Source organism: Nelumbo nucifera, chromosome 1, assembly GCF_055504915.1.
Source record: "Nelumbo nucifera cultivar China Antique chromosome 1, China Antique-T2T, whole genome shotgun sequence".
In the NCBI taxonomy this organism is placed as follows: domain Eukaryota; kingdom Viridiplantae; phylum Streptophyta; class Magnoliopsida; order Proteales; family Nelumbonaceae; genus Nelumbo; species Nelumbo nucifera.
In genome coordinates this window covers 16028924-16101012 of record NC_142649.1, presented here as the reverse complement: position 1 = coordinate 16101012, position 72089 = coordinate 16028924, and the positions used below count along the sequence as shown (strand labels likewise).

Genomic DNA, 72089 nt, shown 5'->3' with positions numbered 1-72089 from the left:
CTCAAAGGGGAAAGGGGAGAAGGGGTACGGGAAGAGCTCCCTTCCGACTCTTTCGGAGGACCATAACACTCAGTACCAGAATTTGAGAAAGACATTCTTTAAAGTTACCTAAGAAATGTGGAGGAAGAAAGAGTGAGAGTGAAGTGTTGAAGGTAGGAGAGTCTGGAAGCTGAGTTCACTCGAAGACAAAGGTGCTTAGAGGAAAACAACAAGAATGCTGCCGCTAAGGGCCCTATTTAAAGAGGAACAAACGGCCCAAATTTCTCAAGATCCAACGGTTGAGAAGCCATTGCCTCCATAGCCCAATCACGGCGTGCCGCGTAACACTCACCCTCGGAAGGCGAAACGACGTGCTAGCAATGACACATATCGTCCTTCATCCAACAGACGTAAAATGCCTCCGCACTTGCAATCCAGTCGCGCCGCACCCCCGAATGCCCACCCTCGGAAGGCGAAATGACGCCCGCCCTCGGAAGGTGAAATGACACTTCGGGTGAACCAATGTATCCGCCCAATGTGAACCACCGGCTTATGCGACGCGGCCGCGCGAATGCGTGCACAAGTCCGGCTGGAAACCGTCCTGTGCACGGATCCTCGGGCCTCACAGGGCCTCGGCTTAAATAGCCTTCCGCTTCGCAAGCCCTCGGCTTAAACATCCTTTGGCTTCACAAGTCCTCGGCCCAAATGGCAGCACCAGAGCATCCGCACTGAGCGTTCCCCCCGGGTCACTTGTCCAAAGCAGTGGTGCTATAGACCACTCGCAGCCTCGGCCCAACTTACGAAGATGAACCAGGCAGAGATGTGAAAGAGGATGCCACAGCTGAGTACACCTTGGTTACTGGGCCCACTGGCGCTCACCATTACTACTCCCATTAGTCGAAGCCAAATTTTTCTCCTTGGCCTCGGGAGTGGGGGGCAAGTGATGTGGGGTGACCCAACCTAACTCATTTGAGGCTGGGAGGCCCAGCCCACGAGTGCCAGACTTGGGAACGAGACCCACTACAGTAGAGGTTACTCTGCTCCCCTCGTACGGAGCCAATTGCGGAGCGCCCACACGTCCCCGCAGAGCTCTCTGACTGCCCTTGTACGACTCCCATCTTAGGCGTTCATCTCCACCTACCTCCAGGCAGCTCAAGTATAAATAGGGGTGCCCTCCTCCAGGTATGGGGGATGAAATACAATCTGCATCTGAACTTGGAACTGATCTCAATAGCTACATTCTAATTTCCCTCTTTGCACCCCGTACTAACTTGACCGTTGGAGACTTTGCCTCGGGTTCTCACCCAGGGCCTTTGACGCATTCTGCCTTGTAGCACCTCGGCCACCTGCCCTCGGCTTCTATAGTACTCGGAGCCCTCTCTGCCTTGGCCTCGGTAACAAGCTCCCCGAACCCTCGTAGCCTTCGGCCAGCCTTCGGAGTCTAGGGGCGAAATTACTTTGTTGTCCTCGGCCATCCCGAGCATCAACAATTTATAATATTTTTAAGCTCTTAATCAGTATTTATTATATAATTATATATACTAAAATTAATATTTATTGTATTTTAGTAATTATTTATTATTTTTTGTGATAAATGTATTTTCAATGATAATGCATAAATTTATTTTGTTTTTCTATTTAACAGAAAACTTTTAATAATTATTGGAGATTAAACTACTATTATTAAAAATTTTAAATTTAATTTGTTATACTTATTGTATTTATTATTTTTTGTTATAACTTATTGATTAATTATTATTATATATTAAATTATTATTTGAGATTATACTATTTATTGACTAAGTTAATATATTTTTAGTACTTATTGTATTTTTGTAAATTTTGTAATTATTGTATTTTTTAATTATCAATATATTTTCAATAATTGTGTATTTTTGTTATAAATTTTCAATAATTATTGGAGATTAAGCTATTGTTAATTATTTATTAGAGATGAGACTATTAATTTAGCTGAAATTATGAGTGTTCGTAACTTGGTTCGTTTCGGTCGTAGGCTATTTGGCCAACTAAATTGACTTGGTTAGGTTGGGGAGCTGGTCAGCTAAAACCGATTCACCTTTTGTGAAATCTAACCCACTCAAGTTGTATCAGTTTGGGTTGATTTTTGCTTTGGTTAGTCGGTTCAAAAGATTTAAACTTAAAAATTAAATTTAATTTTACAAATTATAGTACAATTTTTAAAAAGTAAATTTAAAAATTAGATTTATGATATAAAACATTTTAGACTAAGGAATATGGGAAATTTCCCACTTTTCCATATTAAAAATTATATTTAAAATATAATATATATATATATATATATATATCCATTGTTAGGTCGTTCGATTTTGGTCAATTTACAAATGGTCAAAGTGAAACTGATCAGACTTGGTTGAATTGAGAAAATTTTGAACCAAAGTTGACCTAAAATACTAGAGGTTTCATCAGTTTGATGAAGAAACCTAACTGAAATTAATTATTGTTATTTTGTATTATAAAAATTTATTAAAAGTAGTATATAAATATGAATAATTATTAATTATTTAAAAGTTGACAATATAAAACAATTGTGTACTCTTATGTGTTTCTATTAGGGTCATTTACTAGAATACACCTTTAGGGATGGCAATTTTCCCCATCCCTGACGAGGACCCGATTTCCCCAACTCGATGGGGCCGGGGATGGGGATTGTTTTGGCGGAGCGGGATGGGGACAGGGATTAATAGGAACCCCCAATCCGGGTTGGGGATGGGGATTGAGGTCCCCACCCCGCCCTGACCCCGATTATATATATTAAATGTTATTTATATTAAATATGCTATTATATTATTTATATTATATGTTTATATATCAAAACATATTTACAACATTATTTATAATTTAAATAAATTTATTTAAAAAAATACTATTAATTAAAAACATTTTGGGGATTCGGGTCCCCACAGGGAACTCATCCCCGTCGGGGATCGGGGATGGGGGTTAATTTCAAAATCGGGGTCGGGGACGAGGAATATGATCCCTGCCCCAAACTCACCCCGTTGCCATTCCTACACACCTTATAGCTTTATATATTTACTTAAAACTACCTTATAATTTTCATTTTACTAAAACATCCCATATATTTTACAACTTATTTACTTAATCGACCTTTCATTAAGGAGTGTTTGTTTTTCCATTAGACCCATGATTTTTTCTTCCAAAAATACGCTTAACACTTTTGTTTTGCATATAAAACAAAATTGACTAAATATAGCCAATAGAGTGGTTGCCCATGTCTTATTAAGGGCAAACATGGTATTTTTATTTTTTTTCTTTTGATTAAATTTATTTAAATGAGCATTAAGGTCAACACTATCATTTTCTACTGTCATCTAATGGAAGATTGATTAAATCCATTGCAAATTATAAGTGGTGTTTTAGTAAAATGCTAACTATATGGTGGATTTTAGTAAATCCATGAAAGTATAAGAGATATTTTAGTAAATGACCCTTTCTATTATTTAACTTTCGCTTAATAAATCCCATGCATCGCACGGGTACTTATTTGCAAAACGATTAATTATTACCACCAGTGTGGGTAGACGGGTAAAAGTTCAATACATAAAAAAAGATAACCCAATACACAAAGCTCCCACAAATGCAAAGTTTGGGGAGGGACAGATGTACATAACCTTATCCTTTCACATATAGAGAGATTGTTTCAAAGATTTTAGCTTTGGTCACCTAGGTCGCAGTGGAGCAACCCACCACCATAAAAGTTCAAAACATCTCTTCTGCAATTTAACATGAGAGGTTGGTTTGGTAAATCCCAAACTAATGGAACTTCTGCATCATTTTCCTTTTTTTTGAAGTGCATGAGACAATGCTTATAAAAGATTTTATCTCATCATTTTGCTATGAATTAGGAAGCTTGGAGAATATCTGAAGAAAAAGATTGGAGAATAATACAAAGGGTCAAAGGACATGTTCTTAGAAGCGCCAAATATCGAGCTCTCTTTGTATCTACAATGATTGTTGTTGCAGCGATTGATCTAAGAAATTGTAGCCGCATCTTGAGAAACCATGCTTGAGAGTTTTGTCTGTGAACCAAATGTCTAGAAGCTTTGAGGTCTTTTCAATGACTTGCGTTTACTCTTTGGTGAATGTGCCGCATTGATGATGGTTACTGTTTCAATACAAGGTATGATTGGCTGTCTTTCTCTTCTTCTACTTCTACTTCTAATCCCTTTTACTTTTCTTTTTCGGTACTTAAATAATACACTTACTCGGGCAAGTGATTCTTGGGTAGAAATTGTGCGAGTAACTTTGGTGTTAGTGTTTTTACACACTTTTACTTTTACTTATTTGGACAAAGAAAGAGGTAAGAGAGGATAATTATTTTGGCAGGTGGATAAGCAACTTACCCACCCTCCAGGAGATTATTAAAAAATTTGTTTTGTAGTACCCATTACATAGCAGTGTGAGAACGCAAAGATGTTGATCAATTTACCTCTTGCAAGATATCGGTAAACGAATGTGGCCTTGTGTCTCTTGCCTCTGTTTTCTTAGAGGGTAATGACTGCATAAATATCACCACTTCCATGGTTTAAAGCTATAGTATGTTCTAGTTCCCACTAGGGCCACTACCATGTTTTATAGAGAAACTCTATATCAACACCTCGATTGGGTTTCTTCCAAGGAAAATGTGATTTTCATACATGTGAAGTGAATATGATTTTTATGCCAAATGTCATAAAAATGATTTGACACTTTTGACACAAAAAAATGATTTGGGCACACCGCATCTCAACTATTCAATTGGATATGGGTACACCATGGGTGATCTAATTTGATATGGTCACACAACATTTTGCATCCAATTATGTGCATGGGATAGTGATGAAAACATCATTATTTGGGTAGGGCTACAAACGGATCATTGGTAAATCCAAATTTGGTTCTTGATATCATCTACTCCCTCCTAGTTTAGATAATAAAGGGTCTATTAATTAACACTTAAGGCTTAGTTTGGAAAGAGTATAAATGTAAAATACAGTGCAAATACATACAAAATATAAGGCTTTGCACTCTACATATTTGCATTTGTACTCCTTCCAAATAGGGGTGGTCACGAGCCGAGCTTCTCACGAGCTATTCGAGCTCAGCTCGTGAAAAGCTCGGCTCAATTTAGTTTAAATTGAGTTTCGAGCCGAGCTCGAGCCTGATATATACATACATACATATATACATACATATATATACACACACATAAATATATAAATATATATAATAAATAATTTTTATTATATAATAATATTTTTATTTTTTATGTATAATAGTAAATCATTTTTATAATTCTTATTTTTTTGTATGTAAAATAAAACATTTTTATATGATATTTTTATTTTTATATGTAATAATAAATAATTTTTATAATATATAGAGAAAAACTTGGCTTGTAGTCAAGCTCGAACTTGCAAGCTTTGGACCGAGCTGAGCTCAAGCCCAAGTCTCTAACTCGAATTGACCTTAAATTTGAGCTCGAGCCTAACACAATTTTAGTGAACCAAGTTCAAATAACCAAATATTCGACTCGACTCAGCTCAAATCCACCCCTTCCAAACTGAGCTAAATTATTTTTGTGTAAGATCGCCCCTCGAAAACTTTGCATATCATCGATGGTGTAAACGAGTGGGCAATTATGAAATTGCTCATTTATTGTCCATGTCTGCAAGTAACCAAGATTTCCACCAAACCGAGTGATTAAAGTAACTTCTTTAAAAAGCTATAAAATACAACCACGTAAATTGAAATATTAAACAATATCTAAAATTTAGTCCAAGCTTACTATAGGATTTCATCTAATCTAGACCCTCCAAATGATGTTCCCGATCTTTTCAAAATCTAGACCAGAAAAATGGTCTCTTAAGATAGATGATTAATCTCAACCGTCAGAGATTCCAATTAATATTCTCAGCTATACAAGTGATCACATAATCTGTTAAAAATCTAAGATACGTAAAGTAATACTATGTGCCAAATAAAAACCCAAGATTTGGACCATCAAAAGGCCTCCTAAGGCCTCTTAGAGTCAATTAATGAATCTCTCAACCATCCAAATAGTGTATCAAAATTTCATTTCATCAAGCCCATCTAAATTAAATGATGTATCAACATTTCATCTAATCTAGCCCATCCAAATCAGCATCATCATCATCGTAATCTTTTATGCTTTATTTCAATTATATGGGGTTGATTACATGAATTCTGTTTCACCATTTCCACTCTATTTAATTCCATATCCATGGTTAAATACAAACCCTCTTAGGTCATAATTGTTTCTAATAAAGCCCATTATTATTCTCCCTAATAAGATCATTCCCCCTCTCTTTCTCTTTAATAGTCGATATTTGTAACATTTTCCTTCACCATTGAATTCCTTATTTCTTTTAATATCTTTGAACCCCTTTTAATCCTTATTACCAAAGTGGGATATAAATTTAATGGATTGGGTCGGGTAAAGGGTTGACCCAAGGCCAACCCACATGGACCTTGATGTCAAAAACCCAAATTTGCCAACACAACTTAACTGAACTTGTATTAAACCCCATGCATTGCATGAGTTTACGTTGAAATTAAATCTGCTTTGCACCTCTACTGCCTACTAGGACTCTTTAAGAGCTCGTGCACCTCATACAAAAAAGTCTACCCACCGTGCCATTGTTGGTTATTTGCCACGTGGTAACATTATAAAAAGTCTAATAATTGAAAATGGATTTCGTAAAGGAGTTTGAAAAGCGCCTTGCGTGTAGCCATAGGCCCATAGCTTATGAGGCAGTCCAAAAGATAAAGACGCGAGGTTGTTGTAACAGCCAGCTTGCCATGATGTAAGTCACTTTCAGTCTTTCACGGTTTCACCTTTTAGACTTTCTGCTGGGCCAGACACTTGGATTGGACTGAAAAAGCCCACTTTAGTCCAACAAAACTCTAATGTTAAATGGGCTGACGTAATTATGCTATTTTGGGTCCATGGGGCCAAACAGCGGGGTAATCCATCCTCATGCCCCCATATCCTTTAGCCCACAACCCTGGTGGCAGCGGCATTTCATCCCAATTCCCAAGTGTCAGTTACAGGTTACAACTTACAATCAGCCAAAGACCCTACCACCCGAGCCACCATAATTCGGTTCTAAGTTTTAACATAAGTACACTTAAAAAAGGTATTCATTATATGGTCCAGACTATCAAACCTAATCAAACATCTAGACATGAAAACCGTTTGGTTCTTTACAAATTTGGTTTTACGGTTTTGGTTCGGTTTCTTGAATTTTTGAAACCAAACCAAACCCAACCAAAACATACATACATAATGAATTATATTAATATATAATATATAGTAAAATAAACTCTCAAAACTATATTTGGTTATGAAAGGAATTGACCTTAGGGTCTTAAAAATATATAGTTCTAATCAAATTTAATGCTTATATAGACTATTTGTGTTATTTATGGAAACATATACATTGCTTGGGCTTTTCTAATTGTGTTAAGTCCAATAAAATGACCCAAATTCTATTAAAATTGCATCAAACTATAATAAAACGATTTGTGTTAATTTGATATCTATTTAATCTAAAACATTCTTCAACCGTGTGTTTTATTAATTTACTTCACAAGAATAAGGTTTTGGAATGGGAATTGTGGAATCTCAAATTATTTAATTAATATTTGATAGAATCAAAATCTTATTCTCGTTCCTGATGGAATGGCATCCCTCCATTTGAGGGAATGATCATTCCTTCCCCACCCTTAAAAATGAAATTCCAAGTTATATTTGAACCAAATAGCAATAAATCATTCCAAAAATTTCAATTCACATTCTGATTTCGATTCCGACTATAAACCAAATAGACCCTAATATATTCTGCAAAACTACACTGAACCGGAGCTCAGTCCTCTCAGCTGTTGCTTGATCGGGTCAAGGATCCGACGATCTGGTCCCCTCTACCCAGGCACCCACGTCATCTTTTCCAGCAACTTCTAGGAACCGACAAGCTAATAGCTATCGGCCGCCCGCCTTTGCTTTAATGTGAGTGTGCTTTTGTAAGGCTTGCATCTCAGTACGGACAAACAAGCAAAGAAGGAAGAGCCTTATCCATATCTTCTGAAAAACCGGGTCTAATGGAATCCTGAGAATATTCTAGAAATCCATGGATAGTCGCGCACTGTGCACGATTCATACTCACCCCCATCGACAACATCCAATTTGCCACGTGGATCAAGAGTAAACTCCCGCCGTCCACCTCATCATCCTAATCTCCTTGGTCAAACGGTCAACTCATAATAACTTACTGCCGTCACACAACATACATCCCAAAACCCGACAGCGAGTCTCAATCACCGCTCTCGTAGTCGCTTTTGCGGTCGCCTGCACGTGTGACCACTGTGAGCAATCCGGCGTTTTGCTCGCCCAAATTACCGCTATACCCTTTAACTCCACATGTCAATCGCATAAGACATGCGTCGCAACAACTGTAAAAGCGACTGACTCGTTGGAGATTGATTGGGGGGAGCGCCGAGTTTGCTAACATACGCCGTAGATAACGGCGCATGGTATCACCAAGTAGGGACAGGGTCACCGACATGGGAGGACGCAAGAGGCCAAAACAGGGGCCAGAGCTTAAACAAAGCTTTGCTATATATAACAGGCTCTCCCCCTGCCCACCCCCCCATACGCTATTTATTAATGGCGTTCTCTTGGGCTTTAAGTAAACAATGGACGACGTGAAATCGAAGGAAGGGAACGCACAGTGGTAAAGAGGAAGAACTAAAGAAGGGTTCCTGGTTTCTGGAGTTTCTGCTTTCGATTTCACTCAAATGCTCTACACCCAAAATCCGAACCAGAGACAAACATACAAGGATCCCAATATGGTGGAGATGGTAACTCGGTACCACATCCATGATCTCTCGCCCAACCAGTGTAGCTCCAGCCTCGTTCAAACCATCGACGCGCCTCTGCCTCTTGTGTGGTCCGTGGTTCGTCGCTTCGACAACCCACAAGCCTACAAGCGGTTCGTGAGGAGTTGCTCTTTGCTGTATGGCGATGGTGGCATCGGTAGCCTGCGGGAGGTGCAGGTGGTGTCGGGCCTCCCGGCAGGGACCAGCATGGAGCGGCTGGATGCGCTGGATGATGAGTCGCATGTCATGGGTTTTAGCATTGTGGGTGGCGACCATCGGCTCAGCAATTATCGGTCGATCATGAGTCTTCACGATAACGGAGAAGGTGGTGGTGGGAAGACGGTGGTGGTGGAGTCTTATGTGGTTGATGTGCCGCCGGGGAGTACCAAGGAGGATACTTGCTTGTTCGCCGATACGATTGTAAAGTGCAACCACAGGTCGTTGGCTAGGATTGCAGAGAAAATGGCTTCACCATAGATGTGTAATTTGTTGTATAATATGAACATGGATATAGATTACTGACTAACACTAGTAGGCTTTAGTGTTTGGTTTGATCGTATGAGATTGTTAACTTAGAAAGTTAGAATCTTTTCCACTTGTATTTCTGTTGAGCATCGTCTCCTATTTCCTCCTTGTAAAGAAGGCAAATATTAATGAATTACCTGAGTTTCTGAGACTAGAAAGATGAGAAAGTATGAGATTTCTGATTTCCGCAGAAATTTTCTCTTAATTGAGTAGAAAAAAAGATGGGACAATCATGGAAACTCGTTCTTCTTCTGCAAGTTCTGTTTCTTCGAGTTGGGAAAATATGAGCATTCACATTACACCAGAACCAGAGTTGGGAAAACAAGGAAGATGGAGACCCATCATTGAACGGACCCACCTGAGTGCCGTCGCCCCATGCCAATAAAGTCAGCATACATCCCTCTTCCCGAATCCTGCTGCTGAGTTTCATTTGGACAGTATAAAAATTATTGAAGAACCGAAAGAGAGATCGCCCAGAGGATACAGATCACTTAAGACTCCTCGATCAGCACATCGGAAATGCAAAGGATAGAGATCGAACGGCAAAAGTCATCCAAATCTTAAATTGGACAGAAAGCTTGAAATCACTCAAGCTGTTTGTTAATTGTTGCAGAGGTCAAAAATTTTGTACATTTTTAGATTTTAGTTAGCGAGGATCTCCAGATACTAATATTCAAATCAAACGTCAAGTTGTGGTTTCAGAAACTGAAACTATAAGGAGATGAATGGAATAACGTTCTCTCAGTTTCAAATGCCCTGCTATTTTGGTTAGGTTTCAGCTTTGCCACAAAGAATGGTTTTTCTTCATACACGTTTGTACAAATCTAAAAGTCATAACCACGCCTTTTGTATGTTTCGTGTTTTCTCATTTATGGGTCTTAGGCTCTTTTGGCTACATTGCCTTGTACCACCTGTTCATGTTTATCCCAACTCCTTTTTCGTATACTCTCATTTGATAAGAGTTTCTTATATTAGAAGTTAATTAAAGCCAAAACACTTTTAAGCCTGCCATACAAATGCCTAAGAGCCCGTTTGGGAGGGATTCTGCTTTTGGGGTGTGTTGTGTTATTTGAGTTGAGGTGATTGAGCAGGAGAAAGAGCAGTGGTTTGGGTGTTTGGAAAACCCATTTCATGTTGGCTTTATGGAAACATAGCTTCAGCTATGTTGTAATTGTAAACCCTCAGCTTGGAACAACAGAAGCTGTCCCAACGGGCATTAATCGATTTATGAGGATTCACCCAAACAGCCCATAAGCTATGTTTGGTGAAAATACAAAAAAGCCTAAAATAGCCGTCTTTCAGTTAAAATAGTAGCTTGCTTAAGCTTTTTTAATGGGTTTTCCAAAAGCAGCTCAGCCCTCCGAATTGGGGTTTTGCGCTTGTGAGCTTTAAAATCACAAATCCAAAAGCTTATCCGAACTTTTAACCTTATCTAATGGAAATCGGCAACTGATTTCCTTCCTGCATTCCACATTATGAAAATGCACTTAAAATGTAAATTGCACGTGTTATTTATTTTGTTTTTTTTTTTTTTTTCCATTTCTTATCTATTCAAATTTAATTTCTATCTTTTGCTTCCACCTTTAGTAGTAGTCGTTCTCCAATGAGCATATCTTTCTCACTCAGGTGTGAAAATAGCAAAAAAGAGTTCGTATTTTTTGCTGTTTGTTGTGTGAGTTTTCAAATTTCAAACCAACTAGCGATAAACATGCCAGATATTACCAATAGTATGTTCATTGAATCATCACTTTATTATTAGTGGATGAAACTTCCAAGGCACACAATAGAGGTGGGGATTACCAAATTTGGAGGAAAACAGAGGAGAGAGAGATACATGGATCGGGTTCGATGGGTTAGGCACCTGGCTCTCCTGATTTTAATCCGAATCCCATTTCTCCAAACCCATCAAAACCCAAGTTAACTTCTGTTATGAATTCTCTTTCTGGCTCAGCTTTTAGGTTGAAACAGAAAACATGATCCGTGTGTCCGCATTGGGACCCACCATTTTTGTGATGTATGGATTAAGGATGGCAATATCTCTCGTAAAATTGGGTCCCCGCCCCGCACGCTCCAATGGAGCGGTTTTCTCCGACCATAAACAAAGATAGGGCGGGGTGGGTTTTGTATATAATTCTCTGAATTCATTCTGAATTTGAATTTGAAGGTAAATTAGTAAAATATATATAGGTTTAATATTGATATTTAAAATATCTCTAAGTTTTTCCTAAATTTTTAAAATCCTAGGATCTTATAATTTTATTTTTGAATTATTCTTAAAGTATTATAATTCAATTCTAAAATACTCCCAAATTCCTATATCCTATGTATAAATTGTCCACAAAATAGATATTTTTTAAGTTATACTCTATAATCGAAGTTGAACTGAATAATTACCCTCAAGCGACTTTTGAGTTTTGATTGATCATATCCTGCCTTGTAATGCAGGGCTGCAATTGAACTGAGATTAAATTGAATATTTTGAGTTTGATTAGCCTCAATTCACGTTCAATTCTAATTGCGCTTGAATCTACTGGTAAAAAATCTGACTTGAAAGCTCAAGAGCCTACCTTAATGAATACATACGTATATACATATATTATAGAATACAAAAGTATCTTATAAATTATGATTTCACGATGGATTAGGTTGGGTCGGGGAAGTAAGTGGGTTGGAGAGAGGGTATTGAGCAAAATTGGGTATTGACACATGGGTCGTTATTCAATGAGATGGTAGAGGATATAAATTATGATTTCACGATGGATCGGGTTTTAATTCATGATGGTTATAATGAGTTATCCATGACCGTGACCAAAATATCAATGCATGAAACTTGCTGTGATCTAACTTGCAAAAATAAGCAACAGAAAAAAAATGACCCGAGACATAAGCCCTTGAAGCAAGGTGCAACGAGGGACTAGCTAATCTGAATTGAGCTTTGACCTTTCTTTACACTTTTTCACATAGATCATTTTCATGCATTGTATATAACAAGCACAGTCTCTAATGTTTTCTTGCGCATTTAATGCTAATAGGAACGTTATAAAAAAACCGTTGGTTGACTAGGTCAAAGCTCCTCCGAATTGAAACAAGTGTCTCACTGATCAAGGATCTTGTCCCTTGATCATCCAGTCTATACTAGGCCAAATGGTCCACCATTGACCCAATAAGAGCTAGAATAAATCTGGTTAATATTCCAATAATAATATCTCTATGCAAAAGATATTTGTGCAGAAAACAACCAAAAAAAGAGATTTTTTATAGGAAAATAGATAAATAATAATACAAGGAAAAACTTGGTTGTGTGTGAGGGTGTAGTATAGAGATGATTTATTCTCCATCAACATGTGACTTGTCACATGGCCATTGGATTCTCCAACATGTTGAGGATTAGCAAGTGAAGGCCTAGGACCACTCTTCCAACGGGTTATTGGGTGTTTGCTGTGGACAACTAAATTTCTGAACAAATAAGAAGTATGGTAGTTCATACTAACATAACTCTTGGGTCCGTTTCCTTTTTGGGAAGTTAATTGTCCATGTTCTTTTATTTCTCAGGTAAATAAGAGGCAATTTTGTCCCATTCAAGTGTTGATAGTTTTACCTTTAGGTAAGAAAGTTACTTGAACCAAAATCTCATTGACCAACTTCCCCCCTTTCAAAATCTAAAAAAAAAAGTGATCCCTTGATGACAAAGATGATATGATTGTTTGGAGGCTGAACCCAATTGGTGAATTTAATACCAAATCAACTTGGAACTTGACTAGAACACACTTTCTAACGGTCGGTTGGTTCAAGTATGTTTTGGAATCGAATTTACCTACTAAGATTGCTTTCTTAATGTGAAAAATTATGCACAATGCTTTGCTGGTTGATGAGATGATGAAATGGTTATGAAAGGAAGGTGTTTTTATAGTTTCAAAATACTTTTGTTGTAGGCTTGTAGCCATCACAACTTGGAAAGCCTAAGCCACCTATTTGCTAATGGTGTTATGGACCCTAAAGTTTAGAGCTTATATTTAGCAATCTATTTTAACATTAGGGATTGGGTTAAACTTTGGTGGAGGGTAAGCAAGGCAACACTCAAGCCATGTTTGCTTTTCGGTAAGTTATTTATCTGTGTAAATGCAGTTATCTGGGTAAATTTTTCTTGGGAAGCACTTACCCAAGTAAGTACATTTACCCATGTTCTTTAATTTCTCATGTAGATAAGGTAATGACCATTTTAACCATAAAAATCCATTATTAAAAGGGGCATTTTTGTCCCATTCAAGTGTTGACAACTTCCCCCTATGTGGAAAAGTTTTTTACCCACTGGGTAAGTGATACCTAAGAAAATAAACTTTTCCTATTCCACACATAAATCTAAAAAAAGAAAAAGGAGATTCTTGATCAATGAGAATCAAAATCATATTGACCAACTTCCCCCTTTCAAAATAAAAAAAAAGAACACCCCCTCAGTTTCACCATATTCTCCATTTCACTCCCATCATTATTTGGGTCCTTTGGGCCAAGAGATGTAGAACTCAATATGAAGGCAAAGGCTCTTCCTCCTATATTTTGATTACAAAAAGTGGTTGCTTTGAGATCATTTCTGTTGAACCACAATGCTTTAGGACAAAGGTAAACCCAGAAATTTGATGTAGTTATGACCCATATGCCATATGGTCAAGTCATATAGCCATTCACTCCCTCTCCACTGGGAATCAAATCCCATTCCAGCTGATTCTAGTTCCTTCCTATCTCAACCAAACACTCTTCAAATTTTCATTTCGGACAAAAGTAATCCTATACTACTTTCAGATTTCAACACTTTTTTCCTGTTATTATCATTTTGTATCTTCAAGAAGAAACAGAACCAAGTTTTTAACTTTTCTATTTTTCCTTCTTTTCTTTTCATTTAGTTAAGAGTAAGGCAAAGAAGAGTTTTTTTTTTTTTTCACCACTAGATACTAGAAACAAATATTTAAAAGGATAGAATGTCTACCTTTATTGGTTCTAACCAATAAATGAGAGGACAAAATGGTGTGTTAGAATCTGAAATTAAAGCAAGGTTTTTAAAATTGGACCGAACAGCGAACCATTATTGCCCTATGGGGATTGATTCTCGGGATGAATGGCCTGACCATCCAGTTTAAACAGATGGCCTTTTCTAACTTAGAAAAAAAAAGAAAGGCCAAAAACTATTGTCTGGATTGACGATTCGACTCTGTGTCAATGGGTCATTGACCAAAAAATAATTTTAAGGTAAAACAGAACCGATTACCAGGTTTTTGGTCCAACCGTGTGGTCCAATCCAGTTTTGAAAACCATGAATCAAAGGGTAGATCTCTATCTCAAATGAAAATTTGACGAGTTTTAAGTATGACTATCCGTTAATTTTATTTCTACCCATATAAAAGGAGGAAAAAGACAAGAGCATATTAATTGTCACCAATTTAACACTGTACATGTAATTTCATGTTTTTGCAGGGAAATAAATCGGAAAAGAAATAATAACGTTTTCCTCATTAAGAAATACGAATTCAGACAACCCGTGAGAAAGGCATAAAATCAAGGTACCTCAGCCTGTCGTTGAATAGTAATGAATTCATACTATTAGCTGAAGCCTGAATTTTGAGATCATGGAGTCCCAACGAAGATCATGTAATACAAAATTACAAACAAGAAAAACCACAGTTATATATAAAAACGGAGTACAATCTGCACTTGACATGGATCCAGTCATGTAGTCTGTATATTAGCTTCACCATTTGATTCATATATAGCAATTGCCCCCATTCAGATTTGAAAATGTTTTATATGTATATAATGAAATTTAATTTTTTTATAAGGCTTCATTTAGAAGGAGTACAAATATAAATATGTAGAGTGCAAAACCTTATATTTTATATTATTTTGTATGTATTTGTATTTTTACTCCTTCTAAATTGAGCCAAATTGATTCTAAGAGAAATTTCCGAAGTATCCTGTATTTTGGTTCGGGTGATAATTTGGTCCCTGAATTTTAAAATGCAATAATTCAGTATCCGAACTTTTGAAATGCGACAATCTATTACTTGCCGTTAACCAGCTGTTAAGTGGCATGTGAAAAGACACAAATTGAGTCAAATTGAACCTAAGGGAAATTCCCGAAGTATCCTGTATTTTGGCTCGAGTGACAATTTGGTCCCTGAACTTTAAAATGCGACAATTTAGTATCCAAACTTTCAAAACGGGACAATCTATTACCTGCCATTAACCAGCTGTTAAGTGGCATGTGAAAGACATAAATCCCTGCAAGTGTCATCTAATTTTCTTTATCAACAATCTGCTAAAATCAGAATCAACCATCAACTTTTACATCTCTGCGACAACACTTTTGTCTTTCTTCTCCTTTGAATATACCATCATCTTTGGACCAAACCAAAGCAATTTCTGGGATAAAGGTTTTCCTTTAACTAATGTAATTATCTTACCTGAAAAGTAGAAAAAAGAGAAAAGTCTCCAGCTACCATCATTGATCTCTCTCTCAAATATCAAGACAAAGCTTCTAGTTCTTCTCCTCTCTTTTACCTATAGGAATAAAATATTACTGTGTTAAGTTAAAAAATAAAAATAATTTGTATAAAACCTGGAATTTTCAGTTCTTGGCAAAGACTTGCAACGACTTTGCGAGAAAGACAAAGTCATTGCAAGTGTTTGTGATAGAGAGCTTGGGCTCTGTTGCAAGGGTTTTGGTGTTTGTGACAGAGAGCTTGGGCTCTGTTTCATCTTCTTGAGGAAGAAGATGATGAATAGCGTGTTTTATTTTCAAGGGTAATTTTGACATTTTCAAAAGTCTTAAATCGCACATGAGGTCATGTGATATACTGATGGTTTATTAATGATAGGTACTAGATTGTCGGGTTTTGAAAGTTCGAGTACTGGATTATTGCATTTTAAAGTTCAGGGACCAAATTGTCACTTGAAACAAAATATAGAGTACGAATCAGGAATTTTCCCTTTTAATAAGTGTCCCCACTTTAAAGAAAAATTGACTTTTTTAAATGAGGTCTTTTTCTCATGATTTGAAAAGGCGCAAGGCAGGGGTGTGCCTCCACTGATCAAAGGTCCTGGATCCACTATTGACTGGACAATGTGGCTCATGGCATATCCAAACTAGGCTTTGAACCTGCATTTAAATCCATTTCCCCAAAACAATGTAGAGGGTATATTTCAGAACTGGCCTGTGTTCATGCCCTAAAACTAAGGGAAAATTCCCGATCAGTACCCTGTACTTTGGCTCGAGTGACAATTTGGTCCCCGAACTTTAAAATGCGACAATGTAGTACCCGGACTTTCAAAATGTAACAATCTAGTACCTGCCGTTAACCAGTCCGTTAATCAGCCGTTAAGTGACATTTGAAAAGTCAAAAATGCCCTTCAAATGCCATCTAATTCTCTTTATCAACCATCCAAATGTTGACAAAAAACTGAGCAGTCCCAAATCTTAGCCTCTTCTATTCAAAAAAGTTGATGATTGTTTAGAAGAATCTAGAATTTGGGACTATTCATTTTATTATCAATGTTTGGATGATTGATAAAGAGAATTAGATGACATTCTTAGGGCATTTTTGATTTTTCAAATGTCACTTAATGACTGATTAATGGCAGGTAATGGATTGTCATGTTTTAAAAGTTCAAATACTGGATCGTCATCGAGTATTGAATTATCACATTTTAAAAATCGGAAACCAAATTATCATTCGAGCCAAAGTACAAGATACTGATCAGGAATTTTCCCTAAAACTAATTCCATTTCTGAAGTACAAAAGGAGAGGTGGTAGGAGAGAGTATTGGATAGGTGGCAGTGATAGGGAAACCAAAATACCAAATCAACGCGTGAGAGATACTCAAAATTGTTAAATCTCTAATAATAACACTATATGCTTTTAATTTGAGGGCTATTTGTACCCATCTTTACATCAGGTCTGTACGAAGGAATTGGAGAAAAGGTATTTTTGGGGGTTTCCCCTGGGGAATTTCAACTTCGATCATTTTTAAATTGTATAAACTATAATAAATTTGTGCAATATATTATATGTCAAAACAAAACACATTCTTGATTTCCAACAATAATTTTTGTGCAAAGATTGAGACTTAAGACACCATAGCCCCAAGTGGTATTTTAGATACACATGGATACGGTAAAAGGATCTAAACACAAAAGTGATATTTTAGTGCAAATTCTTTTTCAATTTTTTTAGTTAGAGTTGTTAATTATATACATAAGTTATTTGTTTAAATTGCATGTAAATACAAAAGTTAATAAAAATTATTATATTTCATTTGTTATCACAAAAATTAAGATGATTCAACGGATTAAAACAAAGTTTAAGGTCCTGTTTGGTTCGTGGGAATTAGAATTGGAATGAGATATTCCGATTCCAATTGTTTGGTTGGGCGGAATTGGAATCTTATTCTCATTCCTGCTGGAATGTCATTCCCTGCCCCTCCCATGGGAATGAAATTTCATTCCTGCTAGCTCCTATTTCCATTCCCATTCATGTCTAAACCAAACAGAGTATTCAAAAGATTTCGATTCCAATTCCAACTATAAACCAAACGGACCCTAAGATTTGTGGATAAAGGGTAGGGAGGTTCAAATCTTAAAATATGATTCACTTAATAAATGAATGTGATTTACTGAAATCAAATTATGTCTGTTAATACTCAATTTGATATGCTAAATGACATGGTTTTTAAAAACGAACTGGTGACTGAACCGGTCAGGGGTCCGGTTACCAGTTCGAATGGTCTGACCTGAACGGCCGGTTCGTTTTGACAAAAAAAAAATAAAAAAATTTAAAAAATAGAAAACGGTCAAAACCGTTCAAACGGTTCAAACAGTTAACCGGCCAGTTCAGCAGTTTGCTGACCAAAATCAACGATTTTAAGAAAAAAACGGTTTTAGAGAAAAACGGAATCGGTCCCGATTTTTCTGGTCCGATTTTGAAACCAATGCTAAATGAGAGCTCTTATTAGAATAAGTTAAATGTAGGGATTTTCAACTTCATGATAAAATATACATGGGACAGGGGTGATCATTTTCGGCCCGGCCCCGCCAAATTCAGAAATTTAAAGTTTACCAATACTTAGAAAACCATACTAGCCTTGGCAATTAGACCATCTAAACAAATGGACCAAATGCAAATGTTAGCTTAATCGATGTATTGATATCTGATTTGATTTGTTGAATGAGACCTTCTATAGCTTCAACACCCGTTATCATATGGGTTAATAACTTAAATGTTCAAAATATAACTTTTATCTTCATGGGATAAGGGTGATCATTTTGAGCCTGGCTTGACCCAACTTGAAAATTTCAGGCTTGTCAATGTATAGAAAATCTGACTTGATCGGTTAGTTAAACCGATTAAACCATGACCAAAGAAGCCCTTGACTGCACAGCCGTTCCAACTAGGAACCAAAGAATCAGTATAGATTTTATTCAACCAGCTTGGTTTTTTTTAATAACATAACCAGCTAAAAGATTTCCCGAAAATTTATTGTACAAATTGGGAGATTAACTTTCATCATTTTCATTATTTCTCCAACAAAGGCAAGTGTGGGAAATGGAGTGGATATACAAAAAAAGGCTTTTGATGGGCCAACAAGGGTACTTCCATTCCCACCACTAGGTACGGTTTATAAGGCCCATGAAAGATGAAAGATAGGTTAGCATTGTAAGGCTCAAGGTACTAATTAGCGATAATTGACTATAGGGCTGTTCATAAGAAGGCCCAACCCGACTAAACCGATCAACCCAGACCGATCCAATTCGAGTCGGTCGGGTTTTCATCAGTACGGGTCGGTTTCGGGTTGTGCAAATTCTTAAACCAATGGCTCAGATCGGTTTCGGTTTTCACACAAGAAAACCGAAACCGACCCGAACTGAACCGACTTAGTTCCTATTTCAAACATGAAGTTCCAAAGCCCATTAGGCCACTTAGTTTTTGAATGGTTGCAATAAACTTGGATTAGTGAATAGTGATTAATGAACAACTTTTGTGTTAACTTTTCATTTAAATTTTATCATAGGAGATGGCTGAAATGATGTTCAATTTATGATTGTTTTTAAAATTAGCAAGATTTTATCATAGGGATGAACTTAGAACTGAAACCGACCCAACCCGACTCAAACCGACCAAGTCGATTTTACTTAACACTGGGTTGATTTTGGTTTCTATGTCAGGTAACCCGACCAGGTCAGGTCGGTTGAAAAAATCACAGTAAGTCGATTTTGGTTTCTATGTGGCCAAGGATGACCACATATTGTAGGAGTTTAAACTTTAAACTTTAAACACGTCCTATTTTACGGAATGGTCTCGGGCTTCCCTTCCCAGATTAAGGCCTATCAAGCAAACAATTTATCACAGTAACTCTCAAAATAACTCCTACCCCTGGCTAAGGGTTGGGGCCTCCATTCGCTTCACACCTCTCTCCCTCCATTTTTGTTTTATTACTAGTATGTACAGGGAAGATATATATGAATAAACATCAATGATTTTTATTACCATTTTTTTTCTATTTATAAACTGCCATTTTTTAAGACATTCATACAGTCTATGGGTCCATATAAATTGACCCTTATATGTCAAACCCGTAAAATTATACGGGTCATTAAATTCAACTTGAACCGTTTATTACTTTAATTTAACCATTCTTCTTCTTCTTATTAATTTATTTTAGTATTTAATTTAAAATTTTTGTTATATAATAATAATAATAATAACTAAATTTGTAATTATTTAAATATTTACTTAAAATATTTTTTCCAACCAAGTATAATTATTATATAATAGATTTGTTAATTCGTATTTTGCATTTAAGAATAAACATTAATGATTTGGCTTAACAATTTTAATGACTGTTAATAAATATTGATTCTTATTTAAGGTTTTGGTAATTATTATGGGATTATGGGGCATGCTTTGAATAAACATTAATGATAACTGATGATTGTTATTTCATTTTTTATTATTTACTTAATTAAGTACTTGATGTTTGTTATTATTATTAATTATTTCTATAAATAATTGATTGTTATTATTATTTACTTAATCCAGTAATTTTCAGCAAGTAATTATTTGATTTAACTTGAATTATTTGATTTTTTTAATTATTTATAATAGACATTTAGGGTAGGCTCTTTATTTGATTTAAGAGACTTACCATGTTTTATCTAGACAATGACCCCATACTAAGTAAGGAGCAACTACTGTATCTTTTAATTTGAAATTTACTATTTAACACATGGTTTTCAAAACCAGACTAGAAAAACCGGGAACCGGTCAAGTGACCGGTTCCATTTTCCCCAAAAATCGGATTTCCCCCCAAAACCGTTGATTTTGGTCAGTGAACCGCTGAACTGGGTGGTTAACCATTCGAACTGTTTGAACAGTTTTGACTGTTTTTTTATTTTTATTTTTATTTTATTTATTTATTTTTATTTTATTTTATTTATTTATTATTTTTTTGTCAGAACGGATTGAGCATTCAGTTCGAACAATTGGACTGTTCAACTCAGTAACCGAACCCCTGACCGGTTCAGTCACTGGGTTGGTTTTAAAAACCATGATTTAACAATAAAAAGTCAATGTCATGTTGAGCAACGCACCCCCAAAAAAGTATCAATAACTTTGAAATCATTAAACTATTTATAAAATAGTAAAATTAGATGGATGTTTACAACAATATCAGCAATATTGCTTAATATTTAGGAAAATATGAATGGATAAAAAGCATTTAAATGGTATCCATTCAAAGAGGCAAAGAAGCAAGAAAATCATTCAAAGATCTACTAAGAAAAACAATCCATGCCAAACAACATTTGTAGATGCATCCATCCTCTAAAGTAAGAAATGAAAAATATATGACTACAATCAAATCATCATCATGTATGGCTACAACCAAAGCCCATCCAACAGAAGAAACATGAAAGAAAGGAGAATAATGGGACCATCCTGAGTATGGAAGTCACCTCCAAGTTAGGTGGCAACACTTCTTTTGGTCAATCATGGTTATGGATTTTAAGTCTAAGCTCCCGTAGATTAGTTAGAATTTATCTGTAGGAAAAAGGTAGGGAAACTTGTACATAACCTAATGGTATGTTTGAATTATGGGAATTGAGAGATAGAAATAGGAAATGTAGGTTGAAGTTATAAATTTGGGCATGTTGATGTGTCAAATTCAAGTTAATTAGAATACTCGTAGATTTTTAGTTCATTCATTTAGTGGTTATTTGAATATTCTTTTTATTCCATGTCTTTATTGAGTAATATAGATTAATAATATATTAATAGTTATGAAATCAGTAATAATAATAAGTATATTATTATTACTATTATTTAATAATATTATATTCTTATTATGTGTGTATTGATTTTGAAAAAAGTAATATTAAATTATTATTATTATTATTATTATTACTGAAATAGTAATTGCTTCTATAATTCTTTTAGTTTAACAATAATTAATAATTGAAAGTTTATAATTTAACTTTCACTAAATGAAATATTTATTGGATAATAATAATAATAATAATAATAATAATAATAATAATAATAATAATAATAATAATAATAATAATAATAATAACAATAATAATAATAATAGTAATAATAATAATAATATATTATTATTATTATTTTTATTTTTATTAAGTAACTAATTTGTTATAATTATGATTTTTAGTTAATTCATAAAATAATATTTGCTTTTATAATTCTTTAAGTTTAACAATATTGAATAATTGAAAGTTTTATAATTTAACTTTCACTAAATGAAGTATTTATTGGAGAATAATAATAGTATTAATTATAATTACTTGTAATAATAATACTGTAAATAAGTAACACTAATTATATATTTATAAAATATTTAATATGAATTAATATTAGTATAAAATGATTATATCCCAATTAATAATTAACATTATTAAAATGCTTATTAATTATCATTAATTAATTAACATTTTGAAGTAATAATATAATCATTAGTATTAGTAATATTTAATGTTAATTAATAATAATAATATAATTATATTAATTAATATAATATTATTAATTATATAAATGTATGAATTATAATTTCTGATAATATTTATAATATAAATAATTAACACTAAATATTTATTTTCAAAATAATTAATATGAGTTAATATAAATATAAAATGATTATTTCTGAATTGTTAATTACCATTATAAAAATATTTATTAATTATCATTTCAAATTAATAATGAGCAATATTGTCAGTAATAAATTATCAGTAATTATTATAAGAAATTATTTTCCGAATTAATAGTGAGCAATATTATCACTAATTAATTATTATCAATGAATAATTATTATTAGTAATTAATAGCTTGAATTAATTAATTAAAAGTAGTTAACAATAATTAATTTTCAATTAACAATAATTATTATTAGTAATTAATAACTGTAATTAATTAATCAGAAGTAGTTAACAATAATTATTATTAGTAATCAATAGTTGGAATTAATGAATTAGCTTAGCACAATTTCCTTTTTTTTAGGAAAGGATTGAAAGTGGGAGCTTCTCACTTCTCACAACTCTGCATGATGGTGGGCTCCACTTTGCATGTTCGTGGGTTCTTTCTTGAGCTACCACTAATCAGAATTTGACACGTGCCCACTTTGTTTAAATCTTTGAAATGACAGGTGTTTGAATGTAGATGGGCCACTATAGGAGACTTTGACTTGAAACCATTTCTTTAATATATATATATATATATTAGATTTGGGAGTATTTCCTTTTTTTCCAATTTCTTAATAATTTTTTTTAATCCATTTTTTACACACTTTAGGCCAAATTCTAGTCACAACAAAATAAGGTTAAGTGAGATCACCAAAGAACGACTTCTACACCTTTAAGTTGGAGCAACTTCACTCGAGACCCCATCATGGAATGTACATTAAAATTTAGAGATTACGGCTGCATTTGGAAACGATGCAAATAGAGTGTAAATCCCGGTTCAGGATAAATTTGCACTCTGGTTCACTTTTGCTTGTGTTTGGCAACATTACATTTATGCATTGACAAATGATGGACCAATGCATATTTACATTGACAATAAGATGTAAAAGTACATAAAAAAAGAAGTAAATATGCATTTAAGTGGGCTTTTGATAAAAAAAAAAAACATATGCTTTATTGAAATTCATGTTTGCATCCATTACAGCTAAAAGTCTGTTTCGTAAGAAGGTAAATTTGTCATTGCAAAGCTAACCCAACTTTACAATTTATATGAATCATTTTACACTATACATATTTGCATTCACACTTATTTGCATCGTTTCCAAATTCAGCCTAAAGACCAATTACCCCTTGGTAGGTTGGCTTGGTCGTTTTCTCACAAGAAGGTTAACAAGTCAATTTTAAACAACTTATGCATGGGTTATTCTTTTTCCTTTTTTTTTTCTTAAGGCTGCATTTGGAAATGATGCAAATAAGAGTGAATGCAAATATGTAGAGTGTAAAATGGTCCATATAAATTACAAAGTTGGGTTAGTTTTGCACTCACAAATTTACCTTTTTATCAAGCAGACTTTTAGCTGTAATGGATGCAATACTAATTCCAATAAAGCATATGCTTTTTTTTTTTTGTTTATCAGAAGCCCACTTGAATGCAAATTTACTTCTTTTTTATTGATGTACTTTTTACATCTTATTATCAATGTAAATATGCATTAGAAAATGTATTTTTTGTCATTTGTTAATGCATAAATGTAATGTTGCCAAACATAGGCAAAAATGAACTAGAATACAAATTTACCCTGAACTGGGATTTACACTCTATTTGCATCGTTTCCAAACACAGCCTAAGTTTTATCAAGGTGCAAATGAATTACCAACTTAGGGCCACTTTACTAACAAAGAAGACAATTTGGAATGCAACATTTGTTATTTTTATATTATTTTTTAGAAGAAAAGGGGATTAGGAGTACTTTCATGATATTGGAAAGCGGATGTTGAAGAACTATAAGATGATCCTTATCACTAAATCAGTTCTAAACATTGGTTGGAGTATAGAGGACCTGCAAGGCTTGCAAACAAAGACTGGAAACTGGAAAGTTTATACATAACCTTGTTTAGAGGGTGGGATAGTCAAAGGATGAGTCGATAGTGTCTAGACTAGACTAGGTTGACTCAGGAATCTGTTTTACCCTAAAATTGTTTTTAAGCCAAAATTCATTGATTTGATTAACAACCCATTGACCCAGGGGATCGTTCTAAAGAATAGTTTTAGCTGTTTTTTAATTTTTTATTTTTTAAATAAGAACAGGTCGTCCATTTGAACTGGACAATCAAACCATTCGACCCCCCAAAATGGTTGGTCCGGTTTAAGATTAAGACGATGCAAAGGTATATTCTCAGATAATCACGTTAAGTATGTGTTCATTGACAACCATTCTAATGCCTTTAATACGGAGTATTGAATAGCTCCCAAACCACCCTCAATTTTGACCCACCAACCATTCTAATGCCTTTATTCACCAAAATTTTATTTTACAATATAATGTAGTTCATGCATCATAGATTTTTGCAAAAAAAAAAAAATGGAGGCTATTCGGGTGTTGTCAATGCTATATTCAACCTATGGTTAGAACTTGAAGAGTTGAAGATTATTCGGATGAAATGATAAATATATACACTACGTATACAATATAATTAGGGCAAATTTTTTAAAGTAACTTTATGATTTAGGAAATTGACTAATTATACTCTTACTATTTACATATTGTCTTAAAGCATCCTTAAATTTTCTAACTATTGACATCATCATCAAGTATTAACGGAAAAAACAAAATGTCATATTTATCCTCTACTATTTATCAAATTTTCAAAAAAAAAAATCTACTAATGAAAATTTTCAAAAGCTGGAATAAGGCTACTTGTAAAGGGGCCGTCTAAGAGAGAGAGGTCACGGGTGACAAATTGCATTGACTGGGCATACGGGAAACAATTTGGAGAGTGCTGTAGAGGCATCTCCGGTCAATTCATTCAGTGCTAGGTGTCTGAGACGTGCTCGGCACATTGAAAGGCTGCACACACGGTAATGTTAGTGATGAGCAATAGCATGCAGCAATGCAGCTCGTAAGCTAATATGGTGTTTGGAAGTATGGGCGCTTTTTGAGACTGATTTCAACAAAAAACACCCATGCTTCTAAAACCTGTTTTTCACAAAAAAATGCTTCTGCCATATAGGCAGTGAGCAACACCATGCTATTTGGTAAGGTGATTTTTGTCATCGTTTTATCGCCGTTTTTATCACCGTTTTTCATGTATGCTATTTAGATGATTCAAAATTGCAAACTGTCCAGAAGTGATCGACATGAAAATTGGAGCCACCACTGTAAATTATAGTGGGTGGTGCACCGGTGAGAGAAGATAACTGAAAGAGGGTCTTCTAGAGTTGCTTTTTCAAATCCTGCACTCTTTCTTGACGACGAGTTTTTGATTAAAGCAATTTGGGTCATCAGGGATTATGTATTTGGCTGACCGGTGTATTGGGTTAAGTTACTACCTGGTTTAAGGATAATATTGAGTTTTAAAAAAGTTTTATATGTTATGTTGTCTCATGTGCATGGATTGCAATGGAACATTAATGGACGCTAACGGTAGAGATAGAATAAGTCAATTGGCATAAAACTTAAATATGTTTTAAGATAATATGTAAATAGTAAGGATAAAATTAATCAATTTTCTAAGTCATAGGGATATTTTAAAAAATTTACCCATATATATATATTACATATAAAATACGATATATTATTTAATTGATATAAATGCATGTTTATATATAATTTGCTTATGTGTGACCCGTTCGATCCATATATAAAACAGTTCAGATTTTTAAAATACTGATTTAATCAATAGTTATGGCATTATGAATAGATTTTCCAGGTTGATCGGGTCAAGAAAGACTCTCCGGATCTCATACCCACAATAACTCTATCTACAAAACACTACCTCTACCCACAAAACACTACCTTGATATATTAAGAACATCTTCTGTGTATATTACATGTAAGAGTATGAGATGTTTCCATACGTGGTTGAGATTTTAAGTGGGTAAGAACTAAAATTTCCGATTCGTTGGGAGAGGGAACAGGATCATGCACATCCACTGTGCATTAGGAACATCTCCCGTTAACAATTACTTATATCACGGGAGGTGTTCTGGTAGGATGTGCATGTGAGACGCTCTATGTGAGGAGCAAATACGATCTCTCGGGGGAGGAAATGCCGTCCGCAGGCGCAGTTGTACGTAATAAATTAACAATCTCACCCCACCCCACTAAAGTAGTAAACAAAGAATAAAAAACACAGCTATGCAAAACAAAGTAAACAAAGTGAACAACCCGTCCAAACTAACAAATCTGACCGTTAGTTGTCTCCTCCGAAGTCAAATGTTCTCCCCTTCTGACTCTCTGAAAGGTAGCGGGACAAGCAATTGAACACTCACACAGTTACACTTCACAGCTTACTAGTCTAGGTAGCCATGAGGATATACCTACAGAAGAGACAACGAAATTACAACAACAGCCACTAATTTCTCAGAAATTTCAAAAAACCACACCTTCAATATCTTAAAGTGACCAAGATGCCCTCGTCAACCCCCATTCATTAGATCAATTCGGAGGCTAATTTCGGTCGAACAAAAATCGAGGCACCATTCTGCAAATTGAATATTCATTCATATAATGAGATTGTCCTTTGTGATTGAATGGTAGGCTACGCTTCACATAACTCTACCTTCCAATTCTCACCTTACATAAATACAATTCGAGATACAGCTCACAGCCTCATCAGTCATCGTCCAATCGAGAACAGAAAACCAAATGGGTCGCCTGAAAATCCAACTCGCCCTTGTTTTTTCGCTCTGGGCGTCGATTTCCGGCATCTGCTGGTGTCTCCCGAACGAGTTCTCGATAGTGGGTTACGAGCCGGAAGAGCTGCTGGGCTCAGAAGAACGAGTGTCTGAGTTGTTCGGGCGATGGAGAGAGAAGCACGGGAAGGTTTACAGACACGCGGAGGAGTTGGAGAGGAGATTCGAGAACTTCAAAAGGAATCTCAAGTATGTTATGGAGAAGAACTCGAAGAGACGATCGTCGGGGCATTTGGTGGGGTTGAATGGTTTCGCAGATATGAGTAATGAAGAGTTCAGGGAGAAGTATTTGTCGAAGATAAAGAAACCGGTGGAGAAGAGGAAGAAGAACAGTTCGTTAAGGAAGATGTCCTCGTGCGACGCGCCTTCGTCGTTGGATTGGAGGAAGAAGGGAGTTGTGACTGCGGTCAAAAATCAAGGCGACTGTGGTAAGTCTTCACTCGTTTCTCAGTAGTTCATTTTTTCTTTTGGACCTTTCTGGTTCCAATGAGGTCGGCCTTTGCTGTGTGCTGTTGTAGTATAGTCTGACGAACGTTGGATGGGAATAAGTATTGTGTCCATCAATATGATCATCCAGATCCCGATTGTTGTCAGTTTGGTTCGCGAGAATAGGGGTCCAGTAATGGTCCAGTGGTCCAGCCATTTGGGGCATTTCTAGTTCTACAATCTACAATATGATTGTTTTTGTTTACATTAATATAACCGTCACATAAAAAAAATTTAAGGACATGTTTTTTGTTTTTCTTGTGTTTTGTTTTAAGAAATAATCTGTTTTTAAATCAGATGGTTTTGATTTGTTTTTGGAACCGGTAACAAGAAAAATAATTCAGGTTGTAAAATGTCCTCTTACTTGGGTCGGAATCCCATTCTTAGTGGAATGACTCTCTCTCATTTAAGGGAATGGCCATTCTAGCCTCTCTCAATGAGCCACAAAAGAATAAAAAAGAGAAGGGAAAATCTATAATACAGAAAAGATATGATATGGAAAAAGTTTTGATCGATCAAAACCCACCCATGAATTTTGATAAATAACCACGTTTATAATTCCAATTTATTGGTCAGTTGTTATTCCAATATCATATCTTTTTCATATCATAGTGGAACCCGAGAAACAAACAGTTAAAAAAAGTAAGAGAGAGAGACAAGTGACTTCAAAACCTCAAACCCTATTTCTCTTTACCTAATACCAATTCTCCTTAAAAATTCTACATATTTTATGATAATCCGATTCCAATTTCTATCTGAACCAAACAGTCAAGGGAATAGGTGATTTCAATGGCCAACCAAACAGACACTCAGTGTATTGGTAGTTGGTAATGTATAGAGTGATCATCACATGGGGTATTACATGAACCGGTTCACGAGGGGTTTAAGACTTTTTAAGGCCCGACGTAGCACTGGTCCGGACCGTTAATTTTTGGAGAATGATATCTAATAATCAATAAGAAAGGTACATAATACATTTGGGGGGCCCAGATGTCAGGAACCATAGATCCAGATGACTGACGAAGAAAAAAGAAATCTAGATGAGTAAAGAACTGGGGTAGGTTTCAGGTCAAGTCTGTAGCTCAGCGGTGCACATGCGCCAGACTCATCAGAAAAAAAAAGAGTCCGGATCTACTAGAGATTGAAGTTTATAGCCCGTTGTACACGTCTTGTTTCTAGTTTCTAAGTAGATCTGGACTTCCGGAGTTTCACCCATAGAGGTGTAAAGTGGGCCGTGCCGGGCATGGGTGGCCCGCACAAAGTGCAGGCCATACCGTGCTGGCCCACGGGCTGTTACAGGTTGTGTTGCCCTCCCCGATGAAAAATTTGGGGGTCGGCCTGGCATGGCCCACGGTCCAGGCCCATGTGGGCCCGTGCCGTACCGTGGTCTGGATTGGCCCATGGGCCAAATCTTGGGCCAGGTCGGGCCAAAGTCATTTATTTAAAAAAATTGATAAAAAAACTTAAAATTTTAATTTTATATGAATTTTGTGTATACAATTGCTTATATATAGAATAATTAAATAAATTAATATAATAAAATTAAAAATTTATTTATTTCATTAATATATTATATGCTATATATTATTATATAATTATAATTTATATAATATATATAAATATATATAAAATATGTATAAAATATATACATGGGCCGGGCTACGAGCTGTGCAGTGCTAGCCCGTGGACCTAAAACCCTAGGCCCAGCATGGCCTGCATGATCGTGCCAGGCCTGGCACGGCCCGATTTACACCTCTACTCACCCATGGTCTAGGCATGTGCTTTAGAGTTTAGACTTTAGACTAGTGGGTGATCCTCAAATGGGCCTGCCTGCTTTGCTCTTTTCAGAATGTCTGAATTTTGAGGTACAAGCCTAGGAGGTCAAGCCCAATTATCTAGAATGGGCCCGTGGGAATGTGGGAGTCCAAATCCAATGACATTTCGGGCACAATTTGACATTGTTTTAGTAAATCTGAGAGACTCACTGCCATTGTTTTAGTTAGGATGCTTCTGCTTTCAGCACATTTTGCTTCAGCTGGCAGTCCTTTGAGGCCACATGTCATGATTCTACTGGTCCAAGCATGAAGGCCTAGCTTAATTGCTGCACAGAATTCTCACAATTTCCTGTATGTTTCTGGGTTAAATGTTGATAGGTAGCTGCTGGTCTTTCTCTTCAACTGGAGCAATGGAAGGAATAAATGCCATAGTCACAGGAGACCTTGTCAGCCTTTCGGAACAAGAGCTTGTAGACTGTGATACGACCAATTATGGATGTGAAGGGGGCTACATGGATTATGCTTTTGAGTGGGTCATTAACAATGGAGGGATTGATACAGAATCAGATTATCCTTACACAGGAGTTGATGGAACCTGTAACACTACTAAGGTCTGCTCTCCTAACCATTTCATACTCAAAATTTCTAATACCTCTTTTGGTTTCTCACCTCCACTGAAATAAGTTGCTCCCATGCTTCTGCTTAAGGCAGATTCCTGTGATTCTTTAGTTCTTTACCACAACACTGCTTCAATAGAATTTGTTCTCTGCCTAATCTATATTTGTTGTGTTGATTAGGAGGAAAGAAAAATAGTAACTATAGATGGCTATGAAGATGTAGCTGAAGAAGAAAGTGCTCTTCTCTGTGCTGTTGTTAACCAGCCTGTTAGTGTGGGGATTGATGGTTCTGCACTGGACTTTCAATTGTATACAGGGGTAAGTTAAAAAACATAAAGTTTTTATAAGTGAACCATTATATTCATATCACCAAAAACCTGAAATATCTAATCCTGCGCTAAATACCAGGGAATTTATGATGGAGACTGTTCAAGCAATCCAGATGACATAGATCATGCAGTTCTGATTGTGGGTTATGCTTCCCAAGGTGATGAAGAGTATTGGATAGTGAAGAATTCGTGGGGGACAAGCTGGGGAATAGAGGGGTACATATATATAAGGAGAAATACTGATTTAAAATATGGGGTTTGTGCAATCAATGCTATGGCTTCTTACCCAACAAAAGAATCTACTTCTCCTTCTCCTTTTCCTTCTCCATCTACTCCACCACCATCACCTCCACCACCACCTCCACCTCCACCTCCATCCCCTGGTCCTTCGCCAAGTCAATGTGGAGACTACTCCTACTGTCCAGCTACAGAGACCTGCTGCTGCATTTTTGAATTCTACGATTACTGTTTCATCTACGGCTGCTGTGAGTATGAAAATGCTGTATGCTGCACTGGAACTAGCTATTGCTGCCCTCAAGATTATCCTATTTGCGACGTTGATGATGGGTTCTGTCTAAAGGTTTGAAATTCTATTTCTATGATAACTTTTAATTGATTTTGCTAATCCAGTGAGACAGGACTCTAAGAATATGTTTGGTTTGAAGGAAAAGGTAGGGAAAGGAAGGGAAACATAGGGAAACCTATGCAAGGTTTGAAAGGGTTTCCCTACATTTCCCTTCCTTTCCCTACTTTTTCCTTCAAACCAAACAAAGCCTAAATGGTTGGAAATAAGGTTGGAAAACTCATGGCTAATGGGAGAGAACAGGGGACAACTTAGCAGAGTTACTTATCAGGTCATTTGAGTTTTCCAACTGTAATTAGAAATAATTCTAGTTATTGGTGAAATGCAACTAATTGGAAAGTGGAACTAGTCAGTCTTCTGAGCTGTCAGGTTGATGGTAGCCATACTCACAGATTACGACAAATAACAAAATGCAATATTCAGGTGGCATTTTACAGCAAAATTTTCTCAGTAGAATCATTTATTTTCTTCCATTTTGCAGAATTATGGAGATTACTTGGGTGTAGCTGCAAAGAAACGTAAGGTTGCCAAGCACAAGTTTCCATGGACTAAATTTGAGGATACAGCAAACCCATACCGACCTCTCCAGTGGAAGAGGAACCACTTCGCTGCGTTGCGCTGAGGATGGCTATAGTGTTCTGTAGTTCCAGGTTCTAAGGTTGTTGCCACTGTCATTCTTTCTCTGCTTTGGATGGCATTCTGCCGTCCTGTTTTTGAAAATTTGTGTTAATTATCTTCGAACTTACGCATGAACTACTATATCATAAAGGGTATCAGATAAAAAGGGAAAAAAAGAAAAAAATATTTGTTTCTTTCCATCTTGCATATTAATCGATGATTGCAGATTAACAGAGTTGCCTGGGTCGTTGTTTAAGTTGTCTCTTCTAACTTCGTCTGCAAAATTTTTAATAAAAGCAAGCTTGGTCAGAGTGTCAGACGTATGCTACCAGCTACCACATCTAAATTGTGTAAGACGTAAAATTCCTGATCACAGTGCTAATCTGGTTGAACCCCTCTTCTGGACATATTCACCAATGTTGTTGCTTGACTCCAACCTACTTGCCGTGGACGTGGATTTTTTAATGCTGTTTAATGTAAACCAGAGAAAGAATTAGTAGATTTTACTGGTCTAAAGAAAGCAAACTACTCTTCCATATCCTGACTTTGTAACATCACAGGCGTTTTCAGAAAAGGGCATAATTTTCTGAGTTTTATTTTTCGTAAACAATTTTTTGAGTTGATTTATGAAAGTTGGATTGATGTTGACATATATGCGACTTGGAATGTATTTGGTTTGGGCGGAAAGAGAGATGGGTTGGAGGTTTTCTTTTTTTATTTTTAGCTTGACACTTAACTTCATTGATGATGCTCAGGGGGAACTTTCCCACAACAGAATACTTCACAAAAGATGGAAAGGATCATGTAGTATGATCATTTCTCAAATAAACACCGCCCCACAGCGCCAAGTAGGCGTTTTGATTCTACTCAAACTAACTTTTTATTTGGTTGGATTGATTCAAGTAAATTGCCTGTACTTTTTTTTCTTTTGCCTCAGGTTTCTGTGACACCACCTTTTTGATAATAAGAAACGGTTTTATACACAGCAACGGTTTTACATTTTTTCCCATGCGACGCTATAAAATAATAATAAGAATTATACACTAGGTTTTATACACAGCAACGCCTACTTCTAAGATTTTTAAGGCAAAATGCAGTTAAATGAGCTTACAGTATTAGCATTTTGGCTAATACGAGAAACTGAGCAAGAGAACTTGGAGACTAACGCCTTGTTTTCCACTTTTGCTCAAGACTCAAAAGGTTTGCTCAAAGCACGATTTTTTTTCATGCCGCAGACAAGCCTTATCTTTTTATATTGGTCCATTTCTCATTCTAAAAAGAATGAGGTGTATGGCAAGATTTGTAACCAAATACTTCGGTATACTTCATTCTTACCACCCTGAATGAGCAAGAATTCCATGAATGAAGTCCACATCAGTGAATCAAATATGGCCTAAATTTTACAATCAGCAACTATGTTATAGATGCACCATTATGGATCCATATTATCCACCAACAAAAGCTGCACCACTTACAAACGGTCTCCTTCAATATGAATTTTATCGATGCCCATCTGCGGAGCAAATTAATTCCCTCTAAATATGACACGCTTCCGTGGTAGGAGGCTCAGCTACTGACAGAGGAATAGCTGGGGCAAACACCATCATTGTAGTCACAAATAATAACACCAGCGCTTGATCTCAACTCACCTACAGTTCCATCAAAATGGGTTGGAAGAATCGGAGAAGAGAACCCAATGCAGCCTTCATAAATGTGATTCCAATGCAAGCAATTCCTTTGTTGCCTTCACATCAAGGTAAGGAGGGGAGATTTTAATTAATTTTGAAGTGTATTTTTAGCTTCTTTAATAGTTATCATGCAAATATGCAGATAGAGATTTTATAAGTACTCTTCTGCAATCTGTAATGTGTTCATTGGTTAGTGACTACCCCATATTAAGTATGGAGCAACTAAACCTATTATTCTGTTTGGGATCAACTAGTCAGGTGATAAATTTGGGTTGAGTTTCCTATTTAACTTGGGGAAAAACTATGCTGCCGGAAGGGCATTGACCAATCAAAACCTCCCACGAATTTTGATAAATACCACCTGATTGGTTATCACTTCTATGATACCGGTTGATTGGTTACAAGTTTTTCTGGTATCATAGTTGAACCTGTTGCACAAAACCCAGAAATACAGATTTGAATGGCACCCAAAAACAAAAACAGAGATAAAGAAAAGCAAACAAAGAGGACACACAAAATTATGTGGTTCGGCTTATAGCCTATGCCCAGAAATCCACTATGTAATCTGCACTGGTGAGATAACTACTCTCAACTATTTTGAGAGTGAAGGTAACGAAATGTCTCCCCCCCGCAAAAAAGAAAAAAAAAAAAAAGAAAATAAAAAGAATCTCAGAGTGGATACATTTTTCTGTTAGGAGATCGATCATGTGTCTCATGAAGAAGCCCTATGGTCTGAAGGCCTTGATAGATATGCTTGAAATGCTAGTCCAGTAAAAACTAGAAACCCCTGCTTTCTGAAATCCAAAGATATTACATGTTCCCATAAACATATGAAAAATTGGAAGGATTTTGAACATGTCCAAAAGAAATTTCTGCTCGTTCAATCAGTTTTCATCCACCAGTAGTGGTAATGTATTCATATTTCCAAGGTAATATTCAGGTCAAATAAGGTTCGTTTGCCTTCTTGATTACTTTAAGTTCAACTCTCAACAATATTTCTAGTGTCTACCAAAAGAAACAACTCTTCCTCTGTTCAACATTTAGCAGAACATCAAACCACAGGGTCTTCTATGAAAGTGGCTTGAGCTGACTTCTATAGACTGGCCAGGTTACAAACTAATCGTTTCCTGGACAAGCACAGCACAAGCCACTTATACAACTAGTAAAATTTGGTTCTTATGTGACTAACTAAACTGTACAAACAATAATCATCTAAGGATAGAAACTTAACAGTTTTTTTAATATTAAGTTTCAAAATTGTGTTATAGATCAAGGGGAGTACATGAGAAGATGTACAAGAAGGATAGAAAAAGATCTGCCCAAAGGTTACTCTGGCAGAGATTTGTCACTATACAAAGAATCCCTCTGAGCCCCAGCTTTAGCTAGCTGTGTCCAATTCATCCCCCAGATATCCATCTTAGATGGGCTTGAAGAAAATAGATAGTCTTTTATCTCATTCAGTAGGTGAGCTAGATGCTGGGTACTATCCAATTCAATTGCTCCATCTTATGGTGTTTAAAGAGTCTCCTATAGAAGTGGGAATGAAACCTTGCTGTTTAGTCTGTAGGTCAGCTAAGAGAGCAGAAACTTTTTCTTCAGTAGAATTTGTAAAGCCAATGGGTCCTCTGTAAGCACAACAGATATTCCCATCTGCCCCATGGAGAACTCCTCCAATTCCAGCTGCTCCTGGAATCCCCCTAGAGCTGCCATAAAATTGAAGTTTGAAGTTACATTGTAATGATTCGAGGGCAAGGCCAGTGTGGCTGGTGATGTAGAATAGTGATCAGGTTTCTTCTAAGGTTATCCGTAGTTACTCCATAGTGTTCAGAATCTGGTCTCGCAGACCTTAATGGGGAACGCCTTATCATTGAAGATCCTGTTATTTCTTTCTTCCTGTAGGTATATAGTGCTCGCTTAGATCATCAAAGTGCAGAAGACACTAAATTGGTACCACATGGACACATGCGATGAGTTCATAACTCATCGAACGACTGTGATGAACATACGACTCGTCACATGTCCGCGATAAACTTGTACTTGACACAAGTTAGAATAAACACTGGCTGATGTGAACCTGCGACAAAGGCTAGACGTACGCGGTTCTGCGATAAACTTTGAACGCCCGCGGTTCTGCGATGAACTTCGGATACACACGGTTTTGCGATGAACCTGAGATTATTACAGAACTGTGGATCACTGTGAACCAGAATTAAATATCGACTGCACGTGCAACTTTAAGTCATGCGCGTGATTAGGCACCACGAAGGTTCAATAAAATACACCTGTTAGATAGTGACGTCACCAACGCCACGTTGGTTAAGTAGGTCACGAAAGGAAGTAGCACACGCAGACTATGGGAATCCTCAGACGAAAGGAAAGTCGGTCCTTGAGAGATCTCATAAGACATGCGGCGAAACCCTAGCAATGCTCCTTAATGACCAACAACGAATCTAATAATCCCTTTCCTAATGGGAATCAAACTCTTTCAACGCCTTCCTTTCGGGACCTCGGGATCCCTCCTTATAAATGAGAGTCCATCCCATGATGAGAGGATCATTCGAATCATTCAATCTTCCTACCCTGCTCCCTTATCACTTCCATTTACCCTAATCTCCAAACCCTCAACCTGCACCCGGTCTTCATCCTTCAAGGAGACCCCCAAGCGTAGCCTTACCACCACACCTACACTTCCCATACACTTTCTACAGTCTCACATGAGAAATAGCTTTCTGGTAGATCCTCCCTCTTTGCCCCAGCTCACAGCCGTTTCATTGCCAAAGTCATTAACAGTTCTTGGAATGACTCACATGTAGCCCACTAAATTAAGAAAGAAGTGCCATAACTGCCTAGCTTCCACACAATGGATATAAAGGTGATAAATGGACTTGCCATCTTGGAGGTACATGATACAAAACATGGGGAGAAATCCTTTCTTTGGTGCACATCACAAGTATTTAATTTTCCAAGGCTGACCTCCCAATAGGAAAAAGAGATCCTTATTCCTGAGAGGGATCAAGAAATCCAAATCCTATGTGCTGGAAAAGCTTTCATGTTATACTATATATAATGGCAATTGAAGGAGCTAGTAGAGAATTGGCCATAAGAGTAGAGAGTTCAAATGTGATGATCAGGGGTGGAAGGGGACAGGTATAACTCCTTGAGAGCTTCAAGGAGATAGGTGGTTTCTACTACTTCAGACTCCCTAAGAGGTTGGATTAGGTCAAGGTTTCCTTGTATTGCAGTTATGGGCCAAGTCCAAAGATATGAGGTTATTTGATAGCAAGAAACTTTCCCCAACCAAACATCAGTTGAAAAAAGCAATTCAATTACCATTTCCCACACCATATCTTGTGAATAAAACGAAAGAATTATTAGTGGAGAGTATGCATTTCCAAGGATTGGAAAACCTGAGTCAGTTCGAGTGAAACCCAACTTACTTTATAAGAGAAATACTAGAAATAATCTTGTTGTGAATGCAACAGAAAAAAAAATTTGGCATACAGTAAATAATAACTTTTTCTTTACAAATATGCTTTACAATATCCAAAATTCATAGGTTCATAGGTTCATGCAGCCACAAAGAAAGGTGAAAGAAAGTGCTCATCTACATGCACAATATGCATGAAACAATGTAAAAGGAGAACCAAAAAGTATTCTTTTGAAAACAATACTGTTCCATAATGAAAGCCTGTAAAAAGTTCACTTAACACGTGGTAGAACTTCTAGAGATAGAGATACACCTTGGCTTACTGGAGAAGTGCTACAAATATCAGCACCCAGTGCCCTTATTTGTCCCCTTTGTAGGTGGACAGCAACCTTGGACCAGATAGAACCATCCTATACTTAGTTATATCCACTTGTTAGTTCAGTTCAAACTTTCTCTCTACTACACTTTTCCTTGTTATTAAAACTCTGTATTAGTCATGTTAACATGCAAAAAAGAGATAGTGCAGCAGAAACTAGAACAATTTTTGCTTTCTGAAACAAAATAGAAAGGAATCTCTAATCACATATGATTACATAAAAAACCTAGGAGGCTTGTGAGCATCAGTCACATTTCAATAGTGCAATAAATTCATGATCTAGTTGTTGTTGTATTAGCTACAGCTTAAGAAATAATAATTTTGAATAAACTTGCTTCTTGGCTATCTGTAAACCCAGAGTTTAAGCACCAGAATGTTTTTCAGCTGCTTTGCCCTCAATCTGTTTGGAATTTGTAAGCTGGCTTTCCCCGTGGTGAGGTCCATCGGGAAGCTGTTGTAATATTTTCCTCTATTATCAATAAAATTTCTTACTTTACCTTTCGAATTTCCTTATTTCTTAGTTGTCTGCTGGGTTTATTTCAGAGTTTTGAGGTTCAATTCTCCACAACTATTTTCAGCATTTACCAGAACATGGCAGCATAACGATCACTTTTGAAAGTGGGCAATGATGGAATTATCTCTGTATATCTGCACTCTACCTGTAAGAGTTGGAGTGTTTGAAGGTTCAATTTATGTCCCCATCACTGGAAAAAAGTCCATATGGTGGTTCCTGATCATCATCAGAAGAGAACCTCTCATGTTGAAGGAAATAGAGAGGAAGCTTGGGGAGGGAGACGAAGCAGAAGAGATGGTCCCATTTTGGTTTGGTTGCTTCACTATTGCTAAGAGATGATCCCCCATCTCACTAGGGTGCAATTTGGGCCGTCTTGTTGGGTTAAGCATTTGTTAAATTTTGACCGAGTCCAACCCTGATGCAGCAGAAAATCTTTAAATCGAGTACCTGATTTGCAACCCTATCTTGCACCCCAAACCCATCCCCTGATCCCCCAAAAAAGGTTGGGCTTAACAGATTCACAACATCTAGACATGTGAAGATATGCCTATTTTTTTTTGGCAAACAAGTATGACTAGTGTACATTATAGATTTTTTTCGCCCTTGAAACCAATGCTTCTTAAAGGGAATAAACTTAAGCATAATGTCTGATTTTTTGTTGATGTGGTGACATATGGCATTAAATGTTGAAAAGGAACACTTAATTTTTGCTGCAAATTCAGTATTTTGCAGTAGTATTGGATAAGAAAAATAACCATTTATTTATGGGACACCAACACAATAGATTCTAAGAAAAATATCAAAGAACGACTTATAGATCTATGGAAGTAATTGAAGCATAGTAAAAATTAAAATGTATGAAAGCTCCTCTAGAACAGCTCAGATTGAAGCAAGCAAAGAATCAACTAAGTTGATATTATCTAAACCTGCTTCTTTTGATAATGTAAAGCTGATGCAAGAAAAGCCCTCCGAGCAGGAAAAGATCTTCTGTTGACTTCAAAGCCCAAGCTGAGGTGTCGTTTTCTGTTGCAGTGCTGCTTTATTTGATCATAAAGAATGGTATAATTTCTACTGCTGACATTCCTAAAGTAGCATCCATCTGTCCCATCGTATGTATATACCTGCTGAGTGCTTCCCAAACCACTGGTTACCAAGTTCCCCTTTACAATCATAGAACCCTGTCCGGTCTGCAGATTTTTGAGAAAGCCACTCGAGAAACCCAAGGGGCCATGTGAAAATATATCCTGGTTGAACCCCAAAGACAAGTTTGAAACTGAAGCGTAGGTGCCATTTCCTTGATCCAAAAGGTCAGTGTACAAATAAAGTGGGAACCTTCGAGATACATCGATTAAATATAAATCAGATAGGAGCCTCTCATAAACACTGGTATTAGCATCTATTGTCTGGTTCACTATCTGCTGATTCCCATCGTTCCCAAACTCCATCATGTTTCTGTAGACGAAGTCTTGGTTTGAATGGGTTGTGATGTTTCCATGGGAAGATTTCAACCACCCAGATGAAAAAATGGACCTACTTGCAGTAGTAAGGAAATTTCCATCAAGCCCTTTGAAATCTGAAACTAAGGTGAGCATAAGAGGTTGGGTACTATACTCAATCAGCTCTCCTTCAGTTCTTTTACTGTCTTTATCCAACCAGACGTGCAAATTTGCATCTATGAACCACACGCTAAGAGCATTTGTTACACTGAACCCGAACTGGTGCTGCTTCCCATCCAAAATCTTTCCTAGGAATGGAGTAATATCAATATCATAGGAAGGGAGATCAAACGATCCAATTCCAGTGATTGGTCTCCATAGTAGGGGATTGACCCCTCCAGTATATATCACGGTAAAAGGCCAGACAGCACCAACTACAGTGCCATCAAGACTAACCACAACCTCTCTGAAAGGTCCATTCCCTGGTGTCCCTGTAAGATTGTTTGCAGCTATGTAATTATTGGGAGGATTCCCATACCAGAATTCATCATCTGAATGGAAAGAAACATAAACCTCCAATATAGCTCTATAAGCATTCCGGGGAACCGAAAACTGCTTCAATTGGACATCCGTTGAGTTCTCAACCAGAAACCACAAACCATCATTCAAGGGGAGATTTCGCGAAATGGGCAATACCAGATCGGCCGGAGAGTTAAACCTATTAACTGAATTCACCCATTTTGGCTTATGGAAACGGAAAGGTTCCTCCGCAGGCCAAAAGTGGAATGTGATATTCACATGGTAAATTCCAGTGTAGGTTCGATCAACAAGGTTACCCAGATAAACAGCTAGTGTTTGGGGGTCCTTAAGCAATGAAGAGTACCTCGTGATGTCCTTCTTGACCGTCCAAACGATTCCAGTGGCTCTAGGTTCAGCTGTGCAACTTCGAAGAAGCTCAACTCCACCCAACCAAACACCAAAGATGCGATCAAATTGTCTTCCTTTACAGGTGGCATTCCATTCAAGGACGATTTTGGAAAATTTCTGGGATGGGCAGTCTGAAGGGGGAGTATATTGAGCAAGAACAGGTGGTCGGCCATATGTGTAGCCGAAATCATGTTGAAGGACAAGAACAGAGCAAGGTTCTGTCCTGGGTACTTTGATAGGTTTGGTAACTTCGAAGAAACGGGTGACAGGAACGTCTTTGGGGGCTGCGTGAGAGAGAAGCTCTGCTCCAAAGAGTCTTGTTTGGTGGAGATCTGCATCGGAAGAGAGTGGGTAGTGAAGGAAGAGAGAGAAAATGAAGGGAATGAGAAAGGAGGATGAAGCCATGGCCAGCTTGTCCTGCTCTCTCTGTGAATTTCGGTTTCACACAGAGACAAAGAGAGAGATGGAGAAAACAAATGCAAGCAAGAGGAGTTGCAGTTGCTTATAGCCTTAGACAAATGGAAGCAGAGAATTGAGCTAGTGTGTAATTCCCATGGAATCTACCATTCTAAATTGAAATCTTCCTGTCGCCACTCGCACACGCACTCGAACTTACTGTTGGCGGGTCCGACTGATAATTTTTTTTTCTTTTTATTGATGAATTTTTAGAGCTTGGATGCCTGGCCGTCACATGTGGTAGGATGTACATAATAATCGTTTTTCAGAATTTGCATTAGAAGAATATCATTGCGATCCAAATTTGATTCATTATCGAATCGAGATTCCAACTACGTTTTATTTAAAAATTTTTAGGGCACATTACATCAAAATTTCAACCCATCTTAAAATATGTCATGTATGTACTTATTTTTATTGGTTCATGTTTCACTAAAATACATTTATCCTTAAAAAATTGAACAACGTTAACCATTTTCACCACAGGTTGATTTATATAAATTATATTGCAGTAATTTCCATAGGATGCATCATAAAGGATTCTAGGTATGTAATCCAATATAATAATATTATGAAAAATTAGACACCTTTTCCTTCAAACCAAACACAGCCTTAATTTTCACTCGGAATTAAGGAATCAACAACAATCTTTGCAAAAACTTTACTCTCGGAGGCTTGTGCCCACTAGGTCCTCTACTCCTCTTTACATTCAACTTTTGCCCACCTACTTCTACAATGGCTTTTTGGACATCCGATAGCGATTCTATAGATTACTATTATTTTTTGGGAGAACCTTATCAAAGAAAGACATTTTTTTTCCTTAAGAATTTGGTGTTGGTTAGTGCAAAGCCCGTTTTAACAGCCTTTATAGCCTTGCATTGAGATTATCACCATATTTATGTATTTTATTTCATGGGAGATATTCCCAATACAAGGTTGTAAGAGGCTGTTAGAACGGTGTGAGCATGGACTTGTCAATTAATAGGGGTTTTCAATCAGAATCGGAAGTCTCTTCCAATTCCAATTGTTTGGTTGGGTAGAATCAGAATCTCATTCCCATTTTTGGTAGAGTGACATTACCCCCATTTGAGGGAATGGCTATTCCCTCCCCCTTCCTTGGGAATGAGATCCCATACCAGTTGATTTCAGATCTAATCCCGATTCCCGTTTGAACCAAATAAGATATAGGAATATACCATTTCGATTTTGATTCCACCACAAACCAAATGGACCATTAATTAATTATGCATCCATGTAGGTTTTGGATAACACGATTCCATAGTATATACTTTTGTGGATTAGTTGGTTTTGAAGCACACTACCCCTATTGGATGTTAGTGTTCTAAAACCATTGCACATGATTCTAATTTACAAAATATCGTTGATCTTTTTTCCCACAAACGATTTGTTGTATCAGACCCTAACATTTACATTCTACTATTGCACTTATGCCTCAGTTTAGGAGTATAAATACAAATATGTACAATACAAATACATACAAAATTACACAAAATATAAGGTTTTGCACTCTCTCAACTTATATTTATAATAGTCCTTCCAAACTGAACTTATAGGTTGTGGTATGGTTCAAAACATGCTATAAAATCTTCAGAAAAGAACAGATAGGCCCAATGCATATTTTTGATTTCCACTGCAAAGCTATAAACATTCGAAATGTCAACAACCCACACTCTATGCATCAACGCCCGCCCATGAATTGGCATCAATTCCGAACCGGCACCTACCCCAACAGTACTTTGGGCCTACAAATTCTGACCCTGGGATGAACCGTCATTCTCCCTAAAATCTTCCTAGAATGTGGAGGTCTTCTTCTTCTGTTTTTTGTTTATATACATGTTGATTAACCATAAAGGTGCAGAGATGAGCGGCTGCTACTTGGGCGCTCCATATCTGCACAAAAAGGAGAAAAAGAGTAGTTGCCATACAATATGGATCCGAGACATTTATCCCTCAAGCAAAATGCAAGAGAGAACTGCTAAATCTGGATGGGGTCGAAAATTTGGAGGTTACTTGACCTTCCAAGATATCTTTACTTTTTCGCATTTTACTATCTTTATGATAGTCATATAAATAGGTCTTTGCCCAATGCTCCCTTTATTGTTTTGAGGAGGGAACTTAACCAACTTAAACGTTTGGGGGGGAAGACCAAGTTAAGATCTCTCCAGATTGAGACAAATGTCTCATACTGACCAAGGCTCTAACCACTTGGTCATCCAGTCTAGACTAGGTCAAATGGATATCCATTGACCCAATAAGAGCTGGAACTTGGATCCAGAATAATCCAACAATATTGGTATCTCCGTACCAGTGTTTTAAAAGCGAAAGGCGCACAAAAAGTGATAGGTTCCAAATGAGCCTGAGGCGCAAGGCGAAGTGCATGCATTTTTAAAAAAGGCGCACAAAATTAAAAAAAAACTAAAAAAATAGAAAAAAACATGTAGAAATTCTAAGAAATCAAGAAAATATCAAAAAACAAAGTTAATTACTTAATTATTAGCTCCTATTTTTTTTGTGAACAAGAAGGAGAAGAAGAAGAAGAAGAAGAAGAAGGGGGTGAAGCCCCTGTTTTACTGTAAAAACATTTTAGAAGAAAGACAATGAAAACAAGACAAGTAACAAGAGTGGGCGGAGCCCTTGTTTTTCTGTGAACAAGAAGGAGGAGAAGAAGAAGAAGAAGAAGAAGAAGGGGGTGGGCGGAACCCCTGTTTTCAGTGTAAAAAAAGAAGAAACAAATACTAAAATACTTGATGTTGATTGCTGAAAGCCTGTTGGTCGTCTGACTAAGAGATGGCCTCTGATAGAACGTCGAACGTGGCTGTTCGATTGAGAGATGGCTTGAATTTGTTGATCCAAGAAGAACGTGGGGGCTGAGGGCTTGACACTTCGACTAATACTGGGAGTCTGAGAAGCCTTACATGGCAAGTTTTTTTCTCTCGAGAGGGTCGTGACTTTCTTTTGAATTTGCTATACCATATCCAACCATTTTGGCACATAAAAGGAAATAATCTATACACATTCTATCTATAAAAGTCAATTTAAAAACAAATTAAAAAACAAAAGGCAACAAATATAGGCGTGCGCCTGGACCGCCTGGCGCCTGGTCTGAGGTGCATGCCTTAGGCGCAGAGGCGAGCACCTTATTAAAGTGTAGGCACCTTGACCCATGCGAGATGCCTACTCTCGAAAATGCCTCGCCGCCTCAAGCGCGCCCGATGCACGCCTTTTAAAACACTGCTCCATACGTAAAAAGCATTTTCAAATAAACAATCAAATAAATTCATTTTTTGTAGAAAATAAATATATAGATAATAATTTGAGAAAACAAGTGAATGATTGTGTGTGAAAGTGTTGCATAGATAACCATAAAATAATCATCTTCCATCAACATGTGGCTTGTCACATGGCCATTGGATATTCCAACATGTTGAGGATCAAAACGAGGGCCTATGGCCACTCTACCAACATCTTCCACTTGGCCAGTTAGGCCCGTGATGAATAAGTGCCAACCAATCCCATTGCTTTGACGTGCCTTACATAATTTATAATTGCAATGGGTTTAGTCAATGGGTCAACAATCATTTATTTTGTAGGCAAGTATTCTACCAAGATCTATTCCGTTGGTAGACATCATTTAAGTACCGGTACCGGACATCAATATGTTTCACTTCAAGGCATGCCATGGTGGCATAACTGAGTATCTTCATAGTTCTCATCGGTATATCAAGAACTTTCACTGCTTTTGAACCCACAAATCTGCAAGTAATGAACTCAGTATGTACGACAAATTTAGGTACATAGCTTTGCTTTCTTGCTCATCGATGAGACAATTGATCCTCCTAAGAGGAATCAACACCCAATGGTGAATTTGCTATCATTTGGGTCACCTGCAAAAATAGCATGACACTAATCCAACACTTCCAAGTAATATGAGTTTGAAGTGTTTTACCGGCTTTAAAAATCCAAGTACTATTTTAATAGCTTTCCAATGGTCTCCTTAAGTATCTACTTATATGACCAACAACACATTATATGTATAAGCCACTTATAGATTTAAGCACAAGATCTGCTTTTCATCTTCAGTATTTCTTCATTTATGGGAGCCATATCTTAATATTATCTGGCAGATTTGAGTGCCATTCCCATGGCAGTCCTTGATATAAACTATCTTTTCTAAATAACGTTATTGAAAGATCTAAAGTTCTGACCCCCTTATCTCTTTGAGAAGCATTTTTCATTTTCAAATTGGATTTCAAACAAATATTATATTGATTATGGACACATCATTAATAATAATTGGGATGTGCTCTACACATAAGGGAAGAACAATAAACATTCTCCCACTATTCAAAGAGCCAGCCAAGAAAGGAATTAATAATAAACCTCCTCATAATCATTGCTTCTATTTGAGTATTCTTGATATACAAAACTTGCTTTATAATTTTCTATGGATCCCTCAATATTTATTTACACACTATAGGTTTTTGTTTTGATAAAAACAATTAATTCCCAAATTTGATTTTATTTATGGTTTCACACCATATCATGCGTTTTCCATAACATCTATAAAGACAGTAGGATTAAAAAAAAAGGCAATAAAATCAACATAAGGGATTGCTTATTTAAATGTAATAGTCCATTAATCTCAATGAAGGGAACCCTTTTGTTTGAAGAGGTAAAGTAATTAGACTCAAAAGTGTAAGATTAAGTACTATGAGAATTTGTACAAAAAAAAATGAAAAAAAAAAGATTATAACTAGGACTTTCAAAAATGGTCCACCCTCCCTGAATTTTGCTTTGTAGGGATACAACATCTTTTACTCTCCATTAAAACAATAGTTCCATCAGATTTATAACTAATAAATATGTGAACTTTGCCATTTTTACTATATGAATAGTATATAAAGGTACACTCAATGCTCATTGTTATCCAACTTACTTCTTTATTGATTTGATATAGAAATCATTAAACAAGTTGGAGATACAATTTCCCCTATTTCTCTTAAGGAATTTTTTTTTTTTTGGCATTTTATCTAATTAGATTTTCCTTAACCAAGTACACATGTCCAAGTCTAGAATCCATAACACATTCCCTTTCCCTATGTGTTTTCACATTCAAATGGCCACATTTATCTGAAAGGACAATTGCTAATAATTTCTTTGATACCTTTCCTTTCCTATAAGGGAATTGATTCTCGCTAAGATATGGTTCACAACATTCATAATGCATTCTCATTTTGTGCATTCGATCATTCGACCTCATTCAAATGGCCACTATCTTCAAATGGCATTGGGAAAGAAAGTCATCTTTTGGTTCCTCAAATTAAGGCTTGAAGAAAAAAATAAATAAAAATAAATCCTAGTGTATTGTAAGTAGCTAATACAACCTCAAAGCCTTGAGCATTTGAATAACTAATCTCTCATTTACAACCAATGCAAAGCACAAGGTAGTCATTGATTTGGCCAAGAATTCCGACAAAAGAAAATTTTGAGCCTAAAAAATTCTCATTGATTTTGGTCACACCAAAAAGTAATTGAAGCAAATACTTTTGAGTTGTAGCAGGCAGTTTTTGTGAGTAAAAATAGTAAAAAAAATGTGTGAAAAATGGAAAATAGCTGTTTACACTTAATTCCGTTGATCAATTTTCAGGTTCATGGACCTTGCTATCTGTCCTGTCAGCAAAAAAAACTTCGAACCCAAGAATGGAGCTCGTTTATAACTGGATAGCAATGAACGGAACCTCATACAAACAACAAAAATAGCAGTGAACAATTAATTTAGCAGAGTAATATTTAAAAAAAATGACAAATCAATAGCTCACAACCTTGGCGGAAATGATATAGGACCCAAAAAAAAAAAGAAAAATAATTAATGGTTAAAAAGAGAATCAAAAATAAAAAATGGTTTTGTAATACCCGATTTGAGCCTTGTGGCGATTCGTAGATAGAAATCCTTGAATCAAAGCAATATGGAAACTGATTTGAAACGCTTGGGCATGATTTACTGCTCGAATCGACCTTATCCGACTAAATGAATCTTGTAGAGATGGCAATCAGCAAAAAACCCTAAATTTATTTTGGGTTCATTCGGCTCTGATACCAGTGATTAACCCGTAAAGGTGCAGAGATGAGCGGCTGCTACTTGGGCGCTCCATACCTGCACAAAAAGGAGAAAAAAGTAACTGCCATACAAAAAGGAGGGAATTTAACCAGATTGGGACAAATGTCTCAGACCAAGGATCTAACCACTTGGTCATGGAATTTGGATCCAGAATAATCCAACAATAATAGTTTCTCTATGCATAAAAAATATTTTTAAATAAACAATTAAATAATTTTTTTTTATAAAAAAAAAAAATAATAATTTGAGAAAAACAAGTGAATGATTGGGTGTGAAAGTATTACATAGAGATAACCATAAAATAATCATTATCCATTAACATATGGCTTGTCACATGGCCATTGGATATTACAACATGTTGAAGATCAAAATGAAGGCCTATGGGTGTGAAAGTATTGCATAGAGATAACCATAAAATAATCACCGTCCATTAACATATGGCTTGTCACATGACCATTGGATATTACAACATGTTGAAGATCAAAACGAAGGCCTATAGCCACTCTACCAATACATGTGATGTGGCTTTGACCATACGGATGATGCTGAAGTATCTAGCTAGCACTACAATGGGTAGATCAAAAGGGATTGTTAAGTTGTGACCAATGAGTATCAATGATTTCTTGGCTTATTTAACGGGGCGCATAGGGGTTTTAATCACATTAAATATTAATTAACATGAGTGAGTTCAGATAGAATTGAACCTAAACTTTCTTAGCTTAGAAGTTATGCATTTAATTATTAAAGAAATAAAGAATATAATTAAGCATTGAGTAGGGTTTTTTTTTTGGCTTAGGAAGGAAGAAATGGAATTTTTTTCCATCTATAAATACTCGATAGGTCTTGTGGGGAATGGGCGCATATTTGAAAACAAATCTAGATCTCTAGAGGATTTAATTTCAGATATCTTCTTCTGTTGTAATTCATGGGCTGCTAACACTGAGATATCATGACCTCTCCCTTAATGATCTTAACAGAAATATCCAAACGATCTTACTTCTCCCAAATCACTCTCAACCAACCAAAAGTCTTCAGATACCATATATTGAAGCGGGGATGATTCTAAATTTTGATGGGAGTGTTGCAGGCAATCCAGGCAAAGCTGGGATAGGTGGACTTTTGAGGGATGAACAGGGACTGATCTGTTGGGCTATCAGTGGTCCAATAGGTATTACAGACTCAAGAAAGGCTGAAGTGATGGCAGCCCTCACTGGTATCAGAATAATAAAAACCTTGGACATTCAGAAATTATGCATGGTTGGAGACTCAGCTAATACCATCAAATGGCTGAAAGAGAAGGAGGGGGGCCCGTGGAGGTTGAGCCATTATTTGTGAGAGGCAGAGACTCCTTGGAAAATTTGAATGTTAATCTGATGTGGATCCCGAGGGAGATGAATCATATTGCAGATGGATTAACTAAATTTGGAGCAAACCTAAAAAATTTATACAGCAACAAGCTTCCCTCTTGTAATTCTGTATTTCTGCTGTTTTCTTTTTTAGTATATCTGCTCATGTACTCTTTGTCTCTTTCAATGAAATCTGTTTAATTTTTTCTCAAAAAAAAAATAAAAAATAAATAACTAAATACTCAATAGGTTATAGCCTCGGGGCAAGTCATTTTGATTTAAGCCTTCAATTTTCTCTCATTCCCTTTCTTCTTCCTCTTTGGCTTTGACAACGCCATTAAGGCTCAGTTTGGAAAAAGTACAAATACAAATATATACAGTGCAAATACATACAAAACAAAGTAAATATAAGATTTTGCACTCTATAATGGAGTTGCAACTGTAGCTTGTGTTTCCTTTCTCATTCGTATCTCTTTTTTGTTCATGTTTCCCTTCTCAGCTTTGAATTCAGGGGCGTATACTGTACATCAGACCCAATTAGTGGGTGAGCCCCACTAGCAGTCACCATTCACTGAAGAACCTTCCCTTCTCTAAGTGAGGGAATGCTCAATGACCAAATTAATTATTGAGTCATCAGAAGATATATGCTTTTCATTTTTTGTTCTTAATTGATATTGAAATAACACGAAATGGGGATTATGCTACATTTGGAACTTAGTGGGTATGATTTTAGAAATATGAAAAAAACTAGTGCAATAATTCCCTGCACTATCCTTTCAAGGTTGAAATATTTGTGGGGTCTGAGAGAGAGGGAGAAGAGAGAATTGGAAGATTTCATGTCAATAGGAGGGACAAGTTAAAACCAATCACTCTTACGTACTCGACAAACGTTACTACGTTAGGTCTATTCGCTCGCTAAAGGCCCCAATTCCTCCTTGTCTCTGTTTAGAATGAAATGTTCAGAAAGATGAACAGGGTATTTCCATCAATCAATGAAAGATCAGTATCCTGGTCCATGGACAATCTGGGCATTTTGAAAAAAGAATTTAAACTAATGCATCATTATTCACGGGTTTGATCATAGTACGGAAAAGGCATGAATCCCAGAAAAATTTACAGCCAAACCAATGACCAATCAACCCGTACCATAAAAGAGGTGACCAATCCAGTGGTATTCGAGGTGCTTTGATTGGTTGAAGTTCTTTCAACAATATTTTAGAAATTTATTTTGAACTGGAACCATTCTAGCCACTGGTTTTTAGGTTGATGGTTCGATTTAAATGAACAGTCCATTTTTATAAAAAAATTTAAAAAATTAAAAAATAAGTAAAATAAAAAACGACAAAGAACTATTTGAATGGGTCAACAGTTCAATTGCCCGAGTCAATGGATCGTTGACCAATTCAACGATTTTTTGGCCAGGGACCAGGTTTAGGGTAAAATGGAACTGGTTGCTTGGATGGTTGTCGAGTCGAATGGTTCGACTATCCGGGTCAAAACATTGTCTTTCAGTACCATATCTTTCCCGTATCATAGATTTTTCTTCATGTATATATTGTCATTTTCTTTATTGGTTTCATGTATTTCAAATCTTCATCTTCTTGATTACTTCATATATCTGCTCTAGTCCATCGTTTGTAAAGCCCCAAGTATAGCTAGTAGTAGTATTCCATATGAATACATGATTGAGCCATGGTTATAATATAATGGAAATGTCTAAGATTGTGTTTGATACCATTACTGTTGTTTCTACGTGAAGTATTTTTTAGACACCTAGATGGAGCATACATGCTTCTTTCTTTGTGTTGATCCACAGCAACTATTACCCTCCGCTCTTTAGCTCAAAATTCAGCTATATTGAAATGTGGCAGCCGGATTTGATCCCAGGTCTCTGTTACAACGAGTCAAAGGTCCTACCAACTGAGCCACACACACTGTCGTTGGTAACCTAATAAAAATAAAGTAAGGAATGTTATTGTTGCAATCTAACATTCCAAGTTTAAGAGACCAGATTATAGTTGGTACACACAACCACCTATTTTCACTTTCTATATTGTTTATGCATTTTTTATAGTTTTATTCGACCATATAGATCCACCCCTCTCTCTCTCTCTCTCTCTCTCTTCTCCCTTTATTGGAAAAGGAAGATAGATTGAAAGTTCAAGCTCTGGAACTGAATATGTAATTAACTATAGAGGTTCCTCATCTATCCAGCGCTTATACATGGCCAAACACGCCTTGGGCTGGTACTCTGGAGCTGTGTGTCCTCCGCCCTGTATGAAAACAAACATTACATCAGCTTTCCTTTGTTCTATTACTATGGATATTCCATTTTCCACTGAAGAAAGAAAGAAAGGAAAAGGGCAGAAGAATCAGATTGCCTTCACAGTCGCAAATGTCATGTTATTGGAATATGTCCTTGTATATCTGCACCAGAACCAAACACACCATCTCTGCAACTGTCATTTCTAACTTCAATTGAATTCTCATATTAATTCAAAGACGATGTTGGCATTCATGAATTTGCGAAAAATCAGACGTAGGACCTACCCTCCAACTTGTCCATCCACAACCCAAGACCTCCAGCCATCAACAATGGAGTAATTGAGAGAATGTATCCATGCTTGAGTGGCCAAGAATGGCACTATAAGGTCATGATCACCGCTGTTTTTAAGTGCAGAAGCCTTTACTATATTATCAAAATGTCACTTGGACGTTACACAATACAGAATGCAAGATAAGATATCTCTCACCTGTAAATAAGAGAACGGTATCCTTTCCGGCTTAGATTTACATGATAACTGAAGCTGCTTTGGATTTCAGCTGTATAAGACAACCCATAGTTGCACCTCCGCCATTCTCCAATTGATCCCTGTTTTCATCATCACATTCACATGGATAGAGGGTGTTAAGAGGATAATAACCTATTCAAGACCTCACCTAACATCTTCAAGCTTTTAGGTTGAACTGTTCCTTAAGATGGTATTAGAGCCTGTGTGATCAAGTGGTCTAGTGTTCAAGCCTCATCACACCATTCATGATTAATTAACTTCAAGCCCAATGGGCTTTCATGTGAGGGGGCATGCTAGAGAATAAAAACCTATTCAGGGGCCTCACTTAACAGCTTAAGCTTTTAGGTTGAACATTTCCTTGAGAGAAGTTCCTTGCTTTACAACCATTTACTTCCTTAAAGTGATTCATTACAAGGATTCTCGATGGTATAATACTCATACCTTTCGAATGTTCAATGCTTTTCGGACATTATCATCGTTAGCCCAATAATATGACAATAGATAGCCATCAGTCTGAAACAAAAAAAAAAAAGAAATAAACTTGTAGTGCAATTATGAACCTTTTGTGACATTAGCAGACGAAAGCAGAGAGGATGACAGAGATATATACCCTGCAGAATTCTGTAGAAGAAGGTTGTGGGTCAAGGATCTCTCTGGAGTTGTCCTCAAGATATCTTCTATCCCCAAATTTTTCTTTTGGCTTTGGGGATGCAAAGCCACAGAGTGGTTCCAAAATGTGTGCAGTATTAATTCCCGAAAGACACTGCAAATGCAATATGATCAAGCTCTACCATTTGGTTTTAACAAGGATGCATGTAAGATGACAAAAGGAATACAGAATATATAGAAGAAAACTCCCACCTCAGAGAAAGCCTGCATATCCTGTAAACACTGTACATTGCTGGGATTTATATTGACATACTCCCCTTGGCAGTTTATTTTGGCTGACTGGAAGAAGCCATATCTCTCCTTGTGTCAATTAATTCTTGCACATAGCCAACTACGCTTTGGGAACTAGGACTTTCTGTTTTCAATAAGACAAGGATTTGAGAAATTGATTTACCTGGTAGAGTTCATCTGATACGAGTCCCAGTCCATGAGCATGTGGTAGTTGTTTGTTGCTGTCATAACTCACATCCGTTACAGGATTACCAAGTAAATATCCCTGGAACCATATTCCAGATGGTTAAATATTTTATGGACTAGCTCTTGTCTGTAATTCTACCACAAGCTCAAGGAATTAAACAGGTTAATAAGTTGATATTATACTAGTTGATTATTTCTATGTTTGTCATGGGAAAGTTATGCGGAGTTTCTGAAACTGCACTGAGATATGCCCAGTGCTGATTCTGCTATCTGCAATAACTACAACTGCTGCTGCTACTACTACTTCTTTTTAATACTCTAAACAGGGTTGTTTATTTATTTATTTTATATTTTCACAACCAAAGAGATGTATATGACAGAAATTAAATGAAATGATTTCTTTTGTGCCTGTCTTCTGAAAAACATTAATTACTTACTTTGATATTGATGAATGGTTCTTCCCCTGCATCATTACCTGCAATATATTACAAACTTGAAGATACATTAAGCTGCCCTTAATTTGTATGCTATGCACCAGGAAAACAAATTGATTTTCAGCCATTTGAAATTTGGAATGTAGAGGGTTGTTATGTAATTAAAGGTTGTGTTTGGGTATTCAATGATCCAATCTGAAATTGAATTAGAGTAGTACTATAGGCTGAGTTTGGAAGGAGTACAAATGCAAATATGTAGAGTGAAAAATCTTATAATTTATATTATTTTGTATGTATTTACCCTGTACATATTTGCATTTGTACTCTTTCCAAACTGAGCCAAAGGGAATATTTCTTGTTTAACACCCAAACTAGAGAACATAATAGTAGGAAACTGAAGCAATATAATTACCCTCTTCACCTGCCAGACTTTAGCTGAGGAGTCCTCTGCTCTGCCACATGGCAGAAGAAGAGTCCCGTCTTCCATGTTTAATAAATTTTAGGCTGTATTTGGTTGCAGTGCAAATCTGAACCAAATTTTGCATTTGGTTCAGTTTTGCAATTGTTTGTTTGTAATTATGGTTGTAAGTGGGTTGCAGTACACATTTCATTTGCACTGATGTAAATGCATTAGAGTGCAAAGGAAAAGCTTTGCACTTGGAAACGTTCTTGAACATGACAAATTATCATGGGTAAAAGAGTAACTGCCCTCAACATTTTTTTTTGACCGAAAAAACAAGCAGAAGCAAGGGAACTGAAAGGGTTGTTGTGTCATGCCCAAAATCGTTTCTAATAGGAAGGTTTTCTCAAGTGCATAAGGGCTTAGTGTAAAGTATTCTGGTTTATTTTTGCTTGAGTTTTGACTTCATCTTATTTGTTTGTGAGAAGTAAAATGGGTGATCTCCATTTTAAATGAGAGAGAATAGAGGTAGGAAGAGGATTATCTGTCTAGAGGAATAAGTTAGGGTGCAAGATGATGTGATTCCCACTATTTAAAAGGAACTAAGGTAGGAAGAAGTGGTGCAAATTTTGCATTAGTTTTTGAATGTAAAATTTGCATTTCATGCGGGTGCAAAAGAGGCAAAAGGTATAAGGCCCCGTTTGGTTCTCAAGAATAGGGGTCTGGAATCAGAATTGGAATAGGCTATTCCGATTCCAACTATTTGGTTGGGTGGAATCGGAATCCTATTCTCATTCCTGTTGGAATGGCATTTCCCTATTTGAGGGGATGGCCATTCCCTACCCCTCACTTGGGAATAAAATCCCATTCCTGCTGATTTTAATTCCCATTTCTATTCCTATCTGTATCAAATAGACTATGGAAATGGATCATTCCAATTCCAATTTCAATTCCAACTGTAAACCAAACGACCCTAAATCTTATATCAGATGAGAATGCATTCATAATCAATAACAACTGTTCAGAGAGAGAGAGAACCATTTAATATATCTATAACGACAAGCGGGGCAGTCTTGCCAGAATATGAATCCCCACCGATATAAACTGCATTTGAAAGGAACTCCGGATGATCCATCAACCACTGCAAATATATATGAACACAACCAAAACCAGTGTAAGTTGAGATATACATGTGGGGCGCCAGTAACCAAAGTTTTAGGTAGTTCATATTAATACCTTCCTCAGAAATTGATAAGCTTGTTGACATGATTTTATGTCGCCTGTTTGAGAACCTTGAAAGCTACTTGAATATGAGAATCCTGTTCCAATAGGTGAATCTAGAAATATTATGCTGGATGCCTGCAAATTGTAAACAAAATATCAGTTTGGATCTTCTACTCCTACCTCTAGTACACTGCAGCTGCAAATCACAACATGTAATTAAGTAGGGATGCACCTCGGGTTGGCCTTGGGATGCTTTGGGCTGAGCCCATTCAAATTTTGATAAAAAATTAACCCGGGCCTACCCAAATTGTATCTTTGCATGCAAGTATGAAAGATATTTCCAATGTTTGGCTGTAGTATCATGTGGGTGTGGGCAGACATTCTTATGGGTAGCAGTTCTGAATGCATAAAATATTAATATATCAACAAATACAGATTAGCTGAAATCTTTAGCTGTTCAGAAGGCTGTGGAACCAATACAAATGCCCCATGCCCGTGATAAAAAATACATGGGGCCCATACTGAGAGATTGAATGATTGTGGGTCCCATGTAACAAAAAAAATTGAAATCATATTTTTTATCTACCTATAAAGACTTAGGCCCCGTTTGCCGCGTCTTTTCATGCAGTCTTTCGGTTGCTTACAAGCCGGGAAGACCGAAAATCGATCTATTCCTGTTTGGCACACAGAAGATCTCGCCGCCAAAAGATGGGGTGCTGAAAAGACGTGGGAAGCCCATTTTGGGCTGATTTCGGGAAGCTCCAAATGAAGCTTCCCGTGTCTTCCGCGTTTTAATCTCGTGCGAAAGGACCCAAAATGACGCACGGAAAGATGTGCATCTGCCAAATGGTCTTCGGACTGCCCAGATCTTATGTCAAAAGCTCAATGCGTCTATTGATTGTCAAAGCTACGAGAAGATCTTCTCAAAAAGACTTGCCAAACGGGCCCTTAATATGTTCTAGATCTACGGATTATCTATCATCTCCATAGAGCAATTGCAATTTCTTCTCCAATAATTATTTTTTTGAATATATTATATAACATTATTTATTTTTAAATTTTTATAATTTTTGAAAATAAAAAATAAATAATAATTATTTAAATAAAAAATAATTATTAATTATATTTGCACTTAGAAGTTGTGCAAATGCATGTTTTATGATTGGATAGGATAATTGGTTTTTCCATCCCTAACTTAAGAATTATAATTTATAAATTATAGTTAAGCATAGGTTTTTTAATGAAACTATAATTGATTACAATGTATTTCTTCATAAAACCATTAAAATATATTAATTTAATGTATGTGCACCTCATTGAGGCATTATACTTAGTGTTATTGATGCTATTTTATGATTTATTAAAGTATTTATTGTATTTTCGTGCTTATTTATGTGTATCTTAATTTTTTCTCCAATACACATACATATCCAAAACATATCTAGATATGTCTCTTAAAATTACCTTTCCAATACACTTGCATTTTTTATACTTTAAACCTTGGCTAATATGTAATAATGACATAAACTAGCATGCAATATCCAAGTGAATAGTGGGAACAACAAGGGAGGGAGAAGGGATTACAAGTAATGCACCTTGGTCCATGAGTAGGGGTTCAATGCTAAACTAGGCAAGCTCCCATTGTATTTCATCGTCTCAATGCGTAGTGGACCTACAGTTAAATTGAAAGCTTCATTCCACCATGAAATAATGCCCTGCCATTTTCAGTGGTTTGAAGAAACATTTTCCTTCTTTCTTTCTTTCTTTCTATAAAGAAGAGTGAGAGTTAATCCTTCATAGGCAATGTGGGATAAGGAACGACACATGGTTCAACCTGTAAAGCAGCTATTAGGTTTATCTAATCATTTCTCTATCAATTTATATGCATGTCCAATTAGACCCAAGCTTTTCATGTTTTTTTTTTTTTAAAAAAGACCAAGTCTTTTTCAAGTTAATTAGTTTGGTTAATCCCATTGCCCATAAAATTGGGATATCCTCCCAATAAAAAACTGTCCCAACACAATTCCAACATATGTATCTTATTACACTGTAAGACTGGGACCTGATGTAGGTGTTGGAATGTCTTTTATTGGGAGGACACAATTATATTTAATTAGTTGGAATGCGGACTTTATATTTTTATATAGAATGAGGCGCACTTTATATTTTTTATTAGACCACATCGTCAATTGTTTCTTTGTCGCACACTACTTCTAAGCAACTGAGCATGCGGATAAGGTGTTAAGGATCCATGAAGTTGCATGGAATAGGTGCCTAGAATTCGAATCAGTGGTCCATTCTGATTCCAATTTTCCCATATGGGAGAATGCCATTTTAGACTTCACCCTTGAAAATAGAATTCCTGATTAGTATATTGTATTTTGGACCTAGTGCCGCTTTGGTCTTTAAATTTAAATGCAATAATTCAGTACCCCAATTCTCAAAATGTGTCAATTCAGTACCTACTATTAATTTACTGTTCAATGTCTCTGCAAAAGACACAAATGCCCTTCGAGTGTTATCTAATTTTTTTTATCAACCATTGGCAGAAAATTAATAATCCCAAATTCTTGCTTCTTCTATTCAAGAAAATTGGGGGCATGTCTTAATGGACATTCTGGACCCCAACTTTCTTGAATAAAAGAGACAAGGTTATAGGACTGTTAATTTTTTGTCAATATTTGGATGATTGATAAAGAAAATTAGATGACACTCGAACCACATTTGTGTCTTTTTCAGAGACATTTAATGACTAGTTAATGGTAGATATTGAATTGACACATTTTAAAAATTCAAATAATGAATTATTGCATTTTAAAGTTTGGGAGACCAAAGTGGCATAGACTCAAAGAACATGGTACTAATATAAAATTTTCCCTAATAATAAAATAATAATTTTTGATTCATTCTGATTCCAACTCAAAATGAATCAAACAACAATGATTGGAATCCAACTCCAATTTTATATGACCCAAACAAACATTAGGAATAAGTGATTCCAATTCCAATATTGATTATGAACAAACGGATTCTTAAAATTCCTAAAAAGGCTATTGCACAATGAGAAGACGGAAGAGTCACCGACTTACTGTCGGGAGCACTGGGGATCTTCTACGGTTCTACCTGAAAAGGCAAAAACTTTTCCACGTACTCTACCTACAACCACAAGACACTACCACCGTGTATTGAGGATTCTGATTTCTGAGGTTCAACACCCCAAACAAACCTGCTCTATTCATTCATACAACATTTATTTTTAATTAAAGTATGACAATATCCATACCGGAAGAAGTTTGAGAAATTAAAAACACGAATACCAGATGACTGGTTATCACTCTTAATATTATATCGTTATCAGTTTTTTCATATCAAGTCCCCTTTTGAACACTTCGCCTCTGTACTTTTTGGGATATCTTTTTTGATGTAAATTGGGAACTGCGTACAAAGATTAATCTTTTGGAAGTTATTTGAACTGTTACAGACATTTTTTTTTTAAATTGGAGTGAAAGAATTGAAAGAGAAAAGAAAAAAAAATAATGGAGAAGAAAGCAAATACCGATCTCAAAAAGAAGTCCTGATAAAGCAGAGCAACCAGGACCTCCGGTGAGCCAAAGCATAAGCGGGTCGTGCTTGGGATCCCTCTCTGACTTAATAAAGTAGTAGAAGAGATGCACATCCTCCGACTCATCCACACTCACATAGCTGCCAAATGCCAACATATATCCAGAACTACTTGTTAGTTAAGCTCAATCAAATCAAAGGAGGCACCTATCTATATACCTTCATCGAATCTCTTCGTCTATATGTTTATATATTTTATGTATGTAGAGATCTACAATAAAGAGATTATGATGCCGTATCGTCTACCCAGTTTCTAACTCGAACGGAAGAGGGCCCTGAAAGCCAGGGAGAGATTGAATTCTTGAACCAGAGAGTGCAAGCCGTGAGGACGAAAGCAGTAGAAGCAACAGACAGAGGAGACCAACAGAGATGATGGTTGCCGCCATTTCTCATGCCCAGCAGGCAGCAGCGCCGGTGATGGAGCCTGGAGGGGAAGATAACTGATAAAATGAGTGAACGATGTGGGTGCAACGGGTGGTTGTCCGTTATCTCTAACAGATGAAGTAAAATATATGTCTCGTACACACCCAGAGGCGCAAATTTGGGCGGTGGACTTAATGGTTGCTTCCAAGGAATGAAAATTTCCAAGTTAAAATGGTTTGGTTGTCGTTAGAGTGGAGCTAGAGTGCTTCTCTAACGGGTTATCCTTCTAATCAATGAGATGAGACAAACCAAGTAATGTGTCATGTGCAAAAAGAATGTCAGTTCGGATCAGATAGGGCACAATGTTGTAATCACATTAAATGAGTACCTACAAATTTTTCTTGTGGCGACTGCTCTTAAAAGTCTTCACGCTATCTCTTTATTATGAGTTTGAATCACCTGCCCACAAAATACGTTCCAACACCCTCCCAACATCTCATTCATGGCTGGTGGGTCTCGAACTCATGGTGACAAATTGGTAGGTGATCCAACTCCTTTAATATCACATTCAAGTTAATTGGTATATGAAAGGGGAAAAAAAAAAGTAATTAAGGCTTTATTGAAGAAACGTTTTGTATAGGATTTTTATTGAAAAACTAAAGGTGAGCAGTAAATAAACACCATTAATAAGATTGATAAACATTTTTTGATATTGTATGATAGCTAGGCATAGGGGTGAGCATTTGGTTTGTTCGGTTCAAAACTGAACCGAAAAAACTGGATTTTTTATAACCAATCTACTGTAGGCTAAAACCGAAATTGGTTGGAACCGATCAAACCGAACCAAAATTTTATTTGGTTATTTTGGTTAAAAACCGAAATAGAAATCCACCCCCAAGTCCCCAACCAAAAGGCAAAAGCATTGATCCTTGGCACAGCCCAATGACAAGAGCTCCAACTTGCCCACTAGGCCCAGGCCCACTGCGATACCAAAAGACCTTGAAATAAATAATTTTAAACCCATCTACTAGATTATTTATTTTGGTTGGATGAAGAAAACTCAAATGCCAAATGTTCCAGTCTTCGAAATATAACATATTAACATTAAATCAATGTAGGGAGAAAACAAATATGTCAAGAACTCTAGATATACAAATATAAGTGATGCTACGCGATCCAGGCATTCCTAGCTGGTTGGAACTTGGCTCCTATCTGTGATTGACGGCACCTGAGACGAAGAGGAACGTGAAGAGTTCCCGGGTAGCTCTCCCGGCGGGAACACTCCGATGCTTAAGTTAGAATTCTGAGAAAACTTGAGGAAATGCAGAGAGAAAACTAAGAGTGCTGATTGCGCTAGCTTCAATACCTTTTTTTCGCAAGGGTTGGGGTTCTCTTATATTGGAGTTCTGTCAAATCTGGCTTAACCGCCTTTGCCGCAGCCGTTACTGCCAGAGCCGAGGTGGCGGATGTGGGCAGCCGTTGCAGGGTATGGACCTGTCAGGCGCGCCACATCTAGCAGAAGTGGCAGGCACGACGTCTTGACAAGAGACGTGGGCACAGCCTCCGGATTCGACGGGTACTATTGTTAGGCAGATCTTTTCTGTGGGTTGCCGAGCTACTTTGCACCGAGCTGCCATGGCCCGAGCTACCCTACACCGAGGTGTCGGGGTAGCCGAGGTGTGAGTGTTCGAGTCGAGCCTTAGGCAAATATGGGCAGGAGCATTGGTTGGATTATCCTGAAGTGTCCCCACTTCGGGGTACTTCCTGTAGACTGGGGTGTTCCCTTTTCAGAAGGAAGAGTTTGGGTCTCGGGAGGAGCTCGGGGCCCACCAGGGGGAGTTCGGGTCTCTGGAGGAGCTCGGTAGTCCTCCTCCCTTAGGGAGAATTCTGAGTGTACTAGATCATTCTACTCGGCGAGCTGCTACGTCCGTCGGGCCACGTCGTTGGGCTCTGGCGAGTTTAGTACACCGAGTTATGGTCAGGCTGCCATGCTGACCTGTCACTTATGCCAGGTTGTACCCACGTGTCCCCACGCTACGAGGTCGGGCCAAATCACCCTCCATCAATTGTCCCCACTCCCCGTGCTGGGGGTTTTGACCCAGTGCGGGGAGTCCGTGGTGTGCCGGGTGGATTTGGCTCGGAGCTCTGGCCTCCTGGTCAGGCGGCTTATGGGTCAGACCAGCTAACTGCTTGGCTTGATCAAGGGCAATCCGAGTCGCATACAGTCTACGCGCGGATGTCACGCGATTTATGAACTCCGTAGACGTCAAAAAACGCGCTAAACCGATTTCGCCTCGAGGATCGCGTAGCCGGTTTCCTTGAGAGCCGTCAGATCGTCTTGATCTTGACCGTTGATGCTCGAGTACAGTGGCCATAAATAGCGGGGGTCCTGGTCGTTTTCCCTCGCCATAAGTCCTCAGCACTTGTCTTGAGCTCGCGTCTAAGGTCTCCAGCTCGGGTCAATTATTCCTAGTTTGGTTGCTTTATTTGGTGAGTCTCCTTTGCTTTTCTTTCAGTTTCCTTTCCTTCCAGTTCATTTCTTTCCTTCGCTATGTCTAGTTTCGATAGTCAACTGGATGAGCCCGAGGTAGGTACCTCGGCTCAGGGTGACCCCACCGAAGTCCAGTCTCACAAGGCGCGGAAGGCCTCGGTTAATCTGGCGTCCACCTCTCACTGAGGTCGGATGTCAGATAGGTTCAGTCCCTCCATTATGACCTTGGAGAGGCTTCGGTACCTCATCCAGCAATACAATTTGCCTAGGGAGTATACCTACAGTCTTCTTGTGGGTAACTTCCCATGGGAACACGGTCCTAATGAGATTGTGATCTTTCGGGAGCAGCTTATAGCTGGGCTCCATCTCCCTTTCCACCCTCTTATCGTAGAGGTCCTAAACCACTTCAATGTCACCATAGACCAACTTCACCCAAACTCCGTTCGTAACGTGGTCGGGACCATATCCCTGTGCTTCGAGTATGCTCTTCCTTTGAACCTTGATATTTTCTGCTCAATCCTCTCAATAAATAAGAGCGCTTCAAGCGTTCTCCCCGAGCACAGGCGGGCTTACTACCTGTCCCATCGATCGGGTTTCAAGTTGTTGCACAAGCTTGCTAGCAATGTCCCAGCCTGGAAGCAGGACTACTTCGTAGTCCGGAACACCGCGGGGTGGCCTTTCCCCACTCATTGGAGGGCAACCATCCAAGACCCCGACGTTATCCTGAATAAGAAAACAAGGGAGACGCTCCAATCATGGGCTGAGCTCGAGTTTAATTACAAGGATTATATTGCCAAGAGCAAGCTCATATAGGCCGGCTTGAGCCCGGGTAGGTTGTCTTACTTAGTACCTTGTTTAAATGATTGATACTTTTGAGTTTACTAATGCCGAGCTGTGTTGCAGGGCCCATGTAAGAAGAGAAGCTTAAGGGGGAGAGACTTTTCTGCCAGATGAAAGGGAAGAAGAAGCGAGCTGCCAAGAGAGTTCGCATCGAGACTCCGCAGGCCCCCACTTCCGAACCTGAGCTTCCGCAGGCTCCTACTTCTGAGCCCGAGCTCCCTGACGTACCTCCGATCATCGACTTGGAGGAGATCCTGCCACCTCGGGAGCCCGAGACCTCGGTAGAGCCTGCCCCTCAGGCAGCTGCGGAGCCTAAGGTCACCATCGAGGCCGCTGATGCAGCTGCTGAAGCTTCCGCCGAGCCCATCCACACAGCCGAGACGGCCATTTCCAACTCGGGGAGTCTGGGGAGGGAACGAAGCATCCTGATTCCTCAGTGCAGCCTTCGAAAGAGCAAGGGGGCTGCCTACACCGAAGAGGTCTCCCTTTGGGATGACCTCGCTCCTGCTCAACTCGGAGCCCGGGCTGCCACTCACACAATGGTGGTAAGTTATAAAGACCCTTTTCTCTCTTCCCTTTTATCCCCCTTTTTGTACATCTCTTTGGTGCTAACCAATCCTCTCCGGTAAGGTGAACTCCGCCATGCACGCCTTGACTCTTCAGTCCGAGAGGTATCTAAAGCGGGCTCTAGCTGCGGAGGACTCGACTTGTGCAGCCCACGCCGATCTGAGGACAGCTCGGGATCACATTTATCAACTGGAGAGTGATGCTTCAGCTCAGAAGAATGTCATCGAGGCGCTGATGATAGAGAAGGAAGAGTTGGCACGCGAAAGAGATGAGTTGAAGAGCGAGGTGAGCGCCCTCCAAGCAGGCAAGGGGTCTCTGGAGCTCGAGGTGAAAGGCCTTAAGGAGGATCAAGGGGTCCTGTAGCATGAGGTGGAGTTCCTCAAGGTTGATATCGAGGAGAAAACCGAGATCTTCAACTAGGCCATAGAGGACACCAAGGTTAAGGCCGTTCTAGACTATGTCAGATTGAACAAGTTTGACGCCGTGCTAACGGAGGCCTATCGTAAGGGCTTCGAACTGAGTAGGTGGTTGATAAGGCACACATACCCCGAGATCGATACGAGCGCCATCACCACCTCGCGGATCATGGACGAGATAGCCCGCCAGGCCACAAAGGATCCGGATTCTGAGGAGGAGAGTGGCGACGAAGAGGCAGATGCCACCGACTTGGCAGAAGCTCCTGAAGAGGTCCCGAGTAAAGATGAGTCCCCCAAATAGTGTAGCCCTTGTATCTTTGAGCCTATGAGCTCAGTTTTTTTTTTTTTTACCGAGCTCGTTGTACAAAACTCTCAATCAATGAATTTCACTTTTTTGCCAAGTATTCCGCACCTTGTGCTTTTGTCAGTGGCTGCTTTATCCGAATTGTTTAGTGTCTGAAGTAGGATTTTTCATCCGTCGCCACCCCGAACTGTCTCCCAGTACTTTGTAGGGTGGCCTTTATAACGTACACCAAGGTGAGCGACATAGTAAGGCATATGCCCGACTTGTCTACTCCTAGGTTACTTGGATTGACGATTGTCCCTAGTGGGGTCAACCTGTTGTATGCCGAGGTGGGCTATGTACCGTAGGGTCCACACCCGAGCTGCTTGCATCCTTGGCATACTGAGCCTACGCTGATGGGGCAGTTAGGTCGTATATAGTGCCGAGACCCTTAGTCAACTCAGCGTTTTAGCCCTTTGGCTGGGGGAGTGGCTTAGTCACACCTTTCCTAGAGTTTGCCCATGCCGAAGAGGCGACTGGGTCTTATAGTGCTGAGGTCGTCGTTAGCTCGGCGTTTTGGCCCTTAGGCTCTAGGAGTGACTCATGGTCTACTCAGTAGCTCGCCCATGCCATAGAGGTGACTGGGTCTTGTCTCGCCGAGGTCTACGTTAGCTCGGCATTTTGGCCCTTAGGCTCTGGGAGTGACTCGTGGTCTACTCAGTAGTTTATAGGTAATATTGCCTTAAGTTGACAATATTCCATGCTCGAGGTACTTGTTTCCCTTCTAGGGTTTCGAGCTTGTATGTCCCTTCCCTGAACACTCACTTTACTCGGTAAGGTCCTTCCCAGTTCGGACCGAGCTTACCAACACCAGGCTCAGGCACCATAACCTTACGGAGAACCAGGTCGCCGACGTGGAGAGTCCGCTTCTTGACCCTGGCGTTATAGTACCGAGCTACTCTTTGATGGTAGGTCGTGGTCCTGATGTATACGAGGTCCCGTACCTCATCAAGTAAGTCGAGGTTGGTATGTAGCTCGTCTTCATTTGCCTTGTCATCATATGCTTCTAGTCTCAGCGAGGGAACCTCAATCTTGGCTAGAATGACTGTTTCGGTGCCGTAGGTGAGGTTGAAGGGGGTCTCTCCTGTGGCGGTCTTTACCGTGGTACGATAAGCCCATAATACGCTGGGCAACTCGTCTGCCCATAGTCCCTTATTTCGCTCCAGGCGTGCCTTTAACCTACGGAGGATAGCTCTGTTCGTGACTTCCGCCTGTCCGTTTACTTGAGGGTGCGCCACTGAGGTGAAGTTCTGCTGAATTCCCATGTCTTGGCACCAGTTTTGAAAATTGATATCCTCAAACTGCTTACCATTGTCAGAGATTAGTACCCGAGGTAGTCTGAAATGACACACTATGCTCTTCCAAAAGAAGTTTTGCACATTCCAGGCTGTGATTGTTGTGAGAGGTTCAGCCTCGACCTACTTGGTGAAATAGTCAACTGCCACCACTAGGAACCTTCTTTGCCCTGTTGCTGGTGGGAATGGTCCGAGTATGTCGATCCCCCACTGTGCGAATGGCCACGGGCTAGTGAGGTATTTTAGATTGGCGGCAGGCCAGTGGTGGATGTTGGCGTGCTTTTGACACTTGTCGCATTTTTTGACGAGCTCGGTCATGTCTGCCTTCATCGTTGGCCAGTAATATCCCTGTCGCAGTGCTTTCTGGGTGAGGGCCCTACCCCCCAAGTGTCTGCCGCACAGGCCCTCATGAGTATCACGGAGGACCAGCTCGGCCTTAGAGGGTCGCAAGCAGCACAGATAGGGGAGCGTATAGGATCTTCGGTATAGCCGCTCGTCTATCATGATGTATTTGGCTGCCTGACGCTCTACCCTTTTGGCAGCATTACGATCTGCAGGGAGGGTTTCGTGTAGAAGGAAGTTCGCGAGCGGATCGATCCAGCTCGGCTCTACTTGAATGACGGGAACGACCTCCTCTGCCCCCCCGAGAATGCTAGGCCGAGGTAAGTTCTCTATATACACGATTCTCATGGTGTTATCGCTAGTGCTGGCTAACCGGGATAGGGCATCGGCCTTAGCGTTCTCTGATCTTGGGATCCGCTGGATGAAGTATGACTAAAAGTTGAGCAGAGCCCCTCTTACTTTGGCTAAGTAAGCTATCATGGTTGGCTCGCGGGCTTCGTACTCACCCGTAACCTGGTTGACCATGAGCTGAGAGTCACTGTAGACGACAATGTGCTTGGCTTTCACCTCGTTTGCTAGATTCAGCCCGACTATTAACGCCTTGTACTCTGTTTCATTATTGGATGCCGCGAACTCGAAGCGCAGTGCGTACTTCAGTTTCACACCGCTCGGCCCGTACAGAACGACCCCAGCTCCGTTGCCCTACTGGTTTGACGAGCCATCTACGTGAAGGATCCATGGCTCCTCATCCCAGTTCACGCTTGGTCCGACTAGGAGAGATGCCGCGCTGGTTGCTACTTCACGGTGCCCGAGCTTAACCGGCCTGGGAACCTCGGGCTTGCCCGAGCTGGGGGCCTCGTGTTCGACTGACCTGGGGACTTCGGAGCTGAAGGTGCATTCTATGACAAAATCTGTCAAGGCTTGGGCCTTGATAGCAGTTCACAGTTTGTACTGGAGCTCGTACTCGCTGAGTTCAATGGCCCACTTCGTTAACCTTCTGGAGACCTCGGGCTTGAGCAGGACTTGCCTTAGAGGTTTGTTGGTAAGGATGACGATGGTGTGAGTTTGGAAGTACGAATGAAGCTTCCGAGCTGCAATGACTAGCGCATAGGCTAGCTTTTCTATCTCCTGGTACCTTGTCTCTGCTCCTTACAATACTTTACTAACATAGTAGACAGGTCGTTGGACCCGATCTACTTCTCTTATTAGTACCGAGCTGACCATCTCGTCACTTGCCGAGAGGTACAGCTCTAAAACATCACCCTCCTTGGGTCGGGTTAAGACAGGAACGGTGGCGAGGTACTTTTTGAGCTCGTCGAATGTGAGCTGACATTCTTCAATCCATTTAAAGCCTTTGCCTTTTATTGCCTTAAAGAAAGGCAGGCAACGGTCTGCCGACTTGGACATGAAGCGGCTCAGAGCAGCTAAATGGCCGTTCAACTTCTGAACCTCTTTCAATTTCCGGGGCAGTCTCATTTCTAGGATAGCCTTAATTTTGTCCGGGTTAGCCTCAATGCCGCACCGATTGACGATGTACCCTAGGAATTTACCCGAGGTGACACCGAAAACATACGTATTCGGGTTCAATTTCATATTAAACTTACGCAGAATTTCAAAAACCGAATGCAAATCTTGTATTAAATCATGTGAAAATTGGGTTTTGACGACCATGTCATCTACATAACATTCTATTTTCCTGCCAGTTAATGGCTCAAACAGTTTATTTACAAGTCTTTGGAAAGTTGCCCCAACATTCTTCAACCCAAAGGGCATGACCTTGTAACAGTAGAGGCCGAGCTCGGTTATGAAGGCAGTCTTCTCTTCTTCAGCTGGGTCCATCCTGATCTGGTTGTAGCCCGAATAGGCGTCCAGAAAGCTCAGCAACTCATGTCCCGAGGTCGCGTCCACCAGGCGGTCGATCCTGGGAAGCGGGAAGCAGTCCTTTGGACAAGCTCGGTTTAGGTCAGTGTAGTCGACGCACATGTGCCATTTACTGTTAGCCTTTTTCACCAGAATGGGGTTGGCCACCCAGCTCGGGTAATGGACTTCCCTGATAAAATCGGCTGCAAGGAGCTTCCCGACCTCCTTGTTGACTACCCTCCATTACTCTGGGGTTAGGTTGCATTTCTTCTGTCTAACGGACCTAACTACAGGATCAATATTAAGCTTATGAGTTATAATGCTAGGGTCTATGCCGGGCATTTCTGTCGCGGACCATGCAAAAATATCCAAATTCTCGAGTAAGAAACTTACCGGTTGAGATCGCAAAGGCTCTTCAATAGAAGCGCCGATCTGAAGCGCCCGAGCTGGCTCTTCTGTTGAAGCAGGGATAGAGATGGTCTCTTCAGTGGGTGTGGCACACTCCGCGCATTGCTCCGTGGGTCGCTCCAGCTCGAGGTCGTCTTCTACCTTGGATTTTCCTTTGAGGGCGACTACATAGCACTTGTGGGACTCAAGCTGATCGCCTCGCGTCACTCCAACCCCGAAGTCTGTAGGGAACTTCATTGTCAGATAGTAGGTAGAGACTACTGCTCGTAAGGCGTGGGTGATGGGCTGACCTACTATTGCATTGTACGGGGAGGGAGTCGCGACCACCAAGAAATCATGGTTGAGCCTTACCACGCTGAGCCAGGTGCCGACCTCCACAGGTACAGTAGCTCTTCCCAAAGGTCTGACCTCCTCTCCGCTGAATCCCACCAGTGGAGTGCTTGCAGGCTTTAGGTTGCTTTCTTGGAGCTGAAGTTGGTCGAAGGCTGCTTTGAAGAGAATATCCGCCGAGCTGCCTGAGTCGACGAGGACACGCCTGACTTCAAAGTCGGTGATTTTTATCTTTATGACGAGCGCGTCATCATGGGGATAATGGACCCCTCGCACGTCATCTTCTGTAAAGAAGATCGGTTCCTCCACCCTTGGCCACTTCGGGGGATTCTATTCTTCCCTGGCGGCCTTGCGAGCTGATGACCGAGCTGCGGCTGAAGTGCAGCCCGCGACAATTGATCCTCTGACGATTACATGGATGGTCCCCCGGACTGGTCTCTCTTCGGGGGGCTGCCTTTGCGGCTGTTCTACTTGCTTGCTGGACTCGGGAGCATCTCTATTCTACTCCCCCTGCCGACCTATTTTATTACTATTATTGCTTTGTACAAAATTTCTCAGATATCCGCGATGGATGAGTTCCTCTATCTCATCGCGGAGGTTTTTACATTTCTCGGTATTGTGACCGTGATCTTTATGAAAGCTACAATACAAATTTTTATTTCTAACATTAGGGTCGGCCTTCAGCCGAGGTGGCCACTTCACATATGGGGCGTCCTTGATTGCCATGTGGATCTCGGCCCGCTTTGCATTGAGGGGTGTGTAGTCCCTTTCCACTGCTGGAGCTCGGAAAGGCTGATTTGGCTTTGCTCCCCGAGCTTGGTCATTCTTCTTCTTGCTGTCGCCCTGAGCTGGGGGCTCTGGTTCCCTCTTTCTTTTCTCAAGGGCCTGCTCGCCCTTCTGGTGGATCTCTTCCTCCATCCCTATGAACCGATCTGTGAGCTTGAGGAACTCGGTCACGGTCTTCGGCTGATTGACAACCACGTGCCACTTGAACTCTTGGTGGGTGATGCCTCGCTTGGTCATAGTGAGCCGAACTGCGAGGTCCAGGTCGGGTATTTGTAAGCAAGCGTCATTGAACCGCTTGATGTAGCTTCGAATGGACTCCCCTTCCTTCTGAACTATGCCAAGGAGGCTCTCTTGGGTTCTTGGGCACCTCTTGCTAGAGGCAAAGTGGGATGTAAAGACTTGCACGAACTATGCCCAACTTCTTATCGAACTGGGCGCGAGGTTTCGGTACCAGGTCCAGGCTACCCCTTTGAAGGTGGTGGAGAAGGCCACACACATGCAAGATTCACTGGCTCTTGCCAGGTGCATATGGGACTGAAAGGCGTCCACGTGATCGTTCGGATCGAAGGATCCATCATACTTGTCCAGTGGGGGGAGCTTGAAGTCCCTTGACATGGGGACAACAAGGAGTTTTGGTGACAGAGGGGAAGGAACTGAAAGAAGCGGAGTAGTTTTTGCCTTGCCCGAGCTTACCTCTTCCTTGCCTTTGAGTTCGGGCAGATCGTGGGTGGTAGCTTGGCGAGCTCGACGACGTCTCCGCTGCCTCTTAGCCGGCTCGACGCTGGTGCTGCTGGCTTCGGTATTACTGAGCTCGATGGGCCCAAGAAAAGGCTTGGACTGTTGTTGGTAGCTGCGAACTGAGGGACCTTGTCCCAGGTCGACGGCCAGCACCTCGAACCAGCTTTTGGTAAGTGGGAGCTCGAACTGCGAACGCTGAGGCGATGCGGGCCTAACTGGCTAGGAAGCACTTGCTGCTGATAGAGCTGAAGCTATTGGAACTGTTGTATCTGAGCCTGCATGGCTCGCATGCATTGCATCAGATCCTCAAGCTGACCTTGGCTGGCCACCGAAGTGGGGATGGTGGGTTCAGCGAAGGTTGTTTCGACCGTAGGGGGAAGTGGAACAACCACGGGTGCCACTGTTTGAGGCACATTCAGACTGGGAACTCCGTCCGCAGAGAGGGGGACGGTGAACTGTCCAATGTAGATAGTGGGAAGCTAGGGTCGTTCCTCAAAGGCATTTCGGCGTCTGGCGTTGCTGGAGGAAGCCATGAGTGCCGGTGGTGCTGATGAGTTCTTTGGAGAAAGTTACACAGAAGTTGGAGGAAGACCTTTTGAAGCGGTTCCCACAGACGGCGCCAAATGATGTTGCACGATCCGAGCACTCCTAACTGGTTGGAACTTGGCTCCTAGCTGTGATTGACGGAACTTGAGACGAAGAGGAACGTGAAGAGTTCCTGGGTAGCTCTCCCGGCGGGAACACTCCGATGCTTAAGTTAGAATTCTGAGAAAACTCGAGGAAATGCAGAGAAAACTAAGAGTGATGATTGCGCTAGCTTCAGTACCTTTTTTTCGCGAGGGTTGGGGTTCTCTTATATCGGAGTTCTATCAAATCTGGCTTAACCGCCTCTGCCGCAGTCGTTACTACTAGAGTCGAGGTGGTGGATGTGGGCAGCCGTTGCAGGGTACGAACCTGTCAGGCACGCCACATCTGGCAGAAGTGGCAGGCATGACGCCGCCTGACAAGAGACGTGGGCACAGCCTCCGGGGTAGCCGTGCTACTTTGCACCGAGCTGCCATGGCCCGAGCTACCCTACACCGGGGTGCCGGGGTAGCTGAGGTGCGAGTGCTCGAGTCAAGCCTTAGGCAAATATGAGCAGGAGCGTTAATGGGACTATCCTAAAGTGTCCCCACTTCGGGGTACTTCCCGTAGACTGGGGTGTTCCCTTTTCAGAAGGAAGAGTTCGGGCCCACCAGGGGGAGTTCGAGTCTCGGGAGGAGCTTGGGGCCCACCAGGGGGAGTTCGGGTCTTGGGAGAAGCTTGGTAGTCCTCCTCCCTTAGGGAGAATTCTGAGTGTACTAGATCATTCTGCTCGGCAAGCTGCTATGTCCACCGAGCCATGGCGCTGGGCTCTAGTGAGTTCAGTACACCGAGTTATGGCCAGGCTGCCATGCTGACCTGTCACTTATGCTAGGTTGTACCCACGTGTCCCCATGCTACGAGTTCGGGCCAAATCACCCTCAATCAGTAAGTTTAACAAGTTTTTTGGAACTAGTGTCAATTACTGCCCTTCTGGTTCTGGGAGGCCTTTCAGACGACAGCTTTTGGCTTTTCTAGGTGGACCCTCACCCGGACTGCCTATAAGCAATACTTGATGAAAATTCTGGAAAACCAATAAGTAAAGCTTCTTTCAGTAGCTTTTTCAGAACTGTTCAATCAAAGCTTCAGCCTCCCAACCCAAATGAACCCTCAAGCCTCAAATTCAATTAACTGTAAATAAAGTCTAAAGTCTATACACTTGCAAATATATACTTTAACGGTTTAACAGTTTTTATGAACTAAAATTGTAGTGACATATCAGATTTTTACTTTAACAGTTCAGTTCAAGAGAGATTTTCACTCAGTTTTTTTAGTACAGTTTAGGACAGATTTATACTTTAACAGTTTAGTTCAGTTCAGGACACTAGGACAGATTTTTAGTCGGTTCTTTTTTTAGTTCAGTTCTGAACAGATTTATGCTTTAACAGTTTAGTTCAGTTTAGGATAGATTTTTACTCGGTTTTTTTTTTTTTTTTTTTTTTTTAGTTCAGTTTCAGGACAGATCTTATACTTTAACAGTTCAGTTCATGACATATTGCAGGTACAGAGACAAAGAAAAAACATTTGTATAAGATACGATATACAAATTGTAGGTACAAAAACAGTTCATGACATATTGCAGATTTATGCTTCTCAATTTCTTATCATATCAATATCAAGGAAAAAACATTGTTTCTTTAATATCTCTGCATACCAAAGAACAAAACAGAGACAAATCATAAGGCTTTGAAACTTCTCAAAGGCTCTTTTGGATCTCAATATAAGATTCAATATCCCACTATACTCTTAACTCAACTTTAATCCCAAATGGATAATCATAGTCAGAGAGATCAAACTCAACTAAAGACAAATTATTATCCTCTTTAACTACAGATTTAGCAGATTGAGTGACCTCAAGGCCACCCCATCTGTCAATAGGCAACCTCATAGACCCTCTAAACATGTCAATGCTAGCATTATAAAGGTTCACTGTGGTACCTGGATTCATTAAGTAAATTTGCTTATTGAGAGCAGTGAAGATTATGGTCCCAGTCTCATCACCAAGAAGACATTCAGCAATGCAAGTTTGGTGAAGTTGAGGAGACACCATCCTTAAGCTCTGTAGTCTTCAATTCAAACTCCAATTGCACATACTCATTCTCACAATCAATAAGGAAGCAATCACCAAGCTTCCTACCAAACAAGAAAAAATAAATATATTGATAACTGTGGTAATTTTATGAGACTGATTTGAGACGCAAGAAATAAAAAAGCTGTATGAAAATATTTCACCTGATCCTATTTCAATAATTAGGTCAATTTATAGTTATAGTTTCATACTTTCATTCTGCACCACAAACAACTCATTATACACACCAGCAGCAGTAGGATGACTCTCCATCTCCATTGCAGTTCTGTTTATATGTGGATAGATCTTATATTGCAAAAAGCCAAAAACTAAATACAGCCTCCATCACTTATGTGTTTAGTAAAAGGATGGAGGTAGGGTTATAGCTGGTAGCTGTAGCAGAACACAGAGCAAGAATGAAAAAAAAACATGGAAAGAGAAGAATATAATATTGAACTCTCTTGACATATAAAAGACATAAATATCACCCTAAATAAATCATGTCAAAACACAAAATATATATTAAACCATCAAAACATACATCAAATGGTGGTCCAAATATAAAACAAAATGCCAAACATCATAAACCATCCAATCTTCATGTTCTCCATGTTCTCCATGTTTTAATAGATAATCTTTTCTCTTGTGTTTTGCACATAAACTTTAAGTCTTTAACCTGCACAGGAGATATAGGAAACTTAAAAACATAGAATACAAATCTAATATATCATGTAAACTAAGTATGAAAATTAAAAACTCACCCGAGAATAAGCATAAGAATGATCAAATATCATTCACTTTTGTTGTATCCATTGTAGTCTTTGGTAAATCTGAAAATTAAAGAAAAAAATAGGTATAATTTAATCATTTATGAAGTTTAAACAATTATTGTAAGATATGACACATGAAACTTAAATAGAAAAGACAAAGAGTATTAACATTTTCAAATTTGTCAACCTCTTCTATATTTTCTTCA

General features: G+C 38.7%; 4 protein-coding genes across 11 annotated transcripts; 2 read left to right on the top strand and 2 right to left on the bottom strand.

Annotated features, from left to right (window-relative positions):
• The first annotated feature begins 8678 nt into the window (after nt 1-8678).
• Nucleotides 8679-9599, top strand: LOC104611581 (abscisic acid receptor PYL12-like). Its single transcript, XM_010278711.3, has one exon. The coding sequence runs from the start codon at nt 8836-8838 to the stop codon at nt 9391-9393; it is 558 nt and encodes a 185-aa protein (XP_010277013.1). The 5' UTR covers nt 8679-8835; the 3' UTR covers nt 9394-9599.
• Nucleotides 9600-27260: 17661 nt separating this feature from the next.
• LOC104611580 (cysteine protease XCP2-like) lies at nt 27261-31977 on the top strand. The gene is made up of 5 exons (XM_010278710.3): nt 27261-27799; nt 30011-30243; nt 30430-30567; nt 30658-31158; nt 31643-31977. Exons 1-5 carry the CDS (start codon nt 27325-27327, stop codon nt 31781-31783), a joined length of 1488 nt encoding a protein of 495 aa, XP_010277012.1. The 5' UTR covers nt 27261-27324; the 3' UTR covers nt 31784-31977.
• A 133-nt stretch (nt 31978-32110) lies between these two features.
• Nucleotides 32111-41138, bottom strand: LOC104611579 (peptide-N4-(N-acetyl-beta-glucosaminyl)asparagine amidase A-like). 3 transcript variants are annotated; one of them, XM_010278709.3, is made up of 2 exons: nt 38711-41136; nt 32111-32246 (listed from the first exon to the last, which is right to left on the bottom strand). In XM_010278709.3, exons 1-2 carry the CDS (start codon nt 40550-40552, stop codon nt 32241-32243), a joined length of 1848 nt encoding a protein of 615 aa, XP_010277011.1. In that variant the 5' UTR covers nt 40553-41136; the 3' UTR covers nt 32111-32240. The 3 variants fall into 3 exon arrangements, with proteins under 3 accessions (XP_010277011.1, XP_010277009.1, XP_010277010.1); XM_010278707.3 differs by lacking the exon at nt 32111-32246 and adding an exon at nt 33143-33523 and having other exon boundaries at nt 38711-41138; XM_010278708.3 differs by lacking the exon at nt 32111-32246 and adding an exon at nt 33143-33428.
• An 8785-nt stretch (nt 41139-49923) lies between these two features.
• LOC104611578 (serine carboxypeptidase-like 1) lies at nt 49924-58265 on the bottom strand. Of its 6 annotated transcripts, none has more exons than XM_088895787.1 (14): nt 57892-58265; nt 57581-57726; nt 55620-55696; nt 54037-54159; nt 53839-53941; nt 52404-52441; nt 51944-52045; nt 51742-51828; nt 51491-51643; nt 51322-51393; nt 50842-50960; nt 50639-50752; nt 50470-50556; nt 49924-50361 (listed from the first exon to the last, which is right to left on the bottom strand). In XM_088895787.1, exons 1-13 carry the CDS (start codon nt 58029-58031, stop codon nt 50487-50489), a joined length of 1344 nt encoding a protein of 447 aa, XP_088751913.1. In that variant the 5' UTR covers nt 58032-58265; the 3' UTR covers nt 49924-50361; nt 50470-50486. The 6 variants fall into 6 exon arrangements, with proteins under 6 accessions (XP_088751913.1, XP_088751938.1, XP_088751969.1 ...); XM_088895812.1 differs by having other exon boundaries at nt 50470-50547; XM_088895843.1 differs by having other exon boundaries at nt 50470-50541.
• Nucleotides 58266-72089: the final 13824 nt, after the last annotated feature.

Bases quoted from the DNA above. Each gene is read 5' to 3' on its own strand.
- LOC104611581 (XM_010278711.3), top strand. From the start codon at position 8,836: ATGCTCTACACCCAAAATCCGAACCAGAGACAAACATACAAGGATCCC.
- LOC104611580 (XM_010278710.3), top strand. From the start codon at position 27,325: ATGGGTCGCCTGAAAATCCAACTCGCCCTTGTTTTTTCGCTCTGGGCG. The intron at 27,800-30,010 runs GTAAGTCTTCAC...AAATGTTGATAG, and splicing joins CAAAAATCAAGGCGACTGTG to GTAGCTGCTGGTCTTTCTCT. The intron at 31,159-31,642 runs GTTTGAAATTCT...TCCATTTTGCAG, and splicing joins ATGATGGGTTCTGTCTAAAG to AATTATGGAGATTACTTGGG.
- LOC104611579 (XM_010278707.3), bottom strand. From the start codon at position 40,552: ATGGCTTCATCCTCCTTTCTCATTCCCTTCATTTTCTCTCTCTTCCTT. The intron at 33,524-38,710 runs GTTTAGATAATA...CTTGATGTGAAG, and splicing joins TACATTATCAAAAGAAGCAG to GCAACAAAGGAATTGCTTGC.
- LOC104611578 (XM_010278704.2), bottom strand. From the start codon at position 58,031: ATGGCGGCAACCATCATCTCTGTTGGTCTCCTCTGTCTGTTGCTTCTA. The intron at 52,442-53,838 runs GTTCTCTCTCTC...AATATATTGCAG, and splicing joins CGTTATAGATATATTAAATG to GTAATGATGCAGGGGAAGAA. The intron at 51,394-51,490 runs GTATATATCTCT...TTTTTGTTTCAG, and splicing joins CTTCTACAGAATTCTGCAGG to ACTGATGGCTATCTATTGTC.